At 43.5% G+C, this 72089-nt stretch overlaps 1 protein-coding gene across 1 annotated transcript; it reads right to left on the bottom strand.

The window, feature by feature from the left end:
* Positions 1-42977: 42977 nt before the first annotated feature.
* LOC139471895 (uncharacterized) lies at positions 42978-55621 on the bottom strand. The gene is made up of 4 exons (XM_071254406.1): positions 55525-55621; positions 51415-51543; positions 45443-45513; positions 42978-44972 (listed from the first exon to the last, which is right to left on the bottom strand). The coding sequence occupies exons 1-4, from the start codon at positions 55619-55621 to the stop codon at positions 42978-42980; spliced, it is 2292 nt and encodes a 763-aa protein (XP_071110507.1).
* Positions 55622-72089: the final 16468 nt, after the last annotated feature.

Raw genomic sequence — 72089 nt, 5'->3', positions numbered from 1 at the left:
TAACGTGCGGATACTTCAGGCTTACCACACATGTAAAGTAACGTGGGGATACTGCAGGCTTACCACACAGGTAACGTAACGCGGGGATACTGCAGGCTTACCATACATGTAACATGTACAAGCAGCCACACATACACACGCACGAACGCGATATTCAGACATCTCAGTGACAGCAATGTCATGGGACGACATACATAACTTTAGTGTAGTAATAGCAACCAACTCGAAATGATTATATTTTTAGCTGCACTTAGTCAAATTGGTCGCTTATGATTTTGACAAACGACAAAGAGCACGTGATTAACGTGTTGTATTTCACCTGATTGACTGACACATGAACACGTACATTCAACACGCAGACAGAGGTCGACCTCGCTTTGCTGATACCTTCTAACATGTTTGCAATCAACTCATTTATTTCAAATGGATATCAATTAACAGCTTTGATGTCTAAATAACTTGACAAGTGCCTACAATAATAGCTATTTTCACGAGAAACTACAAGTAGCTCAATTGAAAAGGTCCTTTACGACTGATCATGACGTGCATATAGGTCTTCATATGCATCAATGACTCTATGTGCAAATTAAACAATCATATGGAAAGTTATTTGTGTCCATGATTTGTCACATACACGCAGTCGACAAACTGATCAATTTTTAAACATTAGAGCACGGCTAATATATTATCACATAAATATCACAGCTTTATCATGGCTACATCACAGCAATCACAGCTATATCACAGCAGCATCGCAGCAATGTTACAAGTATATCACAACAATATCCCGGTTATATCACAACAATATCTCAGTTATATCACAACAATATCCCAGTTATATCACAGCAATATCCCAGTTATATCACAGCAATATCCCTGTTATATCACAACAATATCCCTGTTATATCACAACAATATCCCTGTTATATCACAACAATATCCCAGTTATATAACAGCATTATCACACGGAAATCACAGCAATACCACGATTATATCACAGCAATGTCACAGCAATATCACACTTATATCACAGCAATATATCAGATATATCACGGCACTACCGCATGTTAATCACAGCAATATCACAAAAACAGCACACCAATATGACAACAATATCTTAACCATATCACAGCAATATTTCAACAATATCACAGCAATGCCACCACAATATCACAGCAATGCCACCACAATATCACAGCAATGACATAGCAATATCACAGCATTATCACAGCTTCATCGCGGCAGAATCTCGACTGCCTCGAGGTTACCAAGTGTTGACAAGACAATGGAGCGGTCGGGGGGCCCAGTGGTTAAAGCGTTCGCTCGTCACGCCGAGGACACGATTCCCCTCATGGGTACAATGTGTGAAGCCCATTTCTTGTGTCCCCCGTCGTGATATTGCTGGAATACAGCTAAAAGCGGCGTAAAACCAAATTCAATCACTCAGTGGACAAGACAAACCCAAGAGTGACAGAAGCTCCGGACACACGCTCAGCTGTGTCTCACACTGAGAATACTCGATTATCGGTAGCCAGGTTGATACCCAGGCATGTGGTATTCCTAGTGGAGACAAATTCGGTCCCAGAACCCCTCACATCCACCCTGGCTGACGAACAAGTTGATTATTCCTCAGAATGTTCCCATTTTGTCAAGCTGTAATATTTCTGAAACCGAATGCCTTTGAAAACAATTGAATTCGATAATAGATTTTAAGTGTCATATAGAAATGGCGGAGATAAGCTGATACAATCTCACCTGACAGCTGTTGGCACCATTAATAACATCAACAAAAAAACATATTGAAACAGTAATACACATATGAAGAGTGTTTGTGCATAAACAGTAAATATGATCATTTCGAATACCTGTGGATGCTTATTGCATATCCGCATGTCGTGTGAAAAAAACACGCTTGATGGATGAATATGAAAGTTGTAGCAGAATTATTCCAATGCAAGACGAGATTCTAGTGGTGTGGTGATATTGGACATAATCAGTGTAGAAAGGTGATGTCTACGTGGAAGAATATATTTACATGGATACGTGAGAGGAATTCTGACTTTGAATAACGCGCTATGATATCATGTTAAGTGTGCACGCGTTTTGTTTTCACAACACATCCTTGCAACGATTTCCACGTGTCGATGAATATGTACATGAATATTCAAGTTGAAACTCATGTCATATTTATTGTATATGTTTTACATATATTACCAGTTAACAAAACAAGCGAAAGGTGCATTATCGTTTTACGTTTAGCTTGAATAAACTCACTGTGTGTGTGTGTGCAGATATCTGTATGTGTGTGTATGTCTGTGGGAGTGTGTAGATATCTGTATGTGTGTGTCTGTCTGTGGGAGTGTGCAGATATCTGTATGTGTGTGTCTGTCTGTGGGAGTGTGTAGATATCTGTATGTGTGTGTCTGTCTGTGGGAGTGTGCAGATATCTGTATGTGTGTGTCTGTCTGTGGGAGTGTGCAGATATCTGTATGTGTGTGTCTGTCTGTGTGTGTGTGTACATATCTGTATGTGCGTGTCTGTCTGTGGGAGTGTGCGTGCGTCTGGGTGCTTGTTGTTTGATGGTCGTATGTGTGTGCGCGGGTGTGCGTGTGTATATGAGTGTATGTGCGTACGTGTGTGAGTGGTGTGTAGGTGTGTGTGGATAGATGCACATGATGTCAATCACTGGATTGTCCAGTCCAGACTCGATTATTTACAGACCGACGTGAAAACAGCTGGAACATTGCTGAGTGTGGCGTTAAACAACAAACAAACAAAAAACATCTTGAAACAGTAATACACATATGAAGTGTGTTTGTGCATAAACAACAAACAAACAAAACAAAATATTTTTTATCTTCGTCTTAATGCTGATTTCAAACATATAGGTAGCTAGCCATCTTCCCAAGGCAAGGGAGTTAACTGACTAAAAAAGTCAAGTTTCCACCCTTGTCGAACTAAGCTGGTATTATGGAGTTACATTTTGGCTGGACTAACGAGGCTATGCATAGTCCCATTAAAATCACGCAACGAAATCGAAATCCGGTTCGTAAACTGTCCTGCAGATTTCGGTCGATTGCAGGATTTGCAAAGCATATGCACCGCCAACTCGTTGTCAACAAATATTTTCCAAATCATTTCATGTTTTTAATCAAGGTGCTCACGCACTGCGCGATGTAAGACCCGTTTTATCACAACATAGACCTTGATTATCGATCAGATCGTCTTGACTGGGCGCCACTGTTTTGTTTGAAGCAAATGCAAGTGATACGAGAGGTGGAATCTGATTGGTCTAAAGGAGAGGCTCAGAAGGGACATAACTCGTAATAGCCACTGGTGGCGCTACGATAGAGCCCAGGAATTCCAGCCTAGTTCGGCAAAGGTGGAAACTGGACTTATAAAGTCAGTTAACTCTCTTGCCTCGGGAAGATGGTAGCTAGCTGGATCAGCCTATTCTATCACCAAGACTTGTTTGGATTTAAATTAATTGCAGATATACCACAGTGATGATGCACAAGCAAGCAAAAACACCCAAACAAACAAGCTTCTGCCTGTGCTTGGCCGCGTGACGGGGAGAGGCGTGTTATCGACAACAAACCTGTCACGTGAAAACTGTGCAACCATCAGCTGATCATGAGGTGCATATATTTCAGTGGTGGGCTCAAACGTCAAAACGTGCATAGTATTACTGATGTCATGGATTATTTATTTCTGATTAATTATAATTTTAATATCGCGTTCAAGAATATTTCACTCATATAGCGACATACATGCACGTGTGTGTGGACTTATGGCGGTTCGTTATGCCACAATTGATCATGGATATATCAGTCTGGCTAAAAAGATCAAATAAAGATCTTTATTTCTCTATGCTGGGCCCACATACATACAAATAGTAGACGGACAAAGTAGGTTACATTCACATAGTCAGTATATAGTACAACAATCCTAAATAATAGATTTATGACTATTTTTCACTTTGGGATTCACATCTCTTTTCGTAAGCATGGTAAATATAAAGCACAACATTTCAAAATTATAGGTATTTATTGTCAGAAGAGATTCGCTAAAATGAAAATAATTAACATGTAAATTTTGTGGTAGATATTTCATTCTAATTTCATCACAAGCTGCACATATAAATGAAATTCATCTTCTAAACTGATTTTACATTATGGACATATTCCCCAAAATCTAACAATTTTTTGGCACTACCTTCCTATAGGACGACGTCGCCCTGCTCTGAATTTAACTAATATTTTTCGAAGTTTGAAGTCAATAATAGCATTAAAGTATTTCTCGGGTACCTCAAGGTTTTGAATTCCCTACATAAACTATTCCTTGAAGGGTCGAATCCAAATTTTGATAGTAAAAAATATCTATTACACGTTTCTTACATATATTAATGAAATATACGGGATTGCCAACAGTGACTGACTCAGAACCGACGTGTCCTTGTTTTGTACCGTGTGTGGCGAGAGCCAGGCAGGTGACAAGTACCCTGACGCAAGGGTGGCTGAAAAGTTCTGAACCAAACTATGAATGAGAGCGTTGATGGAGTTGGTTGCTAAACATTTCAGACAAACGATGCTGGAGTGTCTGGATCCAATTGTATAAGGCCTCCTCCTGGGGGTGTCAAACTTCATCCACAGCGGAAATAACGACATCATTATGTGTATAATGGTTGCCCGACAGTTCTGTCTTCATGTTTGGGAAGAGGAGGACATTGGACGGTGCCAGAAGTAAAGTGAATACTTAGTCCAATGATTCAAAGCCACAGTGACCCCGTGAAGATCCGGTCTTCAGCAAACCAGGTTCGCTGACCCAATCGCGTAGATCGATGCTCAAGATGTCGATCACTGGATTGTCTGGTCCAAATTCGATTGTTTACAGACCGCCGTCATATAGCTGGAATGGTGTTAAACAACAAACAAACAAACAAACAAACAATGCTACATTGCGGCATTGCAGCCGTAGTGACAACATATTTGTGCGTGGGCGTATTGTCCTGCTAGACCAACACAACTTCAGTGAGTTTCCCGACGACGTTAAGTCTTGAAAGTCAGATTAGTATAATATTGGCCTGACCTTTTAGGAAATAGTTCTTCAGAAACCCGAAAACCGAATCCACCACATCCATCTGATAGAAGAAACTTTGCCTTCTTCGGAGGCGGAGGCGGAGGCGGAGACGTTAGAAGTTTAGACTCTGGCTGAGCCGAACACGCATCAAAGGTTACAATTTGCTCAACGCATGCATGCTGGAACCTTTGTCATGCCCAGTACATTCTCTCTCTCTCTCTCTCTCTCTCTCTCTCTCTCTCTCTCTCTCTCTCTCTCTCTCTCTCTCTCTCTCTCTCTCTCTCCACTGCCCACCTCTTAAACGGTGGGAAAGAAGCAACATCACCCCTAAAGTTGACACTATACTTTATAACAGCGCGGTTTGTCAAGTCGATGGCCACAGAACAATGCTGCCTGGTTGTGTGTGAAATGCAAATGCGGCCTGAAAGCCTGGAAAGTATTGTACTGAATACATACCATACATCCTCCCTTGTTAGCCTCCCCTCGTGTTAGTGTTTCGTCTTATGGTATCACGCGGCTGGGGATCGAACCAGCCAGCGTCCGCCCTCTAGACCACGGCGGTCCCCTTAATCATGATCGGTAAATATAGAGCGTGAACGCGAGAGATATTCAGTTTCGGTTATCCGCCGAATGAATGGATAACTGAAAATCAGTGATGACACCAGGTGATATGGCCGTTATAAGTTCTGGATTATGTTCATGCATGCGATGAAACGTAGGTCAGTGAGAGCGGTGTCAAGCACGGTGGGTACTATAAAACAAGACGGTCTGATATTTCATACTTTTAAGGGCACCGTTATATTATCTTCTCCATACCAATTTCAAAAGTACAGGGGGCACGGGTGGCCCAGTCGTCTGAGGCGCCGTAATTCGCTGTGCAGAGTTACGTCCCTTGGGCACGCCAGAAACCTATGATTGTGAGTTCGAATGCCGGTTTGCCCCGATTATGTTTCTAGGTTAGTCAGCACCATACTTGTGCTCGTGGGTTTCACCGAAGAGGTAAACGTCAGAGACCTGCATCACTTCGGGCTTTCCTCCCACATTAAGCTGACACGCCGTGATTTTACTGGAATACAGTTAAAAGCGGCGTTAAACCCAACTCACTTACTCACTGATCCCAGATTCTGACGCTGCTAGTTTAAAGGGTGTCGGCGAATCGCGGCGACTTTGACGACTTGGCCACCCGTGCAACACCCCCTCCCCCCACCCGCCCCACCCCCATACCCAATTTGGGAATAAAAGTCACAATTCATCAAATCCTGACAAGTAGTAGATATGACGTACTCCTTAACGATGAGTGTGATAGAAGTTGTACTGAGGGAGTCATGTGATTGTGTCTGACGACGGGACACTGTTGTGTCTATCGCACGTGAAATATACATAACGTGCCACGATGACGTCACGTGTTTATCCTGTCACTGACACCAACAGCTGTTTGGTACAACCCCCTTAAATATATGCCTTATTACTATCTAGTGTAGAGCCCTTTAAACTACATTCATATCAGCCAGAAAACCATACACCACAAGGATTTAGGGCCAAAGCGAACTTAAGCAATGACCTGGAAAAGATTAACCCAACGCATCCCAAAGCGGTTCACCGTTATGTATTTGATTGTTTATTTACATTCGCTTTCAACCTGTCTACAACATAACCTTGTATAAATGCCTCTGAAATACTTCACACTGGTAGTCAGTTTATGTGTGTATATTGATTTCATTGGATATGTTTTGCTAAAATATATTAGATTCACTGTTTATTTTCCGCTTGCAAAACAACGCTGATGACTCATATTTCTTATATCAATATCCAAGCGGAGTGGTAAACAATGTTGATTTCATATTACGCAAAAATATGAAGGATTTCGAAAATATTTCATATTTATTAATGTATACTGCTCAAAATATGTTGAGGACCACCGATTCTGTCATATTCCTGAAGTTAATCTGTCATGCCATGATAAACGAAACTGGTAATCCTTTAAGTATATTTTGCTACATGTACAGTGGTGATGGAGAGAAAAGATGTCATTCAGCAGTGTAGATGTGGGAAAATAGTGGAACATATAGTCCTTCAGAATTGGAACCGTTTGATATTTTGCTTTTGTGAAATGACAGAACACTTGATTGGTTTAATTATTTTAGATGTGTTTGTCAGAATGACATGTTGTGTTCAAGCATATTTATGATAAACAAGACAAATTCGACAAAATATACCACGAATATACATAGGCAAAAGGACATTGATTATTGTGTTAGCGTTTTGTTCTTATCGCTGCATCACTGCACATGCACAGTTACGATCTGAAATAGTTTACTCGCATGTAACATGTTGATATTTTAAAGCGATACTGCTGCAGAATGTTTTAAAGTGTCAACATGTGACATTCGAGTAAACGCTTTCCTATAATATCCATAGCTACATTTTATATGAAATGAATACGCTCAAAAGTAATTATCGGTATGATATCTCCATTTTATCATTATGTTATTATAATTCTCTACCATGCTGTTGTCGTGAGTCATGTACGACAGACACAACGCTAAAACTAGGAGTCTAAACAAAATGCACTGACTGTGCAGAGTTGCGTCCCTTGGGCACGCCAGCAACCTATGATTGTCGGTTCGTATCCTGGTCGCCCTGATTGTGTTTCTAGGTTTGCAATTACCATACCCGTTCTCGTGGGTTTTACCAACAAACGTCTGAGATCTGCTTCGGCTTCGGGCTTTCCTCCCACTTTAAGCTGACACGCCGTGATACAACTCAAATACTGTTCAAAACGGCGTTAAACCCAACTCAATCACTCAGACCTCGTTAGTAGGCAAGAGTGGCAGTGGGTAGCTTAGTGGTTGATGTGTTCGCTCGTCACGCCGAGTTCTGGTTCTGGTTTGTCCCGCAACATTGTTGCTAAAGGGACGTAAAACAATACTCACAATACTTAGAAATCAACACAAGGTGAACTTGGGTGTACTGTATCCTTGAAGTGCTAGTTGTTGTGTGTACCCGCTGACTTCCAAGTTGGTGTTGTTTGTTTTGACTTGGGTAGGGCTCCTTTTCCCACAACGAGCTTGTACGTACTGTTTTGCAACCCCGATGAGAGACAAGTACATTTGCTTGATGAAGGAACTGATAGCGAAGTATTATATCGGTACAATGCATAGGCGGGAGTTCTAAAACAAACGCCAAACACGACACACGCGTAAATAGACCAGTGAAGAAATAGAAACCCAAAACATAGACTTGCACAAGTATATAATGCAAAGATTATTATTATTAATAATTCCGAGATAATATAAAATTGTAATGATTAGAACAAGTTGTCCCCATAAGAGACAATACGTACTGTCCGCTTATCTAGACTTGCCTATTATGAGAGTAGATTCACCACACATCCATGACTTATCTTTCAGTACAGCCTCAGAGCAAGGCTATGAAAAACACGACAGCGGCAGCGAGCACGCAGCCACGCAACTGTTAACGTATATTGTGTCTACAGTGATGGCACGGACGCCTGTGAAATCACTCGTCTTTAACGAAACAGATGCTGACTGTTGTTCATTTCAGTATCAGTGTCGGTGATTTAGAGTTGCTTAGCAACGTGTTATATTATGTGCAAAAATCGCGTACACACACGTCTATCAGACATCGTTAGTAAACAAAACACGAAAAACACGATATGCGTGTTGTGGCCATACAAGTAAATTTGGAAAGAAAGATTGTTTTCATAATGTCAGTTAAATGTGCAAATTGATACTGAATATGTTGAATCGATATGCTGACTTTAGAATTTGTCGGCTTCTGATTGGCGTAGAGACAGTGTACAGGTAGTTGAGCGATCCAAGGCGCCGCATTTCGCTGAGCAGAGTAGCGTCCCTTGGCCATGTCAGGATCCCTTGATCGAGGGTTTGTATTCCCGATTCGTCCCTCTATGACCCTTTGTCTGTTATCACTCAGCTGACGATAACTTTCACGTTTGAAGTTGGTGTGGTTTCATAGAAAGATGCTTAGACCTCCATCACTTCGGGCTTTCCTCTCATAAACCGACATGCCGTGATACAAGGGAAGGGCCGTCCGTCTCCAACTGACGTTCTCATCTGATCGGCGTTTAACCCAATTTCCCCATTGTCTGTTAGTTTGTTTGCTTGTCTGTTTGTTGTTTAACGTCGCACTCAGCAATATTCCAGCTATATGAGAGTGGTCTGTAAATAATCGCGTTTGGACAACAACTCAGTGATTGACATCATGAGCATCGATCTATACGCAATTGGGATACGATGACATGCATCAACCAAGTCAGCGAGCATAACCACCCTATCCCTTTGGTCGCATCTTACAACAAGCATAGTCGCTTTTTAAGGCAAGCATGGGTTGCTGAAGACCTATTCTATCCCGGATCTCCACGAGCAGTCTATTACTTTGAACAATATTGAACGGTCGGACAGAAGAGACTATATACGAGAACTCCATCAATTGATTAATTCAGCTCTTTCGGAATTTAACGTGGACAACCCAGGCCAAGCTTTACAGAGTGATTTCAGTAATGCTACCACAACTGCGTGTCGGGAAGGTGGGGTAGCCTTCTGGTTAAGCGTTCGCTCGTCATGACGAAAACCGGGTTCGAATCCCTCCATGTGTAATATATGTGAACCCCATTTCTGGTGTCCCCCACTATGCTAGAATATTGCCAATAGTGGCGTAAAACCTTACTCACTCACTCAGTCCTGCAAGTCAGCGTTAGTGAGTGAGTGACTTTGGTTTAACGCCGCTTTGAAAGGCATTTCAGTAATATGTGGGTTGACGTGCGAGGAAAGCCCGAGTTGATGCAGATATTAGACGTTTAGCCCTTACCTCGAACCGGGATTGCAACCCAGTGTCTGTTAACGAATAGGAGACTCGACAGTAGTAACGCTAAGAGTTTATGAAACTGGCCCCTGTTATAAGTATTTATGCATAACAGAAGTACTTCACAACCTTCACGTCATGCTGTTCCTATTGAAAGAGCCATAGAAGAGGAACCCCCCCCCCCCCCCCCCCCCCCCCCCCCCCCCCCCCCCCCCCCCATCCCCACCAATGACATCATTACATGTGAATACTCATACCGAACATGTTCTACTTCTTATTTGGTCATAAAACATTACCTAGACTTGAAATATTGCAAAATCAATATCATATTGGCTATCAGGGTATCTAGAACACTGAAATGGCATTTGATGCAATGTCCATTTAATGAGATTATGGATTTCATGACTTTCTAAAGTCTTTGAGTTTCGGTTAATGAGGCTATAGATTTTATAATTTTCCAGAACCACTTCATTTCATCAGACCTAAATGGTTTTAAATTCATAAATATGCCGCATCAACAGCTAACGGCCTTCAATTGCATCGTTCTTTTTTTCCATTTTACATTTCAAGAGATTGATGAGTGCCTTGTATAGAAGCCCACCATGCTAAGGCCGCCGGATTTAACACTGCCCCATGAGTGGGTGTTGTGTGGGACGACGATGTTTGTGTATACTGGATCTAGACCATTAGCGCACTGGTTTGTACCTCGTGACTGTAGTATTTGTATTGAATGTCGTCTATAGTTTTCTGGTACTTGTTGTTACACTGCCTGGTACTCAACAGAAACATGGACTAGTGTGCTCAGTATGCTGTGTCTGAGTGGGGTATTCATGTTAAACAGCGGCATGGTATCACAGTGGGCAAGTCTGGCATCAGTCCGGACTAGTACAAGCAGCCACACAAACAACACACGTGCATGCACGTCGCTATATATATGAAATAATCTTGGACGCGACGTTAAACCCTGCTCCACCTCACCTTGTATGTCTACCAGCCTTTCCATGCTCAGCGTGAGTAAAGTCCACCCGAACTGTGGAATAGTCAGTAGCCACTGACGTATGTCCGCCTCACCTCGGGCTGACAACCACACACCACACACACACACCACACACACACACCACCACCACCGCACACACCACCATCACCACACATACACCACCATCACCACACACACCACCACCACCGCACACACCACCATCACCACACACACACACCACATACACCACCATCACCACACACCACACACACACCACACACACCACCATCACCACACACACCACACCCACACCACCATCACCACACACACACCACCATTACCACACACACCACCACCACCACACCACACACACCCACACACACACCACACACACCACCATCACCACACACACACCACCACCACACACACACATCACCACCACCACACACACCACCATCACCACACACACACACCACCACCACCACCACCACACACCACACACACACACCACCATCACCACACACACACACCACCATCACCACACACACACCACCACACACACACACACCACCATCACCACACACACACCACCACACACACACACACCACCACCACCACACACACACCACCACCACCACACACACCACACACACACACCACCACCACCACCACACACACCACCATCACCACACACACCACACACACACACCACCATCACCACACACACACACCACACACACACACCACCATCACCACACACACACACCACACACACACCACCACCACACACACACATCACCACCACCACACACACCACCATCACCACACACACACACCACCACCACCACCACCACACACCACACACACACACCACCATCACCACACACACACACCACCATCACCACACACACACCACCACACACACACACACCACCATCACCACACACACACCACCACACACACACCACCACACACACACACCACCACCACCACACACACACCACCATCATCACCACACACACACACCACCATCACCACACATACACACCACACACACACACCACCACACATACACACCACACACACACCACCATCACCACACATACACACCACACACACACACACCACACAGTATATACAGTAAAACGGAGCCCAGAGACTCTCTTCATTTTCAGATACTGCAGTAATATAGACTTGCCAAACATTATAGACTTGCATGGGTTGTATTGGATATCTTTGCGTCAATCCGAAAACAGCGAAGTATAAGGAACTGGTCATTTATTATAGGGAAGGAGGGGGCGGGGGGGGGGCGGGGGGCTTCATTACCGTATCTGGAGTTTATAGGTACATGGTGGATTCACGTCGTTTTCAACAGTATTTCAAAAATAGTTTGAATGCTGGGGGGAGGGGGGGGGGGGGGGGGTCACTCGTTTAAACAAAAAGGCAGTTGTCAGCAATATATGCAGGATGTCGTGAAAAGATTGTGTAAAAAATCCCCATTCTAATCGACTGTATGTCGGTAGAGCACGCTGTTCGTGGACAACTCACGACGTATGCGTCACGAAAGACCATCAGTATGCACGACTCTGGAAAAGTAACATTTTGGAGTTAATGACGTCAGTGAAGTTATTTTGAGGTTTATTATCGCCTCCTTTCGACCCACTGACCAATTAAACTTCCGGTAATGGAGGTCTAAGACAACGGCGGCCAGAAGTGGTCGTCGTCACGTGACAGACGTAACACAGAGTTACGAAACAGGAAGGCGCACTAAGTGCCTCTTTGACCCAAATTTGAAGATTTTTGATTAATTCGACCAACGGAGACAGCTATCTGTGGGTTATCAAGCTCGCGGAAAAGTAGAACATATGTGTTTTGTATTTCCAATTAAAATCAACTTGAAGAAGTGGGATTCAGACGATTTACGATATGGAACAGTCTACGATTGGGATGCTGGTCAGACTGGAGGAAGTTTGATGCGCTGACACGACTGAAGTGAAAGTGTGCCTGAGTTGCTGGATATAATAATGATGCTGACGACAATGCTTTATGAACGATAGTAATGATAACGGAGCGAAGAGGAAATTGATTGTGACGCTGTTGGGATTATGTATTTTGGTGTGATGTGTGGCTTCTCCTGACCAACCAAGAGTGATCAAAAACTTTTCTGTGGCTATATGCCATTTGGTACACAAACATTTTATCCCAAACCGGGATAATTTGTGGTTAAAGCGTTCTCTCGCCCCGCCGAAGGGGTAGCCCCTACCGTGAGATTGCTTGAATAATGCTTAAAGCGGCGTAAAACAATCTCCACTCACTAATTGTAAAAAAAAAACCTTCGCGAAATAAAATCGTTAAAATGCGGAAAAACATCATTTGTGAAAAAGGGTGTTGTTCTCTCCCGGACACACACACACACACACACACACACGCGCACGCACACACTGCTACTACTACTACTACTACTACTACTACTACAGACGTCGGCAGCATTTGACCAGTGGAGCCTAGTAAGAGTTTTCTCTTTCATAGCTCAAATACATATTTCTGATGACCTCCCGTGATTTGAAACCTCACGTAGTTTATATCCGGTTTAAGTCCTCGCGGACTCATTTTACCCTTATGTGTTTCCATGATTACCTCCCCTGACAGATCCTGAAGTTTATTTCCGGGATCCACCGTCACTCCTCTGGTTCTTCTTCTGTTGCCATGGCGGTTGCTGAGACGGGCGCATAATGGTTCCATCAGTGGCTATACAAACATCTTGCCATCATCTTGCATTTACTCACGGACTTGTCAGAACTGACCGGAAGTGGACGGATATTACTATCTCGGTGGAGGACGTGCACCAGGCAAGTGCTAGATTTTCTTTTGGGTACACCGTACACCAAGTTCTCCCCAATGATGACACAGGCTGAAGTTTAGCATGACTGTGGTAAAAACAAACATCATGATATTGGGATGATACTTTCCACCGATGATAAAATAAACAACAATAATACATAGAATAATATTGGATAATAAATGATGGTAAAACTACTCATATTTCTGTCATGTATTAAGGGGGCACGGGTGGCCTAGTTGACTGTGCAGAGTTGCTTCCCATGGGCACTCCAGAAACCTATGATTGTGAGTTCGAATCCCAGTTTGTCCCGCTTATAGTTAGTGAGTTTAACACCGTTTTCTAACAGTAGCCTAGTTATATCACGGCGTGTCAGCTTACTGTGGGAGAAATTCCTGAACTGAATCGGGACTCAGACATTTACAAATTTGGTTTGTTTGTTGTTTAACGCGGCACTTCAACAATATTCCAGCTGTATGACGGCAGTCTGTTAATAATCGAGTCTGAAATAGACAACCCAGTGATTGACTTCCTTTAGCATTCCAGGCATTTGGGATACGATGACATTCATCAACAAAGTCAGCTGGCCTGACCACCCGATCCCGTTAGTCTCCTCTTACGCCAAGCATAGTCGGCTTTTACGGCAAACATTTACCGCTGTTGAAACCCACGGCCCGGGTATGGTGCACTAGAAACCGAGGAACTATCGGGGCGAACCGGGATTCGAACCCACTCGGGCAGACCGACATGGTATAAATACATGCATTAGTTTTATAAACGTAGCAATTCAAATAGAGTTCATGCTGAGAGACTTCATATTATTCATCACGTAGGTTTGTGTTCGCGAATCTGTACAATCAGATCATTTTATCAGTAAAGCGTCATCTCATCGAAATATCAGGCAATAATCTTTGGCGAAAAAAAAGCTGCAATTCCGGCTAAGTGTTGACGAGTACGAGTAGTATTAATAGGCGTAATAAAGAAGACAACCCATAAAAAACAATACATTACTTACGAAAACCAACAACAAATGTTAGCTAAAGCATCGAAAATAGCAGCCGAGTGTTCAAGACCAAGCATTCTTCAAGTGCACGTTTTGCACGTGCAATATGAGCTTTCATAAATGACCACCGTTCGCCCGTCGCCAGAGTGACCCTTGTTATCCGACATCAAATGCTCTACTCTTATCGAGTAAACGAAACGAGAAAGTCGCTCCATGTAGCATGTTCCAGTTCTGACTTTAAACGTTGCCTTTTGGCACCAAGTGGCCCCTGTGAACTTGAGTTCTTATGTGGCCTAGTTCCTGGCGCGCAGGCGCAGCTCGATTCAGTGATGTTGTTGTGGTGCCATCCATGTGTTTGTGCCGTGCCAAGGGTACATTTGCGCATGAAGTCGGGTTTTTGCCGGCGTGCACTGTTACTCGTTGGCACAGCGCCAACTTCTGCTGCAGATAGGAAACATTAAAGCGGTTCATCTTTGTGGTGTATATTAGATCTTGGAGCTAAAGCAGAACGCTGTAAACAAACTCGACTTCCAGGAATAGACGGTCCGGGATGAAAGTTGTGAATGAATGATAGAAGCATCGGTTCTATCAGATTAGTGCTCGGTCGTTTTAATCTGCCGGCCGCAGCCAGGTGATGTTTCTGTGTGATTATATTTTTATGTTTCCTGACCAGAAAATACTGTGGACCCAAAATCAATGGGGCGACTTGCGTAACGACAGTGTCTGGTTTGGGGAATATGGCGTTAACAATATTGCATTGAACTTCTTGTCTCATCCATTGATACTGGTAAGATGATGACTAAAGCCCACAACAGATATGAATAGGTCCCTGTCATTATATTGTTTATCACCCCGTAGGGACTTGGGTATAAATAGGTCTCCAGCACACTATTGCTTGTCACCGTGGGGACCTGGGTATGAATAGGTCCCTGTCATTATATTGATTATCACCCCGTAGGGATCGGGGTAAGAATGGGTCCCCAGCACACTTTTGCTTGTCACCGTGGGGACCTGGGTATGAATAGGTCTCAATCACTACACTGCTTGTCACTGTGGGGACTTGGGTATGAATAGGTCCCCATCAATCTATTGCTTGTCACCGTGGGGACCTGGGTATGAATAGGTCTCCAGCGCTCTGTTGCTTGTCACCGTTGGGACCTGGATATGAATAGGCCCCCATCACTCTATTGCTTGTCACCGTGGGGACCTGGGTATGAATAGGTCTCCTGCACTCTGTTACTTGTCACCGTGGGGACTTGGGTATGAATAGGTCTCCAGCACTCTGTTACTTGTCAACGTGGGGACTTGGGTATGAATAGGTCTCCAGTACTCTGTTGCTTGTCACCGTTGGGACCTGGGTATGAATAGGTCTCAATCATTATATTGCTTGTCACTGTGGGGATCCGGTATGAATAGGTCCTCTCTATTGCTTTTCTCCGTTGAGACCCGGGTATGAATAGGTCTCCAGCACTCTGTTGCTTGTCACTGTGGGGATCCGGTATGAATAGACCCCCAGCACTCTATTTATTGTCACTGTGGGGATACGGTATGAATAGGTCCTCTCTATTGCTTGTAAAACGTTGGGACCTGGGTATGAATAGGTCTCCAGCACTCTATTGCTTTTCTCCATGGGGACCCAGATTAAAATAGGTCCCAAGCTCTTTATTGCTTGTGCTATAGCTGGAATATTGGTGCCTTTCTATTTGGTGTATTATATCTCCACATTGTAATAAATACCGTGGAACCAGTCGCACCAAAGTTTAGTTCCGGAAGGGCCTTTAACCACTTCATTCTCTGCTATCACCAACTTTGGTCCTAATTCCTCTCGCTTATCAACGTCAGTTGCTTGTTGGGGTCGGGCAATGTGAATAGGGCTCACAAAAAAGTTCTGTGTATGGAGTCGGTAAGTGTTCATATATGAATAGAATAGAGACATACTACCCTGGATAATAGGGTGTGAGCTAGCTAGCGGAAAGTAGCTGATACAAAAACATGAAAGAAATTATGTGCATGGAAACAACTATCCCTCAAATATTGGGTCATCGCCACTCACTCAATCGACCTGTTGTTTGTCTGGTCGGGGTGACGTGATGTCGTGATGTAGCTGTAACACTGGTGAGGGCTGTGTTAACAACGTTCTCTCACTCATGGTTTACTAAGTACATCAGTTTTCTTAAACTCACTTACGGGTACCCATCATACGGGTGGCTACTCAATCCACAGTTCAGCATCCTTGAGTCTGGATTAGGATCAGATCCCTTACATGGTTCCTCAGCTGCACAGTCTAGAGTAAAGTACCTTGGAAAAATATCTATCTTTACATCCTTACGATTACAAATTCTACAGAACAAAAACAACACAGCTCAGATTTAAGTAAAGTGAACTAGGAACATTCTTTTTTATAACCTTTCTGTTCGATGTTGAAAATACACCCTTTCCTTGCCGTAAGGTACATTTCCTGGTACCCATGCTAGTGTGACAAGGGAAGAGTAGAGTATCAGAGACTGCATCCCTTACATCCTCCCGGGTACCCATGCTAGTGTGACAAGGGAAGAGTAGAGTATCAGAGACTGCATCCCTTAATCCCATGCTAGTGTGACAAGGGAAGAGTAGAGTATCAGAGACTGCATCCCTTAATCCTCCCGGGTACCCATGCTAGTGTGACAAGGGAAGAGTAGAGTATCAGAGACTGCATCCCTTACATCCTCCCGGGTACCCATGCTAGTGTGACAAGGGAAGAGTAGAGTATCAGAGACTGCATCCCTTACATCCTCCCGGGTACCCATGCTAGTGTGACAAGGGAAGAGTAGAGTATCAGAGACTGCATCCCTTACATCCTCCCGGGTACCCATGCTAGTGTGACAAGGGAAGAGTAGAGTATCAGAGACTGCATCCCTTACATCCTCCCGGGTACCCATGCTAGTGTGACAAGGGAAGAGTAGAGTATCAGAGACTGCATCCCTTACATCCTCCCGGGTACCCATTCTACTTCTAACTGATCTATTTTGAGTGATGTACCACCCTTTCCCAACTTGAGTACCTCTGCTAACATACACTTTGTATTGACCGAAAACACATGAAAAACAAATAGATTATGTGACCCTGGCTCTGAACGGCCCATTGTGATGTGAAGTTGCTCTCTCGGGGCTGGAATAAGTTCCTGTTTCGTTTGTTTGTTGTTTAATCTCGCACTCGGCAATGTTAATTTTACACAACTGCGATCTCCAGATAATCGAGTGTGAAACAGACAATCTCCACGCAACTGAACACTCCGGCGCAAAGATGCCACTTTACATATCACGTGACCGGACTTTTCTCTTGTTTGTCAACAAACGCGCTTATTCTAAAATCTGAGCAGTCTGGCCATGTTGAAACCTTTCAGTTCCATTTGCAGATCAGAGGTTTGCGCTAGTATAGAGATGTGCTGCTACAAATGCGAAAATAAGGAGTATGACAATTGATCTATAAACATCAAAATCACCACAGGGCTTCATTGTCTCTGAAAAAAAAGTTGATAAATTATCTTAATAAAATTTAATAAAATATAATAAAAAAGAGCCCAGAGACGCTCTTCATTTTCGGATACTTCAGTAATTTATACTTGCCCACTTTTATAAACTTGCATTGGCTGTATTGATGAATATATTTGTTTCAGAGTCTGTATGACTGACAAGTGGAATCATTGTAAACAATGGATAAATACTCACATGGAAATAGTTTTTCACGTTATATTATAATTTCTCAATGAAAGTTAACCACTTCATGGCGTATGTTTTCTCAAACTTTAAAAAATGAAATATATGAAAAGAAAAATGCAGGTTGTGGTTTGTTTTTTTGTTTGTTGTTTAACGCCGCACTCAGCAATGTTCCAGCTATATGTCGGGGGTCTGTAAATAATGGAGTCTGGACCAGACCATCCAGCGACTGACATCATGAGCATCGTTGGGATACGAGCAGTCGCCTCTTACGACAAGCACAGTCGTCTTTTACGGGTTGCTGAAGACCTTTTCTACCCCGGATCTTCACAGGCATGCAAGTTGTTGAATGAACTTGATGTTGAGTAAGATGTGACTACTCGCCACATCACTCTGCCATATCACAGAGTGAGTAAGTATGAATTTACCCCGCCTTTACCAATATTCCAGCAACATCACGCCGGGGGATACCAGAATTGTGCTTCACACATTGTACCCATGTGGGGAATCGAACCCGGGCCTTCAGCGTGAAGAGCTAACGTTTCACCCACTAGGCTACCCCCACGCCCGTCGTGTGGCAATGGAGCTAGGTCGGGCGCAAGGAACTCTGGGTAGGAGAATGGGTAAACAGAAAACATTGCTTCCATTCTCATTAGACAGACTCGATTAATGTTGCTGTACAATCGTTCTGACCTTTAACGCCGTTAGGTTATTATAACTGAAATGTCAAAGTTCTTCAAAGGTGACACCCAACGAAGCTATTACATCTGTATTATATCTGGATGAGTCCTCGAGGACTTGAATTCCACTATCAGCAAAATTCGACATTCCGTAGTTTTAAATCAAAGACTAACCCGGCCTCTAGTTGATAAAGTTTCAATATGTTTGGGTCTTTTGGCTTTTTGCGAAACATCTCGGAATGGTGGTCTTGACAAATGGATCGCCTGTCACAACGAAGGCTCAGTATTACTAAAAGAGGCGAACGTAACCACTCACTAACTCGACACAGACCATATTCCCAACTGTCCTTATCATATCAAAGGGGCGGTGAGGTAGCCTAGTGGTTAACGCGTTCGCTCGTCCCGGATTCGATTCCCCTTTTGGGTACAATGTGTCAAGCCCATTTCTGGTGCCGTGACATTGCTGGAATATAGATAAAATCGTCTGAAAACAATACTCACTCACTATCAATCTAAACGTCCCACAATATTCGAACCTGTTTCAAAATAGCAGTAGTCCATTCAGTTCGACAAATCCGGAATTACACTGTTGTTAGAAGAAAGATTTGATCACGACCATCATAGTGTTTCGTTTTTGTTGCCTCTTGTTTACCGCGTCATTTCATACTTTGAAATTCAAACAATTGCACGACATGACTGGACACCCGAGACATCGTTACTTGAAACTTTGATGTTCTATCTTGGATAGTTTGGTTATACATCCGTGAATCTTACACTTTTTACAGTTTGACATTTCGCAATATATTCTTATGCCATCTATTGCTGGAGTGTTGAAAACATTCGTCAAAGATCACATTCACAAGCGTAATTCGAAATCATTCTCGGAATACTGAGTTTGGAAAGGAATGATTTCTTTATAACATGTTTTTGCATATCAACCTAAATGTTTTTGGAGAGATAGAGTTACCTTTCTTTTTTTAACCATTGCTAACATTTTTATTTTTTCGGTTCGGGGGCACGGGTGGCCCAGTCGTCCAAGGCGCCGCGATTCGCTGTGCAGAGTTGCGTCCCTTGGGCACGCCAGAAACCTAGGTGTGTCAGCACCATACCCGTGCTCGTGGGTTTCACCAAAGTGGTAAACGTCTGAGACCTGCATCACTTCGGGCTTTCCTCCCACATTAAGCTGACACCCCGTGATATAACTGGAATATTGTTAAAAGCGGCGTTAAACCCAACTCACTCACTCACTCTTTCGGTTAATGTTTTCAAAACGATGATTATTCTGTTATTGCAGTAAAATATATCAATCGATGCTTTAATCATAAAATGTTTGATGTCAGTGTTGAATAATTGATTCGCCAACAATATTGCAGATTGTCTGAATTTTTAAGTTATCAAAATGTTGATCGATTGTGTAACAATGTAGGGGTCTAAAATCGTTAAAGTTATGTTGACTTAAAGTGGTTTTCAAACTTCTTTGCAACCTTAGATTCACTCTGAAACGCCGTGATATAACCGACATACTGTCGATGGCAGCGTTAACCACCCCTCTGTAGATTGGATCCGATTATGACACGGTTTGTGAGTGAGTGAGTGAGTCAGTTGGGGTTAACGCCGCTATAGACGTTTACCGGTTTGTGAAGCCGAAGAGCACGGGAGCACATAATCGGGGCGAACCGAGATTCGAACCCATTCGAGGTGTCTGGCGTGCCGAAGGAACACAACTCTGCACATGACACCGTGACACAGCTGAAATATTACTTAGTGCGACATAAAACAATATTCAGTCCCAAACTACATCAAGCTGACGCGCCAAGATTCAATATATCCTTTTATTGACAATCGCGTATTTGTATCAGCTACACTACCGGGCAAAAGAAAGTATACAACCATGTTTGATGAAGGCTGAGAATGAAACAAACAAGAAATGGCTATTTCATGGTGATGTATTGGATACGGGTATCATAGATGTGTTTTGGACACTAGGTTTGCAGTGTTCCGGTGACTGGTTCTATCCAAATGGTGTTTTGATAACGTTCGTAATTTTTTGGCCAAATCCATCTTTAAGAGTATACTTCACAATACTGTACATATACCATATTAGAAATTATACCAAAATTAACAATGGATCTTTATGTGTGTATCACATTGTAAGCTCCATTGTGATATTACAATAGAGGCTGCACATTCAAACCCGTGTTATAGTACTATACGTGGTATTACCATCAGATAGAAATGTATCAGCTGCTACAGCGGTCTGTATAGTTTTTAATGTACATACTGCAATGTGTGTCTCGTGGGCCGGCTGATGTGACATTTTATTGTTTATTGTAATGTTTTTTCACCCGTGTTCACAATATGTGACACATTCAAAGACTATTTTTCTTTCTCGTCGTGCCATCAGTTACATGTATACGTCGGTATCATGCTGGTTGGTATATATATATATATAAATACGTTTCCTAACGCGGCGTACAATGAGGACACGATTTATGGATTAAAACTTCTTTATTTCACTGCCTGACAACGGTGTAAGGGTCTATACCGAACGTCGTCATTACAGTAAAATAAAGACGATGTTATCAATAACTTGTGTCTACTTTGTCATCCGTCGACTTCTAAGAGATGTTTCAAACAATTAATGGGAACATCGGTGGGCCAGTTGTCTTCACGTGCACAATACATATATGTGTATATTTACACCAGGTGTAAATGTGCATTAGGTCCGGAGCAGGTACAAATGCAAATGTAAATTTGCACTGTATTTATATGTTGTCACGTGACCGTTTATGCCAACGTCAGAGCATCATAATATCTGTTGATTTGCCAAGCGCAAGCTCCTTGTCAATAGTTCTGTATTCTGAAAATGACACTATTCAGTAATCAGCAATACTAACTTTTTTGCCAACACCCGGAACTGGGCGTCCGGCGTACTGGGCGTAATACTACAGATTAAATCAAATACATGTTCCTTCATGGGGAGATTTCTGTAAACTCTCTACGCATTCGACTTGGATTGGAAAACACCTATGTATAGTTACACATGTGCAAAAATTACTATTATGTGCTGTAAATGTTTTAAATGTAAATGTTGTGTTTGTGAGTCAACCACTCACTCAGAATAAAAAAAGTTGACAAAGGAGAATATTACATAATGTTTAGAATGTTTAATTCAGTGTGGCAAAATCAACACAAGGTATAACGTGTACGACCCTTAGGGAAACTAACTGTATATTGATTACAGTTAAATGTGTATGTAAATAATAGGTGTCGGTTCATAATACTTATTTAACCAGTTTGGTTGTTTAGACGCTTGGTATCTTTGCGCCTACAAAATCGATTCTCAATTCCTCGTTTATGATTTTCCGTGTTGGGATACTCCATTGATCAAAGGCGCCGCCCAGCATTAATTAGTCAACTGACAATGTCTGAAATATGTCTGTCACTGGCCACACAAATCTTTAAAATATCGTAATATTGATTCTCATGATTATGTATTATGCAGATAAAGGTGATACATATACACTGATATATGGATTCCTTCAAACAGATACAGTAGATAAATATCTCCACTTACAGAGCTACGCGGCCATTTGAACAGCCAGGTGAACGGCACGGGCCTTGTAGAATGGTGCATAGACGAACACTTAGTCTCTGAAAATACATAATTTTGATAGTAACAGACAACTCCATTTAAATTGAAAAGGAACCTCAGTGTGATGGGAGATTCAGAACCTGTGGACAATCTAGACTTGCTTCATTTATGGCTACAGCATTACAGTAAGGGTTGGACGGAAGGGAAAATAATAAGGTTCAACGACTGTGAGACAGACTTGTAATTGTCATTCCTAAATATCACGAGCACGTATTCGACGTCAAATCTAAATCTGCAAAATGACCGACAAAATATTTCTTTGAACAATGCAAATAAAATAAATAGCTAATAATACTGACAATATTATTTGTCAACGTATAATCTATATCTGATTCATTATTCGTTCTTGTTCAATCTGTATGTAATCCTTTAAGTATCAGTAAGACTCAATGAAGAATGGGTGTTTTTATGAATAACATTAAAATATGAAAAGCGAACAAAATTTGACCGTTTATCATCGACCATGCTTAAACGAAAATGGATAACCTGTCATCCGACACGACACTTGTACCGAGGCCCGGGGCGGCATAAAAATAATTTGACCCACAAAAGGGGCAATTGGTATTGCAAACATTCATGGACATTTGCAGAAGCGTAGTGTTTGAGTAGCTATGCAGACACATTACAAACCGTCCACGTAGTCCCCGCGTAGCTCTTTAGAGATTTACTCAAAGGTAATGCAAACAGTCCGTAAATTTGAGGTTTCGATCAGTTGGAAGGACGTTTGGTAACGGGTGATGAGACCTGGGTGCATTCGGATGAAAGGATGGTTGGTGACGGGCAATGATACGTGGATGAAAGGATGGTTGGTGACGGGCAATGAGACGTGGATGAAAGGATGGTTGGTAACGGGTGATGAGATCTGGGTGTATTCGGATGAAAGGATGGTTGGTGACGGGCAATGATACGTGGATGAAAGGATGGTTGGTGACGGGCAATGAGACGTGGATGAAAGGATGGTTGGTAACGGGTGATGAGATCTGGGTGTATTCGGATGAAAGGATGGTTGGTGACGGGTAATGAGACGTGGATGAAAGGATGGTTGGTAACGGGTGATGAGACCTGGGTGTATTCGGATGAAAGGATGGTTGGTGACGGGCAATGAGACGTGGATGAAAGGATGGTTGGTAACGGGTGATGAGACCTGGGTGTATTCGGATGAAAGGATGGTTGGTGACGGGTAATGAGACGTGGATGAAAGGATGGTTGGTAACGGGTGATGAGACCTGGGTGTATTCGGATGAAAGGATGGTTGGTGACGGGCAATGAGACGTGGATGAAAGGATGGTTGGTAACGGGTGATGAGACCTGGGTGTATTCGGATGAAAGGATGGTTGGTGACGGGCAATGAGACGTGGATGAAAGGATGGTTGGTGACGGGTAATGAGACGTGGATGAAAGGATGGTTGGTGACGGGCAATGAGACGTGGATGAAAGGATGGTTGGTAACGGGTGATGAGACCTGGGTGTATTTGGATGAAAGGATGGTTGGTAACGGGTGATGAGACTTGGGTGTATTCGGATGAAAGAATGGTTGGTAACGGGTAATAATATAAGACCTGTGTGTATTCGGCTAAAAGGATGGTTGGTAACGGGTAATGAGACCTGGGTGTATTCGGATAAAAGGATGGTTGGTGACGGGTAATGAGACGTGGATGAAAGGATGGTTGGTAACGGGTGATGAGACCTGGGTGTATTTGGATGAAAGGATGGTTGGTGACGGGTAATGCGACGTGGATGAAAGGATGAAAGGAAGTTTGATAACGGGTAATGAGACGTGGATGAAAGGAAGTTTGGTAACGGGTGATGAGACCTGGGTGTATTCGGATGAAAGGATGGTTGGTGACGGGTAATGAGACGTGGATGAAAGGATGAAAGGAAGTTTGGTAACGGGTAATGAGACGTGGATGAAAGGATGAAAGGAAGTTTGGTAACGGGTAATGAGACGTGGATGAAAGGATGAAATGAAGTTTGGTAACGGGTAATGAGACGTGAATGAAAGGATACCCAAACCGAATCAATGCAAAGGAAACATCCAACATCTGTACTTAAGAAACTTCCGACCTAGCCCTCATCTTGGAAGACTATGGACACAGTCTTCGAAGGAGTGTTATCAGTTGGGTATCTGATCCGCACAAACACAATAAAAGATCAGTATTATCATATCGTCTGAGCTGAGGAAGGCAATACGCACAGGGGGATGTTGACACGTGGGGTTCTCAGGATGCACGACACAGGACCAGAGTTACATCGGCCTCTGGGAGAGAATGTTCTCCAACAGTCTCGAGCTTGACCCAAGTGACCATTACGCCTTTCGGCATGTATGCACCACGGGACACGGTTTGACAGACGATGATGTCTTGAAGTCTGCAGGAGAGTACTGGTTTGGGGGACACTCAGAACAGTTCTATAATAGAAGGATATCGTACAAGCCTAAACATGGAAAGGACAAACGAACCACATCTAAAGAAAGGTCTATGTATTAAAAAAGTAAAAATAATTCAAATTTGTGTTCCACGCTTTTGTACAAGATTTACAGAACTTTCCGTATAAGAAAGAAACTCAGACGTTACAACAAGCGCATACACTGGAATGGGTACTCGGTTTCAATGACATCTACAAGATGTGTTTCTAAATCTATGTCAAACTAATATCTAAATACCGCTAATCATCGTTTCCATCGAAATGTTGACTGGAAATTTGATACTGATTGATGCCAACTGCAACACGGTGACATGAGGACGTTACCAGCACAAACATCATGCAAGATGACACTTTGAAAGCATTCTGAGTTGGTGATAATGATAGCAGATTGACGTGTGGTCGCACGGAAAAACTGGCGACAAAACAGGCAGATACTTGGTGCTACAGACTGTCGTAGTGCTGTCGTTACTGCAATGAATTCACCTACGAGTGAGTGAGTTGGATTTAGCATCTATTTCACAGTAGTGCAGAGTGAGTTTTACATAGCAGGAAGTCCAAAGTTGGCTAACATAGAGACTATGAAATCTTATATATTACACAAAACACGTCTTTTTCTCGAAAATTAAAACAAATAATGGTCACATGAAAATTCCCAAGGTGTAAAAAACACGCGTTGTGGTTGGTACTTCATTATGTAGCAAACCGATTCCAACTTCTCGGCCGCTATCTGTCCTGCGTTTGTAATGGTCAACCTGAACTGACCTTGTCCGAACTAATTGGGCAGAGGTGAGCGAGTGCGAGTCACAAGTGGCCTTGGTGTCCACGTTGTCACTGGACCATGTCCTCAGATTGACCGATGACAGGTCAGTGGCGTTGGGATGCTCTCAGCTTGCGGCGATCTGACCCGCCAATGGGTCAATACTCGTCACTGACGGTTTGTAGGGCAGCTCTGAGTGTTGTTCACATTGTTAGACCTTATAAAGGTCTAGTGGGGATACCGGAACGACAAAAAGACAGCATCCATTTCCTTAATCAAATAAAGCAGCTCTGATCAACACATAATTTCAGCAGGAATTGTATTATTTTTCCCAAATATACCAAATCCTTAAATTCACAATTGCATCAAAAACATACTCTTCGTTGAATATTTGATGTTATGTTAAAAGGACTTTTTATGATTCAATTAGTAAGCAATTCAATCTGTCCCAGGAGAAAAAAAAACAGTTTTCAATTAACCCGAGACAAACAAACCGACGGTATTCAAGTTGGGAGGATGGTACAGCCGGGCAGGACCACGCCAGGGTGACTATGCTGGCTAGTGTTTATTCTCACAACGAATAAAGGAGTTTGTCAATGCTCTCTTTCGAGTCCTAAGTTGTTAATACAAACATCACAGAATCTCAGCGACGTTGTCTGCGTCCCTGTCGGGCGATGGTCATTCATCATACAAGTTGAGGCAACATGACACGCGCCTGAATAGACTGACAGGCTTTACACGTTGGGTGTTGATGGTATCAGATTATTAGCATCTTGGGGGAAAATGACCACGTTGTTTTGTACATTTTGTAACTTGACACAAGGCTAGCGGAAGGTGTGTACTGTGTAGGGGTGTTATGGTATCGGTTATCACTAAGCTGAAGACGACGTTCAGATTTGTATCTGGTCTTCTTTCATGCAATAACGTCTAAGACCTGCATCACTTCAAGCCTTCCTTCAACGAAACTAAATATAGTCCCTGGTGTGAGGTTGCGTATTTCTATTACGGAACCCTCGAATATGGAGGAACATAGACAAACTTCTTGTCTCTGACATGAAAATATTTTATAGAAAAACAGTTGTTTAAACTTGATAAAATATTAAACAGAAGCCAAGAGCAATCTCATTAAAATCAGATATTAGTTGTTTCTCCCGCTAAACAAAGATCTGAGGACATCGCATTACGAGTTACGTCAGAACGACCTTTCGCGAACTTTGACCGACCAATGAAGTGACTAACATGAAGCTCAACATCATCCAATCAGAAAGCAGCTTTCTAGAAGTTGATGACACTAGTTTAAAAGAAGTGACTTCCATTCCAGACTACGCTTGACAAATATTTTGACAAAGCTCTCGATTTGACATTTGAAAACTGAACTAAAGAAAATTCTGGAATGGCTAAAATAATTATGGCAGAGATTGTATGACAGTACTTCCCGCGGACTATGGAAAGTCTATCGGTTCAATTGTTTATCCAATTGAAGCGAAAGACAGACGATGTGTATCGTTTGGAATCACTCGTCACTGTCGTTCGGAATACCCCGTATTAACCTTTTCGAGGTTGTATGATTAGAAAACACATTCCGACTGTCACTTTCCTGTTCTAGTAAGCGACGCTTTGATTGGTCGGATGAAAGGTCGTTGTGACGTGACCTGTAATGGGATGTCCTCAAATCTTCGTTCAGCGGAAGCGAGAACTGAGATCTGATTTTAATGAGATTAGAGCCCAGAGACTCTCCACTGCACAGACCCTGAAACTGACTTAATTGGAAGGGAGGCTTTTTTGTAAATATTTGTTTTAGTGTCTGTACTACGGAGTATAAGAAACCGTCAAGTCTTTTACATTTCAGGCCTAGATCTGGGAATGGGAAGAGTATAGGCTGCTAAGGGCTGAGATTGGAATGGGGAGTTTTGTTATTAACTATATCCTCCGTGGTCAGTTATAGAGACTATATGCTCCACACGAAGCCGACACGCTGTGTTATAACCGACGCGCAGTTGAAAGGGATTAAAACCCATTCACTCATCCGACAAAACAGGCCATGACCGTGGTTTGTTATCATACACATATTATACACATACAAGACTGTGGAGAATTGATACTTAGAACACAACTTCACAAAAGAAACCCAAGAACACTTCAATAATCCACTTTCACGAATATTTATTCAATTTCATTCAATCAGAGTCGCTAGTTGCCATGCCGTCTAGACTTGGCTCGGCCTACAACTTAATACGATATGTGATTACACATCAGCGCAAGGCTCATCCTCACACGCAACCAGTCAACATAGTGCCGTACGAAGACTACGAGTAATTATCTTAAAGCTCAAGTCGGATATTGATCACAGTCGAAATGAAATCCGTTACTCAAGCCACCAAAAGTAAACCATTCTGTTTTCATCAGCCCTGGTCGAGCTTTACAGCTTACTTGATTAATGTTAAGAAAAAGGTTAGTCTTTGTGCAATAGGTTCTCTGTCTCCATTTCAGGCTGTAAAGCCGTCATACCAAGGTAAATGAATACAGCTGAAATTGACAACTGATATGTACACGAAAAGGATGACTGAGGGGCTAGTCAGTCTTTATTAAAAGGTCTCGCCAGGGTGATATTGACAACGTTTTGAAACGTACAATTGTGGTGATAATGATGGAAGGAAATGACATGAATACCGACAGACGGCGGCGAGGAACTCTGTGGTTTGCAGACTGGGTGTAGCGCAGTGGCTGTTCAAACCCCTCTAATAATACGTTTGTGGCATAATTTAACTTGTAAATGTGACGCATTCTTTTCGGGGGCGAGTTCTTCCTTTCAAGCGTTCATTTTTGTGACGAGTATGTCTGCCGACAAAAAAGTAGTTAATTCCATTATTCGATTCCACAACTTAAAAAAATACGAACAGGCAGTAAATGAGATATCCTTGGAGAACTGGGGTGTTTTTTGTATAAGACAGCTTGTTTATATGTGTGCTATGTTTCAACGCCTATACAATGTACTATTAACGTACATATATGTGAAGAACTGGTTAGCACTGGTCTCCAGTAACGCATGCTTGTCAGTTGTTAGACTAACGCTTAGTCTCTGAAAATATATAATTTTGATAGAAATAAATAATTCCATCTAAATTGAAAAGGAGCCCCAGTAAGACGGGAGATTCAGAACCTGAACCTGAGAAAATCTAGACTTGCTTCCTTTAGGGCTTTTGCATTGCAGAAAAGGGCTGGGGGGAGGGGAAATGGTATGGTTCAGGGACTGAGTCAGACAAGTCAAATGTGGTAAAAGGTATCTAATGGGATCGGGTGGTCAGGCTCGCTGATTTAGTTGATGCATGGCATCGTATCCCAATTGCGAAGAACGATTCTCATGATGTCAGTTATTGGATTGTCTGGTCCAGACTCCTTTATTTGTGTTCGACCATATGGGTAACGGTATATGGAAATTAGATGTGCTAAAACATAGTGGGTTGAGAGAAGCGTGGGGGTGAGGGGAGTTCATGTGTGAAGAGCAGTAAATGAATCAAGAAGAATGTTATTGTACAGAACACCCTCGTAGGGCAGGGTACAAACTATCTACATATTGGAATAAATATAACTGTAGACATGAAAGGTAGATGTACATGCTGTACGTTATATATAGAGGTATTACATATTATTTTCATTTATGTATATCATGAAGTGGCTGGCAGCGTACTCTTAGTGTTGATACTGTATTGATAGAATAGAATTTCTTTTTCTTTTCCTTCTCGTTCGAAAACGCCCATTTGGGACCTGGTTCAAAAATAGAGCATTTATATTGTACAGAGTTGAGAACGTGGTATATATATACACAGCATAAATGCATGAATTTATCTTATCTGGTTTGGGCCCTTGTGTTGGTCTCAGCTTAAACATGCGGAATACAGTCCTGACAAGAAGACTTGACCATTCTTTTGGAGGGTTCATAAATTTTTTAGAGGGTTGGTTTTATCAGGAATATGAATACTAGTATAAATATGAATTCTTGGATAATGTTGTTATTAAACAAGTTCATGTTCCACTTGGAGCAGTGAAGGTGCCAAGTGGTTAAAACGTTCTCTCATCCTCCCCACCTGGGTGAAACAATGGGTGAAGCCCATCTCTTGTACCTAACCCTCCCCACCTGGGTGAAACAATGGATGAAGCTCATCTCTAGTACCTAAACCTCCCCACCTGGGTGAAACAATGGGTGAAGCCCATCTCTTGTACCTAACCCTCCCCACCTGGGTGAAACAATAGGTGAAGCCCATCTCTTGTACCTAACCCTCCCCACCTGGGTGAAACAATGGGTGAAGCCCATCTCTTGTACCTAACCCTCCCCACCTGGGTGAATCAATGGGTGAATCCCATCTCTTGTACCTAAACCTACTCACCTGGGTGAATCAATGGGTGAAGCCCATCTCTTGTACCTAACCCTCCCTACCTGGGTGAAACAATGGGTGAAGCCCATCTCTTGTACCTAACCCTTCCCACCTGGGTGAAACAATGGGTGAAGCCCATCTCTAGTACCTAACCCTCCCCACCTGGGTGAAACAATGGGTGAAGCCCATCTCTTGTACCTAAACCTCCCCACCTGGGTGAAACAATGGGTGAAGCCCATCTCTTGTACCTAACCCTCCCCACCTGGGTGAAACAATGGGTGAAGCCCATCTCTTGTACCTAACCCTTCCCACCTGGGTGAAACAATGGGTGAAGCCCATCTCTTGTACCTAACCCTCCCTACCTGGGTGAAACAATGGGTGAAGCCCATCTCTTGTACCTAACCCTCCCCACCTGCGTGAAACAATGGGTGAAGCCCATCTCTTGTACCTAACCCTCCCCACCTGGGTGAAACAATGGGTGAAGCCCATCTCTTGTACCTAAACCTCCCCGGGATAAAACTAATCCTGATGCAGTTTGTTTCATCATTCGGAATACAGGCGCTATAATATTCTTGTTTTTCAATCGACTTTTTAAAATATATTGCGTGTACTTTACTGTCAGTTTGTTTGGTCATTGGCTCAGTTTATTTGTAATGGAAAAGCGACTGACCCGGTCCAGTCTGCCCAATTAGACACAAAATGGATTCAAATAAATAGATAAGCCACATGAAAAGGACTAGATTTCTAAGTCAAAGAACCTGTGTGTTTTGTAACGCGCCATTAATGAAAAGAGATAGACTAACTTTAAACGTCAGTTTTATTTAGTTGGTTTTTTTTCATTTTGTTATAGTCATAAGTGATTCCGTGCACACGCCGAGTCTCCATGCGACTCAGTGTAAAAGGCGCCTCTTACATTTTAATGACTTCTATTACAGGAAAACGTCTCTGGAACGACGCTTTGTGAGCTTCGAAAACTTTTTACCGAAATTGAAAACCCTTTCCTATAATTCTTGACCAAGAAGCTTTTAAAAGCTGGAATCAATGATCATTGAACACACTCCTGAACGGAGTCCCCGGCATCTGATTGTTTTTATCAATGAGTTTGTTCCTTTGAGTATGTTTCAACATAAAACATTTTAATCCAAATCTATGTCTAAGTGCAGAAATATTCCGCTGACCAGTTTTCTGGTGCATCCAAGCGAACAGAGAACCGCAGGCGTGGCCACGGTTTCCAAACCGCGTACCCTATCAACACACAATGGCGGGACATATATTTGATTGGGTCAACAGACTTCGGACTAGACGCCAAAATGTATTTACATTTAGTCTTGTAGCTCTGAGATACCATCGGGGCAAGCTTTGTTTATTTTTGTTAGATTTATTTGGGCTAGGGAGTGTTTAATCGTCAATACCAATGAAATGTTTAGAATGAAAATGAAAATAATTATTATCCTCTTGTCTGGTTGATGGGCTGCTATGAAAACATCGAAACTGATCGGGTTTCGTTAGTCTCTTAGTTTCCCAAAGTAGGGCTTTACTCATGTTCGCAATGATGCCGAACATCCGCTGAATCTAAAGGGCGAAGATGCCGAAACAGCGAAGGTCCCCTCAGACAGTCGACGGAAAAAGCGTTGACGTCAAGTTCTGACTGGGCATGCGTCTATTTTTTGTATGACAAGGTGCGCGCCTTTGCGGCTACCTATTAGTATGTCATTACTAGTTTTACGTCGAGAACTCAATTTGATTACTGTATATTGGTCTACTTATAAGATTACACGACTGGTATGTCACATCACATCACTGTATTATAAATACATGTCGTCCACAAGAAATACCAGCTGATTTCGGTAATCAGATCCGTTGTCTACGTTATAAGAGGGTCAGACTGTTTTCTGGGTGTGGGTGAACTGGTTAGTGAGTGAGTTGGGTTTTAACGCCGCAGACTCATTTGTGGTGCTGTGGAACCAAGAAACATTATCAGGAAGAACCGGGATTCGGACCAAGGTGCCGAAGTTCCTGCCACGGCTAAAAGACCCAACGGCGAATTCCGGGTATACATGCAGCTACACATAACGAAGTTGGAGATTGCGAAGTTTCTGTTGAAGCGATCTTAACTACAATATACTACGGTTATGACGACTAATTTTAGTCCGCTATAACCGCAGTTCGCTATAAGCATATATACAACCTATGTACAGCAACTGACCGGGGCCAAACACACAGTACGTTTTAGCCGTCAGTTCGTTATAAGCGTAGTCGTTATAAACGTAGTTTACTGTATTTGGCAAAAGAAAGTATGCGCTTGAAAACTGGATTTGACCAAAATTTACAAATGTTATCAAAACGTTACTAGGCCGAAAACTGTTGCCGAAACGCTGCAAACTTAAGGTTCAAAACAACTATAATATTCGTATCAAACGCGTACGTAACTCTCTGGTAACTATTGTTATTTAGCATAGACGTACCACAGCCGTGGCCGTTGGGATTCTAGGTCAGAATATGTCTTTCTGTGAGGGGGCGGTGGGGTGGCCTAGAGGTTCGCTCGTCACGCCGAATACCCGGGTTCGATACCCAACAATGTGTGGGTACATTGCGTAAGGCCTATATCTGGTGGCCCCCGCTGTGATATTACTAAAATGTTGCTAAAAGCGGCGTAAAACCATTCTCACTCACAAGGCGCTGGGACTTGTTTGATTACGTGTCAGTGTATCCCCGACGCGGGACGTTGGCCATGTCTGGATTGTCTGCTCTGGACGCGATTATTTACAGACCGCCGTCATATAGTTGGAATAGTGGCGTTAAATATAAACAACAAACAAATCAAAACAATACTCGTCTGGCTTTGTGCTAACATGAGTCGGTACAAGAGGAACCAGATCACAGAGGCCCTCCTACATCAGAACCCAGGTATAACCCACATACAGCGGCCATTTTAGACACCCGATTCACATACTGTCGCATTTTATAATAACCTAATTAAGCCTCGTTTGGAGGTGGTCGGGTGTTCATAATATCAACCACTGGTTTGTCCAGTCCATGTGGACGTCACTCAAGACACGCCTTGCTCTTTAATAATGAAGGTCTGTTTCTCTTGTAAGACCAGAGACTTACAAAAGGAAACCAGTTCTTGAATGACATCCCAAGATGAGTTGTGTTCGGGACAAAAAAACAGCTTCCAAGCTGCTTCATGGACATGTAGACAAACATCTAGTCTCTGAAAAGTACATATCGTACAGAAAAAAACAGTTGTTCAATTATCTTAACAAAAATATAAGAAACAGGAGCCCAGAGACTCTCTTCATTTTCAGTGAAATTGCAGAAATCTAGACTTGCCAAACATTATAGACTTGTATTTGGTATATTTGTATCAGGGTCTGTAAGATAGACACGTGGATATGGTTTTTAGCATATTAACTGCTTATATAAGCGCCAGGTATGTATATGGGCGTTCATTCAGAATGTGGGCGTGTCCAAGTAAATACGGTTATTGGTTGTTAATATCATCCATTCCCAACATCTGCATCTATATGACAAGTATTTATGCTCTTTTTCTTGTTAACTTCAAATGGTTTGTTACGTTTTATAAATACCCCAAATTATACCTAAAATTGATTAATCATATACGTTTATTTATTGAATCCAGAAGACGGGCTTTGAAAAACAACCCCAAGCCACACACACACACACACACACACACACACACACACCTCCCCACCACCCCCTCCCCACACACACACACACCCGTCCACTCTGACGTGTGCCTCCACCTCGCTGTGCGAACGGACTCGCTTAATGACAAAAACATCCAAGAATAATCCATGACGTGGTTCAGAGGCCAGTCATATGTACTGTTTGTTTAATTTCAATCATCTGATTGATCGCAGCTATATCACATGAACATCAAACCACCGTAGATTGCTTTCTCTGTTTTGTGTCATCGTGTGTTACACTGCCATAAATAAACCATGGGTCCCTGCTGCAGACTCCTGTCAGACAAAACAAGGATGTCACACTAATGATTGATCATGCGGATTATTTCTAATCCAACAGCTCGTTCAGTGGCGCAGGGAAGATGGAGTTGGCCGATGACGCGCCACGGGGCGTAAGTTAGGCCGTGACATGATGTGTCCGAAGTGGAGTTTGTGATGTAGAGCAGTGTACCGTGCATGGTTGCTAGGGACGACGATGTGACATTTGTCGGTCGGAAAATCACAAGAAAATATAAAAAAATATTATTTTATTTTATTGTTCAACGCCACACTCAGCAATATTCCAGCCATATGACGGCGGTCTGTGTAAATAATCGAGTCTGACCAGACAGTCCAGTGATTGACAACATGAGCATCGATCCATGCAATTGGGATCGATGATATGCATCAAACAAGACAGCGAGTCTGACCACCCGATCCCGTTAGTCGCCTCTTACGACAAGCTTAGTCGCCTTTTACGGCAAGCATGGTTTGCTGAAGACCTATTCTATCCCGGATGTTCACGGCATTATAAACATTGATATACACAGTGGAAAACACATAATGCTAATATTATGGTCTACAAAGGAGTCGCAGATTTTCTTTGCATGAACATTTTGTAAATGAAATAGGAGAAGGCGCTGGTGGATTTTGTAGTATATTGGGGGCAAAGCTAAGGCAGGTGATCATTTTAGTTCCAGTCTCAGATCTTTGTAGAGAGGGCATTTCAACAGAGAGTGTTCCTCATCTTCTATTTCGTTACTTGCACACAAGGTACATATTCTTCCTGCTAATGGTGTGTTCGAATATCTTCCTCTCTCAATGTGAAGGTCGTGGGGCACCGAGTTTTACCATTATAACTCTTTGCGGTGTGTGAAATAGTCGGCCCCGTACGTTGCTTCAACACCACGTGACGTATATAGCTACATTGTACGTGTTGCCATGTTTGGCCATGTGATCCACGGAAGCTATAACCCTATATATGTTCTCTGAAGGAGACATATTGGAAATGTCGTTCTCGTGTTACCGACTTCAAAGGTATTGAATTTAATATCACAAACAAATGATGTTTCAAAAGTAAATGAACTGCCGTAAGCTATGAATTTCCCATAGGAACTTTCATTAAAGACGTAAATCAAATGTTTCAAAGAAGTCCAAGATAATCCATGTTCATGGCCAGGAGAGTCATGTCTGTAGACCCGGATGTGTGTTGCGCATTCCGACGCAGAGATTCCGGTCATGAGAGCGCTTGGTGACTCAAGTTTTGCTTACAGTTTTAAATTACAGTGTGGATGTTTATCTCACGAGCGTCATCACAACGTGATTGCACAGCACATGAGAACGACAGAAGCCACGTTCCTGTGAAATACTATTAGTCATAAAGTTAATAATACTGATGGTATTAGGGGCGGTCGGGTAGCCTAGTGGTTCGCTCGTCAAGCCGAAGACCGGGGTTCGATTCCGGACATGGGTACAATGTGTGAAGCCCATTTCTGGTGACCCCCGCCGTGATATTGCTGGAATATTGCTAAAAGCGGCGTAAAACCAAGCTCACTCACTCACTCACTGATGGTATTATGATCTGCCTACCTGTTCCACACCACGGACGGCGCTAGCAGGTATTGAAGGAGAGATATTGTCTTAGCAGCTTGGCATTGTCCGCATAGAAAGAGTGATGATCCGATGTACATTCCGATGTGCACACAAACACACAAACACACACACACACACACACACACAGATAGACACACATACACACAAACACCAAACTTCACCCGCACGCACACACACACACCACACACACACCACACATGCAAGCACGCTCACGTACACACACACACATCCTTACTTCATTTAAGAAGAAATTGTCTGACGTAATTTCTTTTATAATGCCGTACGACGAGAAAATATTCCGCCTTCAGAGAACACTTTGAAATATCATCGTTCAGGAGACAGAGCATTATCTGTTTACTTTAAAACCCAATTACTAAGAATTGTTTGCAAAACATGCACAATTCCATCCACGGCTTAGATTAATGTTCATACATTTCAGAAAGAGACTGATATATTATAAACTTTAACCAAAAGTGTCCGACGAAAATGTTAGGGATGTGTTGTCAAATAACACTGAGCGAATGTTTAAAACAAATGAGGTAGATTTGTTCAAAATACAAGGTATATGAAGAATTTAACCACTTTCAACTAAATCGGGGCAGGGATACTCATAATGTGCTTCACACACAGCACTGATGCAGAGAATGACACCCATGCGCGGTGAACATCCACGCTAACCACCCAGATGAGCGGCCGCGACCAACCTTTCCTGTTTATATCCACCTTGTCCTAGCGAGTCATCCTTGCAGACAATTCCAGTACACATTCCTCCGTAATGAACCCAGTATACACGCTGTTATGTGGAATGGTGACCACGCTTTAAAGAGGAACTGTGCTCGGGTTAACTGACAGCCCAAGCAAAACGAGGTCAGTTCATTCAAACACCACTTAACTCTATGTGCTCGCTAAATTTTATTATCAAGATTAAACGAGCAATAAATGATTATCCTAATTAAATGCAGTCTGAATGTCACACCAGGAACTTATGATAACGACTATACACCCAATGAACATGGTCAACCGACCGTCCAGCCGAGTCTCCCTGTCATACCCTTCATTTATGGTTATAGTATGTTTTAACGACCTTGGACATATATCTGTTTCGTTTAGCAAAAGAGAGTAGACCACTGGACATCACCCCTTTGTCCTTCACAAGTGGGAGAGTTGGCCCCTGGAAACATCCCCTGTCACTGACCTGTTGGCCAGCGGAGTTCACGTTCAATGTTGGTGGCCATCGTTAACCTCTTTTGGTTCGCCACGTCTGAGATAATAACCGTTACAGTGACTTCGTCAAATGTCAGTCGTGTGATGCTCCTTAAGGGCAAATATATGTTTAGGGAAAGCCCCGAACACGCATGTATGTGTGACTAGGAATTACACCTTACTGACATCGGCTTAATAGCTGATGCTCCACATCATCACAGAGGGAGGTATCAGAATGGTCCCCCTGTTCCTTGTCACATGACCAACATGGGGCTATCTGGCTCCACTCTGACTAGTACGTATGGGTATATACCTGTAATAGTGACACTAGGGATGCTAGTACGTATGGGTATATACCTGTAATAGTGGCACGAGGGATGCTAGTACGTATGGGTAAGATAAGATAAGATAAGATAAGATAATATTTATTGCAGAATCGTTCCATTACGGGACAGATGCAATTTTAAGAGACAAAACATTATGATCAATATAAACATATATACAGACATACATAATTTACATTCCTGTAGACACAAACAAAATAATCAATATTATATATGTGATGATATTCTTTTTTATACATAAAATTGTCAACGGTTGATTATGGAGGGGTATTTATTGTTTGAAATTATAGATGTGGAAACAAATGCAGTTGATATTGACTGCTTCATTATTTGGGTATATACCTGTAATAGTGACACTAGGGATGAAGACGCTGTATCTGTTACCCACTTTGGTTGTGCATGCATATGGAGTCAGTGGTGCCCATTCTATCAACCACTGGTGTGCCCAATCCATGTTGACGTCACTCAAGACACGCCTTGCTCTTCAATATTGAAGGTCTGTTTCTCTTGTAAGACCAGAGACTTACAAAAGCAAATCAGTTTTCGAATGACACAGCAAGTAGTTTAGGGTGTGTTGTGCGCCGTGCAGACTTGCAACGTTGTGTACTGGGCAAAAACAGCTTGCAAGCTACTTCATGGTTAAGGTATATGGCATATTTACTGCTGATATAAGCATGTATATGGGGGTTCATCCAGCATGATGGCGTGTCCTAGTAAACACGCTAATTGGTTGGCCTCAGGTTGTAAATATCACCATATTGGGTTTAACGTCGCGTCCAAGATTATTGCACTTTTTGAGCGACGGTGTGTGTGTGTGTGTGTGTGTGTGTGTGTGTGTGTGTGTGTGTGTGTGTGTGTGTGTGTGTGTGTGTGTGTGTGTGTGTGTGTTTTAGCCCCTTAATGCCGAGCGCCAGACAGGGTAACAACAAGTACAATCTTTTAATGTCTTTTGGTATGACGCGGCCGGGGATAGAACCCAGGACCTGACGTTCTCGGGGAAAGTTTAATGAGACGGTTGTATCTCCAAACAAATTGAAGCATGGAAAGTTAATGTAGTCTCAAAATGACCTCAGTTAACATAACAGTTTATGAATCAGAATTGAATAATTATGCTTCAAACTTTTATCAGTAAAACAGTTGTTGACATAACTATGTAGACTCTGTTGTGTTTGGCGGGTTGCGTGCACGCAGTTATCTTCGAAGAAGACACGCGGCTCCCAGCAGTCTGGGGCTCAGCTATTTCAACGTGCATAGTTACGACCAAGCGTGTCAGACATTTATGACTGTGGGTTCAAATCCCAGGTTCGGCCCGATTATGTTTCTAGGTTTGGTAGCATCTTACCCGTGCTCGTGAATTTCACAAAAGTGACCTGCAAAGACCTTCATCACTTTGTCCTTTCCTCCACATCAAGGTGACACGCCACGACAAACTATAATATTTCAAAGGTCACTTGAATGGCGTCCACGTAGACTGCATCAACCACTGGATTACAGTTTTCCTAAGTGAAACAGGGGCGGTCGTGTAGCCTAGTGGTTAAAGCGTTCGCTCGTCACGACGAAGATCCGGGTTCGATTGCCGACAAAGGAACAATGTGTGAAGCCCATTTCTGGTATCCCCCGCCGTGATATTACTGGAATATTGCTAAAAGCGGCGTAAAACCATATTTACTCACTCACTAAGTGAAACAATCTCATATTTTGCAAAATAATGGTCAGGGCCATTATTAATTATTGTATGCCCCAACCATGAATCGACAAGATCACCAGATTTGGATAAGGGTTCAAAAACCTTCCGCGTATCTTGAAAACCTTTCCCTGTTCTGCTTGACCAAGCCCATCACAACACGAGCTATATGCATTCCGACTATCATGGATGAACTGAAAGAGATGACCATTGAAAAGCGTTTTATTGAAATTGACGTGATCATCAATGTCCATTTGAAATGAATTATAGATGGCATCGGAGTGAAAAGGCACTGACATGTGGCACAATGCATGGACTTCGCGGCGTAATTTATTTAGTTGGTCCGTGCTGAAAACAGCACATGACCTTTTTTCCCTAATTAGGTGTAATTTTGAGATACGTGGCTTAGCCGTTTGACATTCAGGGATAGATATCTCCCGTCAATTTGACAGGTGAGGGTGAATATGAATACTGCTGGTAGAAAATTACGATCGTAGAAAATCGCCAGCTTCAGGCATTAAGAAGCCCGACTCGTAAACAAGTGCTGTTTGGACACTATGGTGCTTAGTTCGGATATTACGAGAGACAGTTCCCAAAATAATCATGTTTCCCGGAGAGCTGCCAAGAGCTGTACACATTAAACATGGCTTTCGTATTTAACAGGCCTCGAGTAAATAACACTTTTCATTTCCCAATTGAAATCGTCAAATATTACCTTCTTGGTGATTCAATATATTATGTGTACAAAATTGATTCCCTAACGGTTGAATGTCAACATTTTTATTTTTTATGTGCGATGGTTTTGGTTAGTTTTAGTATACGTGATTCGGTTTTATACATTTAGCCTCGTGAATTGCATCTGCATATTGCGAGTGTGGCGTCTCGTGGATTGCACGTCTGTCGTGTCTGGTTGCAGGACGTCATGACGAAGTTCCTTGGAAACAATGAACGCTATCCTTGTCCACAACGAGCAGGATAATTACATACTGGCAGCTGTCACAAACATAACTTACTGTAAAGTCTCATATACATATTGACAGAATCACACCAGGAGATGGCGGCTGTCACACACATAACTTACTGTAAAGTCTCATATACATATTGACAGATTCACACCAGGAGATGGCGGCTGTCACACACATAACTTACTGTAAAGTCTCATATACATATTGACAGATTCACACCAGGAGATGGCGGCTGTCACACACATAACTTACTGTAAAGTCTCATATACATATTGACAGATTCACACCAGGAGATGGCGGCTGTCACACACATAACTTACTGTTAAGTCTCATATACACATTGACAGAATCACACCAGGAGATGGCGGCTGTCACACACATAACTTACTGTTAAGTCTCATATACACATTGACAGATTCACACTAGGAGATGGCGACTGTCCTTAATATTTCTTTTGTTTTAATTATCTTGTCACACAGCCAATGGCATGACATGGTTTGGCCAGAGTTAATAACGTAAATAACAACTATTCTAGTCTAACAGTAGTATCACGTCAGGGGAGAACATCGACTCCAATACATGTGCCTGTGCGAGAATAGAACACTTCAACCACTCGGAAAAACACATTCTTTACATCTCACCGGCGTTCTTGCCTTTTACAGAAGGACGACCACATCACGATATACATAATAATGATCTCAAGTATCTTTATACTCAGGTAAAAAACATTTCAACTGGTAACAGGGCAAAAATAAAGTTGATACTGTCCACAGTGATTCAATAACACATACCGCTGATCATTGGAAGAAAAGGGTCTATTTTCTACAACATTGTGTATCAGACGAGCTTTAATTTAATAACGTTATTGCCAGAAATGTATTCAACCTTTCTCCTCACCCACGTACCACCGATGAGTCACCGAACTGCTAAATTCTCACAAGAAGCGTCATTTTTTCCGAAAACACAAGTAAAGTAGTCAGACGCGGCGGACGCTCAGACTCCCCTGGCCATCATCGATTGAAGGCTGATCTGTAGTGCCGTCTCCCTCCCTCCGCTTAACCTCACGTGCCTTGTGCAAATCAAACAGTTAGATTTTTGTAGTCTTGTTACTTACTAGGAAATCAAATTTCCTGTGAGATATCGGGAATTCGCGAACATTGGATAGATCGAGGCAGGAACGAGAGGGCGACACCTTGATGAGAAAATCACTCGCGATTCACAGACTTCAAGTCTCCTTAAAAAAACACGTTCCCGCAACAACAGCAAAAAAGATTTTCTATATGTCCCGAAGTAAGTCATTACAGTGGTAACAAAATAGGATGATCTGATTGTTCATACCTCCAGAGTAATCAGAGACTTTTGGTTCAAGTCTCTAGGCACTTGCAAGATCTGTAGTAGGAGACAGTTATATATGGGATACGGTATCTTGTGTCAAGAGTCGTCGAATGTATTGCAGTAAATCTCGAGCAAGGTTGAAGAAATTACACCCAACGGATAAAAGAGTAAACTACATGTATATTTGTATGTGATAGATAATTCATTATTTGTATATTGTATTTTGTGTATGAAGTGTTTTGTAGGGTGGAAGATTTGTTGTGTGGCCTAGCTGGTGGAGAGGATGTGGGGCTGTCGAGGGGTTCGAGACGATTTGGTTTTTATACGGGGTGTGAGGAGGAGTGTAGGGTGATTGGGGTGTGACTAGGGGTGCGGGTAGATTGGGATGTGACTAGAGGTGCGGGTAGATTGGGATGTGACTAGGGGTGCGGGTAGATTGGGATGTGACTAGAGGTGCGGGTAGATTGGGATGTGACTAGGGGTGCGGGTAGATTGGGATGTGACTAGAGGTGCGGGTAGATTGGGATGTGACTAGGGGTGCGGGTAGATTGGGATGTGACTAGAGGTGCGGGTAGATTGGGGTGTGACTAGAGGTGCGGGTAGATTGGGATGTGACTAGGGGTGCGGGTAGATTGGGATGTGACTAGGGGTGCGGGTAGATTGGGGTGTGACTAGGGGTGCGGGTAGATTGGGATGTGACTAGGGGTGCGGGTAGATTGGGATGTGACTAGAGGTGCGGGTAGATTGGGATGTGACTAGAGGTGCGGGTAGATTGGGATGTGACTAGAGGTGCGGGTAGATTGGGATGTGACTAGAGGTGCGGGTAGATTGGGGTGTGACTAGAGGTGCGGGTAGATTGGGATGTGACTAGAGGTGCGGGTAGATTGGGATGTGACTAGGGGTGCGGGTAGATTGGGATGTGACTAGGGGTGCGGGTAGATTGGGATGTGACTAGGGGTGCGGGTAGATTTGGATGTGACTAGGGGTGCGGGTAGATTGGGGTGTGACTAGAGGTGCGGGTAGATTGGGATGTGACTAGGGGTGCGGGTAGATTGAGATGTGACTAGAGGTGCGGGTAGATTGAGGTGTGACTAGGGGTGCGGGTAGATTGGGTTGTTGCTAGGGGTGCGGGTAGATTGAGGTGTGACTAGGGGTGCGGAGTGATTGGGATGTGACTAGGGGTGCGGGGTGATTGGTGGTGTGACTAAGGGTGCGGGGTGATTGGGATGTGACTAGGGGTGCGGGTAGATTGGTGTGTGAGGATGGGGTGCGGGGTGATTGGGATGTGACTAGGGGTGCGGGTAGATTGGGATGTGACTAGGGATGCGGGTAGATTTGGGTGTGACTAGGGGTGCGGGGTGTTTGAGGTGTGACTAGGGGTGCGGAGTGATTGGGATGTGACTAGGGGTGCGGGGTGATTGGGGTGTGACTAGGGGTGCGGGGTGTTTGAGGTGTGACTAGGGGTGCGGAGTGATTGGGATGTGACTAGGGGTGCGGGGTGATTGGGGTGTGACTAGGGGTGCGGGGTGATTGGGGTGTGACTAGGGGTGCGGGGTGATTGGGGTGGGGACAGATGGAGTGTGAGGATGGGTTTGGGATAATAAGGGGCGGGAAGAGATGGGTGCGAGGTGGGGAGGGTCGGGATGATTGGGGGTGGGGACAGATGGGGTGTGTGTGAGGATGGGGGCTGGATGATTGGTGGTTGGGAACGATGGGTATGTGAGGAGGGGGGCGGGATGTTTGGTGGTGGGGAACGATGGGTGTGTGAGGAGGGGGGCGGGATGTTTGGTGGTGGGGAACGATGGGTATGTGAGGAGGGGGGCGGGATGTTTGGTGGTGGGAAACGATAGGTATGTGAGGATGGGGGCGGGATGTTTGGTGGTGGGGAACGATGGGTATGTGAGGAGGGGGGCGGGATGTTTGGTGGTGGGGAACGATGGGTGTGTGAGGAGGGGGGCGGGATGTTTGGTGGTGGGGAACGATGGGTATGTGAGGATTGGGGCGGGGTGTTTGGTGGTGGGGAACGATGGGTGTGTGAGGAGGGGGGCGGGATGTTTGGTGGTGGGGAACGATGGGTGTGTGAGGAGGGGGGCGGGATGTTTGGTGGTGGGGAACGATGGGTATGTGAGGAGGGGGGCGGGATGTTTGGTGGTGGGGAACGATGGGTATGTGAGGAGGGGGGCGGGATGTTTGGTGGTGGGAAACGATAGGTATGTGAGGATGGGGGCGGGATGTTTGGTGGTGGGGAACGATGGGTATGTGAGGATGGGGGCGGGATGTTTGGTGGTGGGGAACGATGGGTGTGTGAGGATGGGGGCGGGATGTTTGAGGTGGGGAACGATGGGAATGTGAGGATTGGGGCGGGATGTTTGGTGGTGGGAAACGATAGGTATGTGAGGATGGGGGCGGGATGTTTGGTGGTGGGGAACGATGGGTGTGTGAGGAGGGGGGCGGGATGGTTGGGGTGGGGAACGATGGGAATGTGAGGATGGGGGCGGGATGTTTGAGGTGGGGAACGATGGGTGTGTGAGGATGGGGGCGGGATGTTTGAGGTGGGGAACGATGGGTGTGTGAGGATGGGGGCGGGATGTTTGAGGTGGGGAACGATAGGAATGTGAGGATGGGGGCGGGATGTTTGAGGTGGGGAACGATGGGTATGTGAGGAGGGGGGCGGGATGGTTGGGGTGGGGAACGATGGGTATGTGAGGAGGGGGGCGGGATGTTTGGTGGTGGGGAACGATGGGTATGTGAGGAGGGGGGCGGGATGTTTGGTGGTGGGAAACGATAGGTATGTGAGGATGGGGGCGGGATGTTTGGTGGTGGGGAACGATGGGTATGTGAGGAGGGGGGCGGGATGTTTGGTGGTGGGGAACGATGGGTGTGTGAGGATGGGGGCGGGATGTTTGAGGTGGGGAACGATGGGAATGTGAGGATTGGGGCGGGATGTTTGGTGGTGGGAAACGATAGGTATGTGAGGATGGGGGCGGGATGTTTGGTGGTGGGGAACGATGGGTGTGTGAGGATGGGGGCGGGATGGTTGGGGTGGGGAACGAAGGGAATGTGAGGATGGGGGCGGGATGTTTGAGGTGGGGAACGATGGGTGTGTGAGGATGGGGGCGGGATGTTTGAGGTGGGGAACGATGGGTGTGTGAGGATGGGGGCGGGATGTTTGAGGTGGGGAACGATAGGAATGTGAGGATGGGGGCGGGATGTTTGAGGTGGGGAACGATGGGTATGTGAGGAGGGGGGCGGGATGGTTGGGGTGGGGAACGATGGGTATGTGAGGAGGGGGGCGGGATGGTTGGTGGTGGGGAACGATGGGTATGTGAGGATGGGGGCGGGATGTTTGGTGGTGGGGAACGATAGGTGTGTGAGGTGGGGCGGGATGGTTGAGTTGGGTAACGATGGGTATGTGAGCATGGGTGCGGGATGATTGGGGACGGGGACAGATTGGCATGTGAGGAGGGGGGCGGGTGGATTGGTGGTGGGAACAGATGGGGATGTGAGGAGGGGGCGGGATGATTGGCGTAGGGGAGCTATGAAGGTGGGGGGAGAGGGTGAAATTAATAGGGTGTGGTTGGGAAGATGTTTTGACGGGGATCTAGGCGTAGAACTAAGTGCGTATTATCAGTTGCGTCAATGTTTTAAATTATATCATTTTTACCAATGATAAATAGTCAGATAACATCCACCCAGCCACGCCATGTTTGTATCAAGCATGCAGAGTATATCACACCTCAACCTTGTATTATATACCCAACATCAAAGGATTTACCACTGAGATCCAAGGACAATTCGATTAAGGGCCCGTCTCCGATCGAATCCAAGTTGTGTTTAACCTTTGACTAAAGACGTGTTTTGAGTGAGAAAGGGAAAGAATTGAGAAATGTGGTGCCGGTTAACGGGTCAACTTTAATGCTGATTAAGTAGGGGTAACCAAGGTTTGGTAGTTCCGCAAATCGTTATGTCAGAATGAACGTGTCTATACCGGGTACAAGGTACCGACGTGAAATCCCCATCTCATTGTTAGACCGTTTGTTGATCTTGTTGGTGCCAACGTAACGCCAGAGTCGGACACTAGGAAGAATTAAACAGCTGAACCTTCAGAGGAGCATTTGGGGAAGAATGGATCGGACAGACTGAGAGCTTTAAATCCTACTCAGTACTTTGTCAAAACAAGCCGATTCCCTGTCTATTCCAAGGACCGCCTCCGTGGTCTAGTGGTAGAGCGTCCGCCCGGAGAGCGGAAGGTCCGGGGTTCGATGCCCGACCGCGTCATACCAAAAGACGTTAAAAGATGGTACTTGTTGTTACCCTGTCTGGCGCTCGGCATTAAGGGGCTAAAACAAGGACTGGTCGGCTCGGAGTCAGTATACTGTGTCTGAGTGGGGTATTCATGTTAAACTGCGGCATGATATCTCAGTGAGCTAGCACTATAAATCGGCATCAGCCCGGACTAGTAGAACGACCCGACGTTAAACCCCATTTCACCCACCTCTATTCCAAGGGTTGTATGCCCCACACAATTGCAGCTAGATTTATAGGAACGAGTGAGTAGAGATAGCTTTTAGCAATATTCCACGACCGGGGACACCAGAAGTGGGCTTCACACATTGTACCAATGTCGGGAATCGAACCCGGGTCTTCGGCGTGAACGAAATATAAATTTAAGAAATAACATATGGCTTGCATGTTATAACACTGTGTCCCACACCCGGGTTGTTTCTATGAAACCTCGTTAATCCGGACTGTTGAAATACTTGTAGTGTGGAAGAACCCATTTCAAGAGGAGCGAATTGTTGTTACTGAACAATGTCTCAGTCATTGGCCGTGAGATGTGGCTTTCGGAGGTATTGCTGAATGTCCCATAACTCTCGTGTTCTTAAGAATAACATTACATTTTTATCGAGTCGTGATGAAAACATATTGAGAGAAACTCGTACCGAGAATTTAGAAGCCTCAACGCTGATTGGCTGGTTAGAATAGTCACCTGACGCGACCTTTGAGGGGGGTTGTCACATCTTCACACAAAGGTGTATGGCATGGGTGTAAAGGGTCTGCTTTTCATGAGATTGTGAGTTGTGAGAAGTCACTTCAGTTTTTTCCCAGAACTCATGGAATGAGTCTCAAATATCAAGGTGAATCTTAGAAACCGATATATACTGTTCATTGTGATGTATTTAATACTGCAAAGTGGTGCTGTTGTTGTTGCTGTTGTTGTTGTTGTTGTTGTTGTTGTTACATGGTGTCACAATAAAATAGAGGCTATTCACTGGAGGAGCATGGTATGAATACATCCAATATGATTCTGTACTTCAGTTTTAGAAACCTAAATTTGGCACGAGAAGACTAAAGTCTCATCAGAGACAAACGTTGGTGTATGTTCCTCCAAACACTATTACCTCGCCCGTGCTTTTATTTTCATACAATTTAGTCAACCAACCGCTAACTTCAGTGCAGTGCGTCAAAGGTTCTATGAATAGCAAAGGTCCGCTGACAAAGCACGAGACAATTAAACATCAGCTGTTAAACGGCCATTCTTTTAATTCCAATAATCGATGACGACGCTACCAGAATAACAACATGGACTGGTTCCAATGCCTAATCACGAAGAACACTCATATTCGACCGGCCCCGGAGGACCACGAAAAAAGGACTGATGCATGAATAATTCCCATTTCTGCATTCTATAAATAAAACTTCGTCATGACTCTTTAAGGAGTAAGCTCATTTGGAACCCTTCTCTGATTCCATGGCCCTTAACGGCTGCCAAGGCTCCTGGCACCAGACCTCCTTCCTGCAGAACACGTGAGACGCCGGTGATGCTAGCCAATCCTTGTCGGTGTCACAGACTGAGCATGGGGCAGTGCTTATTCGCGTATTCTCTCCCTTGGTGTAAAGTAATGGTATATGTTTCTTTTTGATTTTATAAAGTCCTTTGATGTTTGTTTGCTCTAGAAAGCCCATATGTAAGCAGAACGTTGTGACAATATGGGTAGCAAGCTGTAGCAGACAGTATTGATCGGTGACAGTGATGATGCAACAGATGCCGGCGTATGATGGCAGGGTCGTTAGCGGTCGATGTCGTCATTTAGGTAGTCCCCTCTGGCAATGTCTTCAGTGGCCCCGTGGATCGTTTCGGTGCGCGAAATATGTTTCTCATATAATTATATAAAGGCCACGCCATTCCATACATAATTAAGCATTAAGCCACATTAAATGCATTACCGTATTCGACGTAATAGGCGCCCCGCTCTAATGAGCGCCAGCGGCTTTATTTGCTAATATATTGGTTAGTGAACAATCCCAGTTAGCACCCTTTTCGATTCATCAATGTACACAATACTTATTTATTCGTGTATGATACGCACTCGTTTGTTATATGTACCCTTAAATATGGGCAATTAAATTCTCGAAAATATATCTATCGTGTACAATACACACAGATTCTTCTTTTATATCATTTCAGGCTGTCAGCATGATAACAAAATTTACAATCTTTCAACCTCGTTCTTTATCTCACCTAAATTATATTCTAATAAGAGCCCCCTATTTCTAATTTTGAGAGCGCCCTGGGCGCTTATTACGTCGAATACGGTACATGTTCCAAGAGTTCATGAAAATTTCCTTCAAATATTTGAAAATTACACGTGGCTGCTGTTAAAAGCTTATTCAGTGATGAAATGTAAATGATACGATACCTGTTATTCATTTATTGCAGACCAGTGGTTCATATCGCGAGCAGCGATTCACGCCATAGATTACGCCATATTACGGTCACACACTGAAACCACCCCATCTCAATTGACATTATTATTATTATTATTATTATTATTATTATTATTATTATTATTATTATTATTTGATTCGAAAATGTAGGAATCAACATGGTCAAGCTGTTGTGAACTAACCAGAAATTAGACTAACTCTTAGTCTGTGAAAACAAAAAATTGCCTGCCACAAAAATTACATAGTTGCAATGTGGTTTTCTTAAAAATATATTCAGGCTCAGAGTTTTAATGAATGGAATATCTTGTTTTTGCAGCTGCAGCTGAGAATATATCTCATCTCCAGATGAAATCCCCCCCCCCCCCCCCCCCTTCCCCCCCAAAGGTTCCTTAAAGTCTAGAGGAAGTAATACGAATTCGGTACGACATTGGTTTTGCATCTGCGACCACTGCAGATGCATGTAAAGGTGCAGTCTTGACGGCAGAGCTGAATATTAATTTCCCACATGCTCAAATGGTGCAGTAAACATATACACTTGGTGTACATGTGTTTAGAGGTAAAAAGGTGTTGCCGGCAGTTTGGATCCCGGCTTCATCTGCACTGTCAAGGGGCGGGTCAGGGCGGGTTGTTTCCCAATAGGCGTTGGTGTGTTGTGAGGATGGCGGACCGAGCGACATGGAAACGGTTCCAACAGTCTTTGGCTGACCGTGCTGGTCCTATGATGCAAGCTACACGTGTCTGGTCGGGGGTCGGGGGAGAGATTACATGTCGAGGTGGAGGTGTGGGTGGGTGGACTTGGCAACCCCGCACACATGGGCTGACTGACGGCGGTTGCAGCACCAGCTGGGCTGTTCAATGTGCAGGCGTTATATCCATGCAGACTTCCACCAAGGTGGCCTCGACACAGAAGAGGTATTCAGGAAACGCGATAGAGGTGTTCGGGTAACACTGTAGATGTGTTCAGGTAACACGGTAGATGTGTTCAGGTAACACGGTAGAGGTGTTCGGGTAACACGGTTGAGGTGTTCGGGTAACGCGATAGAGGTGTTCGGGTAACACGGTAGATGTGTTCAGGTAACACGGTAGATGTGTTCAGGTAACACGGTAGATGTGTTCAGGTAACACGGTAGAGGTGTTCGGGTAACACGGTTGAGGTGTTCAAGTAACGCGATAGAGGTGTTCGGGTAACACGGTAGATGTGTTCAGGTAAAACGGTAGAGGTGTTCGGGTAACACTGTAGATGTGTTCAGGTAACACGGTAGATGTTTTCAGGTAACACTGTAGATGTGTTCAGATAACACGGTTGAGGTGTTCAGGAAACGCGATAGAGGTGTTCGGGTAACACGGTAGATGTGTTCAGGTAACACGGTAGAGGTGTTCAGGTAACACGGTAGATGTGTTCAGGTAACACGGTAGATGTGTTCGGGTAACACGGTAGAGGTGTTCGGGTAACACGGTAGAGGTGTTCAGGTAACACGGTAGAGGTGTTCAGGTAACACTGTAGATGTGTTCAGGTAACACGGTAGATGTTTTCAGGTAACACTGTAGATGTGTTCAGATAACACGGTTGAGGTGTTCGGGTAACACGGTAGAGGTGTTCAGGTAACACGGTAGAGGTGTTCGGGTAACACGGTAGATGTGTTCAGGTATCACGGTAGAGGTGTTCGGGTAACACTGTAGATGTGTTCAGGTAACACGGTAGATGTTTTCAGGTAACACTGTAGATGTGTTCAGATAACACGGTTGAGGTGTTCGGGTAACACGGTAGAGGTGTTCGGGTAACACGGTAGATGTGTTCAGGTAACACGGTAGAGATGTTCGGGTAACACTGTAGATGTGTTCAGGTAACACAAGGTAGTGGTGAAGGGTGTGACAAGGTAGTGGTGAAGGGTGTGACAAGGTAGTGGTGAAGGTAGTGGTGAAGGGTGTGACAAGGTAGAGGTGAAGGGTGTGACAAGGTAGAGGTGAAGGGTGTGACAAGGTAGTGGTGAAGGGTGTGACAAGGTAGAGGTGAATGGTGTGACAAGGTAGAGGTGAAGGGTGTGACAAGGTAGTGGTGAAGGTAGTGGTGAAGGGTGTGACAAGGTAGAGGTGAATGGTGTGACAAGGTAGAGGTGAAGGGTGTGACAAGGTAGTGGTGAATGGTGTGACAAGGTAGTGGTGAAGGTAGTGGTGAAGGGTGTGACAAGGTAGAGGTGAATGGTGTGACAAGGTAGTGGTGAAGGGTGTGACAAGGTAGAGGTGAAGGGTGTGACAAGGTAGTGGTGAAGGTAGAGGTGAAGGGTGTGACAAGGTAGAGGTGAAGGGTGTGACAAGGTAGTGGTGAAGGGTGTGACAAGGTAGTGGTGAAGGGTGTGACAAGGTAGAGGTGAAGGGTGTGACAAGGTAGTGGTGAAGGTAGAGGTGAAGGGTGTGACAAGGTAGAGGTGAAGGGTGTGACAAGGTAGTGGTGAAGGGTGTGACAAGGTAGTGGTGAAGGGTGTGACAAGGTAGAGGTGAAGGGTGTGACAAGGTAGTGGTGAAGGGTGTGACAAGGTAGAGGTGAACGGTGTGACAAGGTAGTGGTGAAGGGTGTGACAAGGTAGTGGTGAAGGGTGTGACAAGGTAGAGGTGAATGGTGTGACAAGGTAGAGGTGAAGGGTGTGACATGGTTGGGGTGTTCATAACGACAGTAGAACGGTGTTCAACATAATATTGATAGCACATGACCACGAACACCTTGACAACAACAGAGACGTTTCCATAAAGACATCCATCAACGAAATTTGGTCGCTCGTTAACACGTGACTGTCCATCTGCCCTGCCTTGAGTGTGAATATTCACTTGATAGCTCGCTGGTAGTCCGGCACTTGTGTATAATTATTATTATTATTATTATTATTATTATTATTATTATTATTATTACATTAATATTATTCATGAACCATGTGTGCCGAAACATGTATCACTTTGTACGATGAGTTTGTGTACCAGTCTGAATGACTTTCATGTTGATTGTCAATACTCAGGGGAGACATGCAGGCTGGACGAATATGAGTGTGCATTCGTTACGGGAAGATTGACGAATTTCAAATCGATAAGCATACTGGTGGAAAGACAACCGCGTATGTTTTACCAAAAGAGATTTAAAGCAATAAATCTCCTTTACGAGCCAAAAAACTGTCGTTGTGCCTTAATTACTCTTCAGTATTCAGGCCCATCGCCATCTTATCCAGGAGTTAATCAGTCAGTCACCACTTCACGCTTTACATCCGGTTAGCCTCATCCTATGGCGCCCACTCATAGCCTCGTTCTGGATCTGGCTACCATCATCCGTCCAGTCATCGAGAAGAATCGGAATCAATGGACTCTTCAAATTATTGACCACTTCCATGGGCACTGGGGACATTGGAGGAGAATAATTCATAAAGGAGTAGACAGTCCTTTAAAGGGGTCTATCGACGTTGGGGGTAAACAATGGTCATCTGGAGATGGTCGATGAGCTAGACACGTTTATGAGTGGACATTATCGTACAGTTGCACGTACAACAAGTACTTGGCTTTTTACTACTCAGGCCGGTCGATAATATCCGGCGATTGTAGACCCACGCCTAGATACGTTGAACTTTTATATGTTCGAGACTATCTTTGATGCTCCAATTAATGTCAAAATTCGGCTATTGTGATCCTGTGGTATCCATTAAGTTTCTTATTACTGCTCACAGTGCACCAAGTTGGCGTTATCGTGACATTTTAGGTCCTGTTCGTGGAATACGGCGTATGCCTAAACGTTGAACTGGGTGTGGCGATGGACGGTCATTAGTGGGGAGAGCATTAATTGAAATATATTGTATTGGCTATTCGAGATTGGCCACTGATCCCGGCTAATGCTTCAAAGTAGTTGGTTGATGATGTGACGGATTAATTACTTTGCTGTTCCTCTGTGCTTCAGTGAAGTAACATCGCCTTTAAGTTTGTGGGGGTAGTCGAGGTAGTATACGATTGGTAGTAGTACTAGTAGTAGTAGTAGTAGTGGTAGTAGTAGTAGCAGCAGTAGTAGTAGTAAGAGTAGTAGTGGCAGTAGTAGTAGTAGCAGCAGTAGTAGTAGAAGTAGTAGTAGTAGTAGTAGTAGTGGTAGTAGTAGCAACAGTAGTAGTAATAGTAGTAGTAGTTTGACAGAGGTGGATGGCCATTAAAGAGTGGCAATACTATTTGAGTTAACGCCTATTTATATACTTTGAACAACATTCAAGTTATATCACGGAGTGTCAGTTTAATTAGTGGAACGAACACGAACACTCCTTTACGAGTGAGTGAGTGTGATTTTCACCCCTTTTAGCAATATTCCATCGATATCACGGTGGGCTTCACACATGGTACGTATGTGGGGAATCGAACCCGGGCTTACGGCGTTACAAGCGAACGCATTTACTTTAAAGAACGGACTATCAATTCAAGCAACTTGACTTTACGTTACAATTTTGACTTTACACACGTTTATTTCCCAAACTATAACCATTGTTCAGATTCCGAGAGGATAGGTGGTGAGGTGAAATGGGGTTTAACGTCGCACTTATTCATAACCAGCCTTAGCTATGCACCAATATCACGAAAAATACTATTAAATCCACCAGAGCCTTTTGCAAAAATCATCTCCAATTTTATTCACAAAATGTCCAGGCAAGGAAAATCTGAATCTCCTCTCTAGCAATATAATCATAGCAGTATTTGTATTCTATTGTGTATGTCAATGTTTTAATTAGTCATGTTGATGTTTTGTACCCTGTCGTTTATGTACAATAAATATTCTTCTTCTTCTTCTACTCGTCACGGTATGGCTTAAATATTGCCGATGTGACGTAAAGCTAAACTCACTCACTTCTTCTGCTATCGCCCATCTTACATTGTGAACATCCACATGTATGTAAACTTGGGACGACCTGGTAAAAAAACCTATTGAGGAAACAATTCAATAACGATCTGAATGCTTGAAACACATACGGACCCGCTAACAAGGTATATATCAATATGTTATATTAGGCAGATCAATGACAAGCAGTCAGTCTTCATAAATTGTTCTGAAGGCAAACTAGACGTACACACTTGTACAATACATTCCACACCAATCGTTGTGGCACGTAAATTATCAATGTCGTAGTGAGAGCATGGCAGGTGGGCACACATACACACAGAATAGAGTTACCGCAATCACGGGAACTCGTTATTGGTCAGTAAATAATATATGTACCCCCTATAAGTAAGTAGAGACATATTGGGTGTATATATTTATTTACTGACCAATAACGAGTTGTTGTGACCGCAATATGGTGTTTTATGACAGAAGTGTTTCTCGTAAGACATTCACAGCTGTTTGTTGTTCTGACGACGTGACGTTTTGTCTGGAAGCTTCTCATTCGTTCTTAAAAGAAAGATCTTCTGAAGAACTTTACAAAACAAACACTGGACTTAAGTAAAGCTAAACACTGTGGTCGGCTAACACTCGATCCGCCCCGTACGACCAAATAGCTTGGCAAGCAGTTGGCCAGCATGGTTCGTCAGCTCTTCCCAGCCAAGCTATCGACCACTCCCGTCTTCCTCTGTCTTTGGCTGGCCGCTGCTGAGTTCCCGCCATGTTCAATATCCCATTGAGAAATAGGATGAGGGTCTAGAGTAGGGTGTGCGCATGCCCATTTCAACTGATGAAAGACTTACGATTGCACAAGCTTCAAATCGGGTACTTCCGGCTTAGCTCCACTTCAAATCTGAGTTGCAGGAAGTGATTGGAAAAGAGTGTTCAGGCACATTTCCTTGTAACCTAAGGGTGTTAAAATTAGTTGAACCGAAGCTTGAAAGAAAAGTTTAATCTGATTTTTTTAAAGTTGATTTTGTTAAAAGGCTTTCACGATTTTTATTTTAAAGGGCTTCGTATCTTTATTTTAACTAATATTTTGCTGATAAATATATTTAGCAAAATTAAGCTCGGCTAAGCTAATGTTGATCTTATTCAAACAATCTATATTTATTCAACCTGATCAAAAACGTCGTCGGTGTTAACATGAACTGAAAATATTAACCAAAAAAACAAATCAGTAAGCTGGTTCGTGTGTGTGAATAGATCAGTTTATTCACGTTAATGGCTAAGGAGAATTGATAATATGGTTCTCAAACAGATATGGATATATTACCTTATTACGCTAATGTCATAATAAGGTGAGTTTGGGTGAGGTGAACTGTGGGTTTTTTAATCGCGTCCTAGAATATCGAACTCATGCAGCGACGTGAATGCACATGAACGCATATATGTGCATTGTCCGCAACCTCATTAAGCTGAGGGAAAGAGAGTAACACATCGTCGGTGCTCCATAGGTTATTGACTGACATTTAGTCCCAGAAATAAAGTTGTCTTATTTAAACATTATTTGTGCTAGATAAAAAAATAAAAATCCTTAATTTCAGGAGTTGAGGCAACCTAGACTTGAGTTGGACTCCTTTTTTAATTTTTTTAAGAGACTAGGAGACAACAACACGGATTAGTATACACAACGTTCTACAAATTTAAACGAACCCTACTACGAGCGTGAATTTTGTGCTAACCCGGCCGTCGGTATGGTGTGGGGTGGGGGTGTGGGGTGTGGGGTGGGGGTGGAGTAACCTGAACTCCTTATGGTAATGTACGTTTCCTGGTAGTGATTGACCCCCACGAGACATGTGCGTCGATGGTTTGCAGTCAACCCTCTTTTCATCTTTTATTTAAGCACGGATAACCTCTCCAGTTTCGAAACGCCCTCAACTTTATTCCACAGGGGTGTGGGGCAGCTGAAGCGTTCGAGCGTTTCGCAGAAGACCCAGGTTCCCCATATGTGATTGAACGTTGCTAAAAAACCCATCGTAAAACCCATCGATAAACTGGCACAGACAACAATGTAACAGTACCTCTATCAAAGTCGCGAAGGGTCTCCTCAGCATTCCAAAAAGAAGCAGCAACATTGGTTCCCTTAGTGAGTTAGGTATCTACCCATTATCTCTCCAAATCTATATCAACATGTTCAAGTACTATATACGTCTTGGCAACATGGATCGTGGTAGACTGCTCTATGCAGCTTTTCAGGAGGACAAGAAACTAACTAATTCCTGGTTTTCACACATCGAGTGTCTACTCCAAAGTGTGATATCTGAAGGTCCCCATCGAAACAATACCACCACTCAGCAATTCTCCAAAAGCCTGATATCAAAGTTTGAAGATTTTTATCTCATTGAAACTGACCAGATTCTAACCGGTGTAAACCATAAGCTGCGACATCTGGGGCAGATAAATGACAAATATGGATTAAAAGATTACCTCACAACTGTAAAGAATACAAGTCACAGAAGGGCCCTTACCAAGCTCCGACTGAGTCTTCACAGCCTGGAAATTGAGAGGGGGAGATACTCCAACACCCCAGTTGAAAATAGGTTCTGTCCGCACTGTGACAGCCATTCCGTGGAGGATGAAGAACACTTCCTGCTTTCATGCCCACTATATACAGACCTTAGGAGAAATCTGATGGCACTGGTAGAAATAGGCAACCCTTCCCAGACCGATAAAACCAACCTCTTAAAACACTTTATGAATCCACCAAAAGAAAGGTCAAGTCTTGTTGCCCGGACTATATACCACATGTTCAAGCTGAGGCCATAAGAAAATTCTATTATATTCAATCCAATTAAGTGTACGCTGCCAGCAATAACCTAATATACATAAATGTTTAGATGATGTAAATGAAATAATGCCTCTATACAAAATGTACATCATATACATATACCTGTCATATCTATAATTATATACATGTTCATATGTAGATAGTCTGTACCCTGCCCTATGAGGGTGTTCAGTACAATAAAATTCTATTCTATTCTATTCTATTCTAAAACCCACACTTACTCCCATTGAACGGTGGGTAGGGCCAGGTTTACATGTGTTCGCTCTGACAATGCAGTACCTACCACACTGATTTATTCGGCACTGAACGGTAGGACAGCCCAGAGGTTAAGGTTTTCGCTTCGAAGATGCGGGTTCGATTCCCAAATGTTTTACAGTCTTTTACGCTGTCTCATCTCCTCCAAGGTGATATTGCGCCAATGGTGCTACATCACTCAATCATTGACAAATAGACGTCACTCGACGTATAAAAAAAAACGAAAGCAAAAAGCCGAGGAATGACGTGGGTTGTAAGGTTTAACTCCATTCAACGTATTCTGAATACAATAAAACGGTTTACGCATGTACCACCCCTCTGGCGCCCCATCCGGTTAACTTGTCCGGCAGGCGCGAGACGATGTCTGGCGAGAGTGGTCAGTCGGGCCGCGAGATCTAGGCCCCCCGCCGCTGGACGAAAAACAAATATTTGACCTCGCCGATAGAATCCGGCAGCAATTTCACAAGCAGACGACAGTGACGTCACGTGGATCTCGTCTGCACGACGAGAGAGCCTGGCGAAGCGGGAACGGCGACAGACTATGGATTTTCCAATAATTTTCCTGTAATGGCGTTTTGCAATCCCAGGGGTCTCCGGCACTCGGTGGCCGTGATGTTATGAAAGGAAGAAATATATAGGCAATAGAAGGATCGTTGGATCGTATCCAAAATCAGTCTGTGGAGTGACAAAGATTAGTAGAATAGAGATCGACTTGGGATTTTTCTAGGTTGTTGTTGAGTTAATGGACAGACACCAGACTGTTCTATTACAATGGATGTAACCAGTTGGATTGATGATTTATAAGTGCGAAGAGTTTCTAGATCACGTGGTACATTTCGCGGGAAACCATACCTCACCCCAAATCTGGAGATGAGCATTAAATATGTATTGAGTTTACGCTCTTAAAGCATTCGACCGCAAAAAAACGGAAAATGCATTTAGATTTAAAACCCCTCTCCTATCGTCAAAGAATAATTAATGTTGAAATAGAGGCTTAAAAATGTAAATATAACGATAGTGTTCGACTGTAGAAGCGACGAATTGATGAAGATTGTGTCATGAAATTTCAATTTAGAATACATTTCGTGTGAAATTAACGTTTTCATATGCAATGAAGTCTCACTGAATGGATAGAAAATATGAGTGAAGTAAACATGTTGTCTGCCGGGTATTGGAATGCATCTAAACCTCTTCAGAAATAGGTTTGCAAGTATTATCTTAAATGCTATAACATTTTAATATTCCATTGTGCATCGTTAGCGAACGATTTGAACTTTAATGTTCATTGATTCTGATAAATTTCGATCAGATTTTACGATTCGAAAAACAATATCCAATAAACTGACTGAGGACATAAACCTTTGACCTTAAAACGTTGATACTACTACTACTACTACTACTACTACTACTACTACTACTGTAGCAAGAGGCAACTAACGGGATCGGTCGGTCAGACTCGCTGACTTGGTCATCGTATCCCAATTGCGTAGATCGATGCTCATGATGTCAGTCACTGGGTTGTTTGGTCCAGCCTTGATTAATTACTGACCGCCGTCGTTTTGCTGGAATAGTGCTGCATACGGCTTTGGACAACAATCAACCTACTACTACTGCTATTACTACTGCCGCTACTGCTACTACAACAATAAATACTAATACCACATACTGCTACTACCATTACTACTACTGCTGCTGCTACTACTACTACTACTACTGCTGCTACTACTATTACTGCTGCTGCTACTACTGCTGCTGCTGCTACTACTACTACTACTACTACTCCTACTGCTGCTACTACTACTACAACTACTACTGCTACTACCATTATTACTTCTGCTACTACTACTACTACTACTGCTGCTGCTGCTGCTGCTGCTACTACTACTGCTTCTTCTACTACTACAACTACTACTCCTGCTGCTGCTACCACTACTACTACTTCTACTGAATTAATTAGGTTAACAGTAGCATGTGTAAATGAACAGTAGCAGAAGTAGTGGTCGTAGAAGCGGCAGCAGTAGTAGCAGATGTTATCGTAGTAGTAGACGGTCGTAGTTGTAGTTTTGTTTGTTCAGTTTTTATTTAAATATAGTATTGCACAAATGAACGGGATTGGTGACAACTAAATAGTAGTCGTATAAGTCATAGTAGTAGTAGAATGAGTAGTGGTAGTTGTAGAAGTAGTAGTAGTAGTAGTAGCAGAAGGAGCAGTGGTAGTAGAAGAAGGAGTAGTAGTAGAAGTAGTAGTCGTTATAGTAGAAGTAGTAGTAGTAGTTGTAGCAGATGTGCTAGCTGTTGTCGGTGAGGTAGCAGCTGTTACCGTGGCGGATATATTTCCCGTGGAAGTAGAAACCACAGTCCACGTGACACAAACGACAACAATAATCACGTGTGTTAGTGGGAGCAGTCGGCTTACTGTCAGAGCAGCTACACCCGCGGCTATCGGGTGCGTTTCGCGAAACCCTTCTCTGGAGCCCAGTTTCCTAAAACTGCTGACCACAAATAAAAAACTTTCCTGACATGTGCAAAGTAGTTGTACTAGAAAAAATCGTACCATGCATCTGTATATTTACAAATACGACCAAAAACTCTTTCTGACAAAGTAACACTTGCATATGATTCGCGTGGGTGGTAAAACGCTAAAAGCCATGCAATTTTCGGATTAGAACAATTCTGCTCTGGTTGCAGCCTTAGCGTCTTTTTCACCCAAACACAAATGGGGTCGAATAGTTTTGAAACGGAAACCATGAAGAAGAGATGTATAAAGCTTGCAAGCTTACGTTGGATAATTTCTGCTTCGTCGGGTCATATTCGTTTCACAGTGTGAACACGTTCAATCATGCATTGTTCTGTGGGTAGACTATAAGATCACTGAAAATACGCACCTAGGAAAATCTAGGTTCCGATGGGGTCGTGGAGAACGGACTAAATATACTCAGCGAACAATAGCCCGGGCCCCTCGGCGACAGAAATGAGACAGGTTGATTGCTTCGCAATTGCAGCAGCGCAGGCGCTTGATAGAGAAACGAACCAGTCTGGCAGTTTGTTCCCGTTGTTGTGTTGAGTATTCGAACATATGTGCACGATTACGATCTTGTTTGTACCGAATGACCTTGCCGCGGCTGAAGAGATCAAAACATCCCAAATTCCCGACAGTCGGTAATTTTCGTCTGTTTCCGACTTTGCGAAAACTGGCGCCTGCTTCGGAGCCAAATAGAAGCTTCATCCGGCGACGATTTCCAAAAGTTGAACTCCCCGCAGTGTGAAACAAATGCTTTTAGACAGACATGATTGCCAAAGCGACTCCTTATTTCACTGTGCGGAGGTTGTTGATACACAGGAGACGCGTAAATTGATTTTTTGGTGAACGTTTCCCTGAACTTGACAGAAAGTTTAGTTTTTTAACGTCATCCTCCAAACCCGAGGCTCGCTTTTAATCATCACTGTACCGAACAGAACGCGAGGACTAAATTTGCTTTCATGAATGTTTAATTCCTGAAAGGTCAACGCTTAAATATGGTAATAACTTTCTTGAAACCGCTTTCGTTGCGGTTGACGCTACGCACGCAAAAAATCTCGTGAACGCTGTTGGAATCGGTCACTCGGTGTAAGAAATGGTGAGCCTTTCCCCGCCATTGTTAACCAGATGTATTTATTCAACAAGTAGAGACGTGTGATTGATGGTCACAGATACAGTCAATGTAGAGACACTGACGTCTACATCCCTGAAACATCGGAGACGTTAGTTAGACTTGAGGTGAACAAACTGAAGTCTTCTTTGACATATGTTTTTGTCTTACCGGGTCTTGGTTTGCATTTTAATGCTGGAAACTATATAGGGGAATAATGTCGACGTAACCGAATGACTTTGTCAACAGTAAATGGCCAAGGAGAACATGCCTGGTGCTGAGACGGGGTTTGTGGGTGGGAGAAAGACATTGCTTGACACGGAACAGTGGACGGGGAAGGGGGGGGGGGGGGGGGGGGGGGGGGGGTCGGGGGGAGTCTGGTGTGGTTGGGTAGATGGAGGGTGGGGTTGAGTAGATGGAGGGTGTGGTTGAGTAGATGGTAGGTTTGGTAGAGTAGATGGAGGGTGTGGTTGAGTAGATAGAGGGTGGGGTTGAGTAGATGGAAGATGTGGTTGAGTAGATGGTAGGTTTGGTAGAGTAGATGGAGGGTGGGGTTGAGTAGATGGAGGGTGGGGTTTAGTAGATAGAGGGTGGGGTTGAGTAGATGGAGGGTGGGGTTGAGTAGATGGAGGAGAGGGTGGGGTTGAGTAGATGGAGGGTGGGGTTTAGTAGATAGAGGGTGGGGTTGAGTAGATGGAGGGTGGGGTTGAGTAGATGGAGGGGAGGGTGGGGTTGAGTAGATGGAGGGTGGGGTTTAGTAGATAGAGGGTGGGGTTGAGTAGATGGAGGGTGGGGTTGAGTAGATGGAGGGGAGGGTGGGGTTGAGTAGATGGAGGGTGGGGTTTAGTAGATAGAGGGTTGGGATGAGTAGATGAAGGGTGGGAATAAGTAAATGGAGGGTGGGGTGAAGTAGATGGAGGATGGGGTTGAGTAGATAGAGGGTGGGGTTGAGTAAACGGAGGGTGGGGACGAGTAGATGGAGGATGGTGTTGAGTATAGGTCAGGTGTGGTTGGTAGATGGAGGGTGGGGTTGAGTAGACGGAGGGTGGGATTGAGTAGAGTGAGGGTGGGGTTGAGTAGATAGAGGACGGGGTTGAGTAGAGTGAGGGTGGGGTTGAGTAGATGGAGGGTGGGGTTGAGTAGAGTGAGGGTGGGGTAGTACCATCTACTCAACCACACCTACCATCTGCTCTACCATCTACTCAACCACACCTGCCATCTACTCAACCACACCTACAATCTACTCTACCATTCCTACCATATACTCAACCACACCTACCATCTACTCAACCACACTTACCATCTACTCAACCACACGTACCATCTACTCAACCACACGTACCATCTGCTCTTCCATCAGAATCGGGAATACTTTTTACGATCACGTGGCTGAGTAGATGGCAGGTGTGGTTGAGTAGATGATAGAGCAGATGGTATGAGTGGTAGAGTAGATGGTAGGTGTGGTCGAGTAGATGGTAGAGCAGATGGTAGGTGTGGTTGAGTAGATGGTAGGTGTGGTTGAGTAGATGACAGGTGTGGTAGAGTAGATGGTAGATGTGGTTGGGTAGATCCCCGGTGTGGTTGAGTAGATGGTAGGTGTGGTTGGGTAGATCCCCGGTGTGGTTGAGTAGATGGTAGGTGTGGTTGGGTAGAACTCCGGTGTGGTTGAGTAGATGGTAGGTGTGGTTAGGCTTCGGTCTGTTGTGGCTGGTCGGTGGTTTGGATGATGTCCTGTACTTGAGGTGAGGTTCTGGTTTCGTTAGAATGACAGACACTTATCCTAAAATAAGAAACCTATATTTCTAAATGTAAAGGTTTTCGCAGACACAGCTGCCGACCGAGTGACACCAGGCAGTCGCTCCCTCGCCGTCACACTCACACTCACGAGAAACTGAACCACGTGATCGTAAAAAGTATTCCCGATTCTTCTGACAGAATTTCGAATAAACGCCACTGTAGCCGGCCAAAAGGAAGCAACCAGTCGAGGGCCCATCCTCTGCGATTCCGAGCCCAGATCTAGATGTTGTATAACTAGTACCTCGTGTGAATATCAGACACTGTATTTATATAATTATGGTAATGGGTAATCTGTAAAAAAAAGGTGACAGACAAGTGGATTGAGAGATTTGCTTGGACGTCATTCGCGGGAGCTGGTGTTTCCCGAGGCAACCGACACCTTTCATGCTCTGCCGCTCCACACAAGTGTGGAATACACGACCAGAGTGAAAGTCGTATATACGCCTACCCGTAGGCGGGTGATCTTTGAAATTTAAAACTGCTATAACCATTAGCTATCTAAATTAGAGACAACCTACAAACAAAGTATGACTGTTAGAAAGCTGAGACGCCGCGGACATATTGGAAATATTAAATAGACAAACTACACCGTCTTGGGATTAATGCTTGTTGGGCCATATGTCTTGTGAATCAATAATTATTTAACCAACCAGACACCCTGGGGTTAATTCTAGTTCGGATTTAAATATATCCACAGTATATGTGCACAATTGTCAGTTTAGCTGTACTATCATCTAGTCTTTGAGCTTTGAGTCTTAATGTCCGATGGCTATCCTTGGTTCACTACAGCGTGGATGACGCCATCTAGTTTGATTCTGAATCTTGCGGATGGATATCACGTTATCACTTGACATTGTAATCAATTCTTCCGCCATGGAACTACAATTATTCGATTGCGTCTCTGATGTGTAGGGAGCAGACCCCAGAAGGAAAAACTATACATTGAAGATAAAATTTACAATTTGGGGATTTGTGGATTAACTGACGAACGACAACCGTTTGTAAAATACACAAGGGAAGGATCTGTTTGAAATGTTTTTAATGCGAGTTTTTAATGTTCGTAGCTTGTTAACAGAGCCAGCATACGGAGTAATCTGGTGCTTTACGTGATTCTCAAACGCATCATGCGGATGAGGGCGTTACTCTGTCGACAGTTATTTTGATAGATGCGTTTAGATTTAAGATAGGAAGCTTTCTGTGCGTGGTAACAGATATGCAAATAACACCTGAAATGCGAATGCATGAACGTGTCAGCATGGACGGGTGAGGGCTATTCGCAATTATTTCAGCATTCGCTTCCGAGGTCTGGATCGTCTCATGAGGTGCATCACGATACGGTGTACGTGAAGGCTAGAGCTACTGTATGAATTGTGGCACTCGGTGATATAAACATTGCAGAATTTGAACTGAATTGGCCAGTACGGAGGCAGATCCATGATTTGGAAGAATGGGGTGCATGCTATACGACCCATGAAGAGCCGGGTTAGAATTGGTCTTCAGCAGTTCATGCTTGGCGTAAGAGGCGACTAACGGGATCGGGTGGTCAGGCTCGCTGACTGGGTTGATGCATTTCATAGTATCCCATTTGCGTAGATCGATGCTCATGATGTCAATCACTAGATTGTCTTACAGACCGCCGCTTTATAGATGGAATAGTACTGAGTGCGGCGTTAAACAACAGACAAAAGAGCGCGCTATACCCCCCTTTCGTGTGTGTTCGCGCGTGCGTGCGTGTGTGCGTTGGCAAATATATGATTTTGAAAAATAGGATACAAATTATACCCTCTGTGTTTGTGTGTGCGTGCGCGTGCGCGTGTGTGGATGAGAATGGGTTGCGAGAGCTGTGCAAGGGCCGGAAATGGCATGCGGCTGTTTTTCATAAACTATGCTATTTAATATACCGTTTATCAAACATTATACCACATTGGTTTCCTTACTCTGGCTTCAAACACTACTTAAGGACACACAGATGGCCCCAGTGGCCGATAGCGTCGCAACTTGGCGAGAAGAGTTGCTTCCCATAGTCGGATCCGGATCCGATGACCAATCACGGTTTTAGTGGTAAGCTTCTACGAACTGTTACCTTATGCTCCCTCCCCACATTTTAATATCACTGAAATAACGACCAAAGCGGCGTTAAACTAAATTCACACACTGTGCAAAGCGACAACAGATAATCACTCTGATATAACATCACATCAAACACTGTGCTTTTGCAGCACCGATAACCCAATTCCGATGTGACCTCACATCAAACACTGCCCAATGCAGCGTCGATTCAAATACTATTTAATGCAGCATCGATAACCCAATTCCGATGTGACGTCACAACAAACGCTGCAAAATTCAGCATGGATAACATTATCTAAGCTTGGCTCTGTCTCTATATATCACAACGTTTTGATTCGGAGAGAGAGCCGATGCCAGGTTTATAACCTCATTGTAATGTCTGTCAGTAATGTCTTTCACATCAAACACCACTGAATGCAGCATATGGTTGAAAAGTGTTGATTCAGTGCTATTATACATACATATGACCTACATTTCTAACTGAAACCTTACAAACAAATGTTCTTCAATTGTCCAGGAATCTCCCTCTTCTCCATCTCTCTCTCTATCTCCCCATCCCCCCATCCCCCGTCAACAAATCAAATTATGAGTCCTCCAAAACATATTTAACTTTAACTAGAAAGGTAAGCGTTAAAGAGTCCTGTTCATACAAAAGTTACTATTTAGTCCAAATAATTTAAAACCCTTGTAGTCATCAGATGCCTAATTTTCCTTGTAAACTATCATGGCATGGGTGTCAGAATGATTGGCCTGTGCACTGGGAAGGATGGCCACCTTCATTGTATACGGTAGTTCGACGCCATAAATTCCCCATGTAAGACACATACAGCCATGAAGTGCTGCGGCATCTGGAGAAGTCAAATCGACAACAAGCGGGCCGCTTATATTACTGGCTTATATTACTGGCGTGGTAAATTGCAGTCAATCAGGTACATTCGTTATAGGCCGTGTCGATCCGTGCAGCAAGTGTAGCGCGAGGCATTTCAGAGCCTTTGAGGCAGCCATGATTGGAGATTCAATTGCGCATGCGTAGACATTAAGGCATATTATGGCCGCAGCAAATTCCTAATTAAATTTCAAGTCTGTGTTAATGGTTTAATCTCGCATATGTCTCTTGACTTCCTGTCATGTCTCTCGAGTTTTCTAAGACTAATAAATCAATTTCTTTTTGAAGTTTTTCCTTAAACACCGTACATCGTTTTCGTAGGCCTTTTTTAGGTCCTAATCCGAAAAAAATGTCTGATTTGATATCCGTGCTAATCATTGGTGAAAAAGCCTTGATATGCGACTCACGTCCTAATGATGTATGTTTAAAGTATGTCTGTGGCTTTGACATTTGTCATTATTCTCTTCAGTATCTATAAGCGAGATCTCCCTGGTATGTTTGTCGTGGCAAGGCAGTCAGTCATCACGTCAATACCTACGGTTGTCTGTCATGTGCGCAATTATCTTCCAAGACTTAATGACAGATAGGTGATTTCTCGTGTGTGTAAGAGATGGGAAGTCGTCGAGAATTAGATGAGGTATTGTACAGACATGACGTCAATCAGTTACCATTTCACATCTTTGAAGGTTTTGTCCAAAGGAAAGTGAAACGTTGCACGAGTCGCCAAGAGTGAGTGAGTGAGTGAGGTTTAGTGCCGCCTTGAACCGCATTCCAGTCACATCCCGGCTAAATGTGGGAGGAAAGCCCGACGTGGTGCAGGTATGAGACATGAAACTGCGAATACGATATGAAGCTGACAAACCAAGAAAAATAAGGGTTCAATTTGTATGTGAATCCTCAATAATCGGACTTGCATTCCCAGGGAACAAAACCCTGCACAGCAAATTGCGGCACCTAGACGAATTGGCTTCCAAGTCACCAATGGTGTATTTCAAGGATGCTCAAAAATTGTTCGGAACAGAATTCCAATATGGCCGTCACTGCAGCCATATTGAAAACCTTCTTTTGGCCATTACTGGGCTATGCAGTGGTCTGTAAATACTCGAGTCTGGAACAGTCAATCCAGTGATCGACATTATGAGCATCGATCTACGCAATCGGGATGCGATGACATGCATCAACCAAGCCAGCGAGCCTGACCACCCAATCCCGTTTGTCGCCTCTTATAACAAGCATGACAGACCAATTCTAGCCCGGATCTTCACGGGTTGATGGCTCAGTGACCATGTATCCATGTGCGGGAGGGTACTTAACATGTCATCTCTTTCCAAACGTATTCTTAATATTGATCTTGTCAGGAGTTTGAACTTATACGCACGACGTCATTCCCGCTGACATTTGAATTCTCTTGTGATCATTGCGTTTGTGAACATGCAATTATTAGATCTGTAGAAGATAATAACTATGCCATAGATTCGATACCAGCAACATTGGCATGGAGGCGCAGAGTCTGAAAAGTAAGTACCCGAGTCATTTCTGGGCTTTGACGTCGCAGCATGATGAACAGAATAGATAAAACAGGACTGATAAACACAATACAGACTGTGTAATTGCGTGTATTGTGATGACATGAACATATTCACACACATATCGAGAAGCTGTATGTTCCATATTGAATTTCTCTTCAGTTTCATCACGTCAATGTCCGCTGCTTCTGGTAATGTCAGTTTCACGATTTGAGTGACGTCAATCAACTTCCACCACTGAGTTATGATATATTATTGATCTGCACCGAGTGACTTTGCCATTTATCACAGCTGGTGAAAACATATATACTGAATAAAAAAAGTTAGGGATCATAAAAAAATGGGGATTTGTTTTGGAAATTGCGAGCTCAGGCTTCACCAAACAAACATACCACCAACATATTCTTGATCCCCTTTTTGTCTTCAGTATATATTCATCTTGAAAGAAAGAGAGAACAGAGTTGGTTGGTTGGTTTGTTGTTTAACGCCGCACTCAGCAATATTCCAGCTGTATGACGGCGGTCTGTAAATACTCAAGTCTGGACCAGACAATCCAGTGATTAATATCATGAGCATCGATCCACGCAATTGGGATACGATGACATGCATCAACCAAGTCAGCGAGCCTGACCATCCAATCCCCGTTAGTTGCCTCTTACGAGAAGCATTGTCGGAGAGAACAGAGAGTATTCTGGTATTATTTTTATATCCAACATAATGTAATGTTGACATATTGTGGTTTCTTTGATTAAACTTGTTTTACGCGAAACTGCAGTTCAACTTTTCCTTATAGTGTACTGACCTTTAGCAGATTTGATAAAGTAGTGGCGATTTTAAAAAAATAATTTAAAATAAAGTAAAAGTTTTCCAACTGTGTTTCATACTCAAACACTGAACACGCCAAGCACATTTAACATTAAAGGGAAATCTTCTTTAACAGCACGGTTATACAAAACTTAATTCCTGTGTCAAGTGAAGCGATACTCTGATATTGGAATTACGTCAGACACCAAAGCATATAACTTGAATAAAGCCTCAAAAATGTTATTTTATGAGAAAAATGATTAAAGCATAACATCACGTGCTAGTGATCACAGTGAAGTTCATAATAGGAGGTATCCTGTCAATTATAATCGTAATCATATCTGATTATGGAACCTAGCCAAAGTTTGAAAGTCCAACAAGGAGACTTAACACAGAATCTAACAACGTCAAAGAACTGCCGTTATGGGGAGAAATTTGTGTAAAACGTCTTGAGAGGTCAAAAAGCATGCATCTGCTATTTTGACGTTGCTTGATCAAATTGTTCTTTTATGTCGTTTGTGACCTAAATGCGATTTTATAGAATTTTAAGCAGAAACGGGTTGGTTTAAAAACTACATAAAACATCAAAGCGCGACTTTTGCGCTGAGCCTTGTGTGAGTATTATGCCGCTTTTATCATTGCCTCTGTGCCGATGGGAGTTGCTTTCTGAAACATTATTCCATGCCAATAATACTAACGTGAATGCGTTTTAAAATATGGTAAAACTGTTAGAAAAAGGGGGACTTCTGGTTAATAGGAATGAATGCTGATTATAAAACCACGCGTGAACTTGTTTATCAAGGATAACTGAGCAAGCGCAGCGCGAGGTGGACTCCATCGGGAATTAGTGTCGGATTGTAGTTAGTTTGCGTGAGTTTAAAGGCGCTATCTGCCTCCAAATGAATGTCTTTATACAGTGTCTTCATTTGGGATGAAACGGGTACCGAAATCACTACTCGAGTACATGGTTACTCTTCGAGTACTCAAGTACTCGTCCGCAAATCACAATACGATTTGCCTGGAAGCAATATTCCAGTTATGTGTCGTTTGTTTGAAACTATTATGGACCAGATAATGCAATGATTGACATCGTGAGCATCGGTGGTTAACGATGACATGAAGCGAGCCTGACCATCCGTTCCCGTGTGTCGCCTTTTACGACAAGCATGGGTTGCTGAAGGTCATACTAAGCCGGATAGGGGTCACAGAGTGACGTCGTTCCGGATGATTCAGTCTCAGATGGTTCTACATTGTAGCGGTAGTACCACCCTTTAAAGAGTGTCGATTGAAGCAAATTGTGCATTCAATTTGTGTTTTATCTGCTGAGAGATGATTAACCTGAACAAGGGAGGTAACTCTCCGAGTACACGATGATGAAGATCGATCTACGCAATTGGGATACGATGACATGCATCAATTAAGTCAGCGAGCCCGACCACCCGATCCCGTTAGTCGCCTCTTACGACAAGCATAGTCTCCTTTTACTGCAAGCATGGGTTGCTTAAGACCTATTCTAGCCCGGATCTTCACGGGTAGTACATGCATTTGGTGGGTATGGAACCAGGTCGACCTCTGTTTGCCATTGTCACATCCTATCTGTGGTAGCCATCACCATCACCAGGGTGGGCAGGCTCTGTCAGGCTCTGTCACTTGGCTGGATGTCATAGTGCAACCATGGCGTTGAATCGTTTTGCTCACGCCTTTAGTCACTGGTTTGTATGTGAGTGAGTGAGTGAGTGAGTAAGTAAGTTTGGTTTAACGCCGCTTTGTACAGTGTTCCAGTTATATCACGGCGTGTCTGCTTAAAGTGGGAGGAAAGCCTGAAGTGATGCAGGTCTCAGACGTTTACCACTTTGGTGAAAGGTTTATCACTGGTTATGAGTTGACAATTATAATAATGCAGACTACGGCGTTAAACAGGAATATTGCATATTGCGTCGTTAAACAGCATTCACAAAGGCTGCTCCAGAGGAGTCCAGGGGTCCGGACCCTCTCCCCCTTTTGAAAACCAAATGTATATGTATAGAGGATTTTGATATGTTTGACGCCTCCCTTTCCAAGTGCTGGATCCGCCCTTGGTTCAGTCACTCCATGAAGCGAGTGGCAACCGATCGATTCGGACCTGATAATTTTGTCTCGTGTTTTTCTTAAATGAACCTCCCGACAGAAACCCGTGCTAGTTTCACAAGAATAGCATATCCATTGTGAAATAAATGATATATTCAATATGACCTCTATGCTGACCTCATCCCTCATTCTATCACGTCGTTTGAATTGGTCTTTGCTTCCAAAGAATACCGCGGGAAATGACCATCACCTGATTTCCTGACTGCCATGTTTTCAACCAGCAATTAAACTCCGAGTCACAAAGGCTTGACCACGTAATGACCACCCATCCATGAACAAGCTTTTGAACTATGATTTATATTCTAAATTTATCGTAAGATACACGCCAGCTCCAGTCTTGCGTGTAATAATGTGATCACTCGAATCGTACTTTGAGGTCCGTGTAATTACCGGAAAGAGCCGAGAAGTGACGAATGTATCTTACGAACCAGGAGACGTTGTAATTCGTCACAATTCGCTGCCTTTTAATTTGCATGATGGTTGCACAGGCAATGCACGAACAGATTCGCCACTTATTTATTCACTTGAAAAATTGTCTTCGTAATTATTTTGATTTATTTCCACTATAAATGTAGTCGCGTATAATTCAAATGAATCGTAAATAAGAAAATGATAATCACAATCGCAATTGCAGACGTTTCACTCCATAGCGGAAATCAGTTTTGAGTGGCCGATTCCCTAAACACTCCATGCACTTTTAAACTTAGTAGCATTCGCTCTAAAATCAGTTTTCATCGTTCTTTCCCAAATTTTAGGTCCACTTGTTGTTTTTTCACTCAAAAACTGTAAAGACTACACGAAGAAGTGTATAATGTGAGAAGGATGGGTTTTAGACAGATTTGTCTAAGACACGTATTCCCAAATCATCATGAAATATACACCTGCGATTATGAACAGAAAAAAAAGAAACATCAAAAAGAATTTTTGAAAAACGTGGCTTCACTGGTAAAAAAACCAATCTCTTTAATCCCGGTACATATTTTCTGCCATGATTTAAAGCCTAAGGGTTATCAGGAAGTGGAATCTTGTGAACGTTTTTCACCAATGTCAAATTTGAGGTAAAAAAGTATCCTTTCAACCAAAATTCATGTCTACGCGTAAAATCGATCTGAAAACCGCGGCAGTTGAAACACTGGTTACTTTCCAGCTCGCTGACACTGCCGACAACTGCTCAATGTCCGTCCGAATGCCTTACCAGACGCCGGCTCATTCAACACGCTTCCCAGACGGTCTAGACTGACCAAAAGCGGCTGACCGCCCGCCGGCCAGACTGACCAACGCTAATGCGGTCATTAACAGGTGGTCGACTGCCTCCACGTGGGTCATCGTACTGTGTTACTTCCAAGTCCGTTTGATGGCATTGTACGCGACATTCACAGCCGTTATTGAATATATTTAAAACTGTAAGTCTATACGAATCAGAAGCAGGTGTATTTGTTTATATGAAAGGTCAATAAACATTATTGACCATGGTTATACAAACCTTATGCACTTTTCTGGGCGGTAATCAATACATGGAACAGCTTGCAACAACTGAATGTCAAATTACCTCGTCTAGAACCGTATTATTCAAATTTTGACCTTGACTGGCTTCCGTCCAACTGACCAGACGCGCAAAGGCAGGCGCGCGCTCGAAATGCATGGCTTCGCAGACAATGGCGGATCGCGTCAGACAAGTGCCCGAGGCGTGAAGCTTGGTCGTGTGCGAACACTCTCTAGAGGAAAGGTCATTTGAGGTGGCACCTGGCCTGTGAACCACGTGGGGGTTAACAATGAATACAAACAAACGAGGGTGGGCGGAGGGGGTGTGATCGACAGACTGTGCATGGTGCGACCAGTAGCCCTTTTTGTTGCTTCTCTGCGTACGTGTCTTGGGAAATTGACAGAATATTAGCAAAGCTGAGGAATATCTTGCGGCTAGTTAAAAGCCCCCATTTATTCTAGTATTATTTTTCTGGTTCATATTGTGGAATACAGTTAGCTATACTTGCGTTTTTTTATTATACTGCTGATGTGACTCGATTGTAACTCCCACACACACCCAAAACAAACATCAAGTACAGCTACGATACAGGGTCGGCATCTAATGTAACTTCCACGTATTATTAGGCCGTGAAGATCCGGGGTAGAATAGGTCTTCAGCAACCCATGCTTGCCGTAAAATGTGCTCGTAGTTAGAGGTGACCAACGGGATCGGGTGGTCAGGCACGCTGACTTGGTTGATTCATGTCATCGTATCCAATTTGCGTAGATCGATGTTCATGATATCAATCACTGGATTGTCTGGTCCAGACACAATTATTTACAGACCGCCATCATATAGCTGGAATATTGCTGAGTGCTGCGTTTAACAACAAACAAAGGTTTTATGAAGATGTTTCAAACAGCAGCTTCAAATCTGTAGTGTGATAATGTGTCCATGTGTACCTCCGCGCCATTTATTTACTGTATTTCGTAACATCATCGCCCGACCTTTACCGCAATTCAAGTATAGATATTGATGGTAACTACAACATATGTCCAGTATAACTCTTCAAAGGATGACGTGTATTGCGGATGTATCAGCAATATTGAACATGTATTGATTCGAGCCTTTTAATAGAATTGACACAGATGTTTCAATGCGAGGGCTGGTCAAAAATTTCTAAGCCTGGCTAACTTTCAACTATGGCCCATAACAAAGTGAACTAGTCAATGTAGTACATTGTTTGAGTAGTTCATTGCAAGTGTATTTGGGCTGTTGAGGCCGATTGTGCATTAGTGACAACCAGTTGAACGTGATGGGGGTCCAAACGAACACAACAATGGAAAAGAACGAGCCCCGAGCAGTCATCAAGATTCTGACTTTAGAGAAATGTACTCCCCAAGAAATTCATGACCGCATGCCACAGGTGTATACGGATAAGTACCCTAGCCGCACTGTTACACATTGGGCAGATATGTTTAAAGCTGGGAGAACAAGCTTTGGTGATGACCTTTGGTCTGGACATCACTCTGCTTCCTTCAATGAAGATTCAATCAAGAAGATAGAAGAAACGTATGCTATCAGATAGACGTATCGCCATTGATGAACTTGAGGAAGACACAGGTTTAAGCCATGGATCCATTGAATCTATTTATTAACATTAAACATTTTCTTAATTCTTATCGC

The sequence above is a fragment of the Haliotis cracherodii genome, unplaced genomic scaffold (genome assembly GCF_022045235.1).
Source record: "Haliotis cracherodii isolate W230 unplaced genomic scaffold, xgHalCrac1.p SCAF_23, whole genome shotgun sequence".
Classification (NCBI taxonomy): Eukaryota; Metazoa; Mollusca; class Gastropoda; order Lepetellida; family Haliotidae; genus Haliotis; species Haliotis cracherodii.
The sequence above is the reverse complement of the archived record's forward strand: the minus strand, read 5'-3'. Positions and strand labels throughout refer to the sequence as shown.

What these genes read in the sequence shown, in the direction of transcription:
- LOC139471895 (XM_071254406.1), bottom strand. Translation starts at nt 55,621, where the DNA reads ATGGCTGTCACAGTGCGGACAGAACCTATTTTCAACTGGGGTGTTGGA. An exon ending in GAAGACTCAGTCGGAGCTTG is followed by an intron (nt 51,544 to 55,524) that starts GTAAGGGCCCTT and finishes CAATGTCCCCAG; the next exon opens with TGCCCATGGAAGTGGTCAAT. An exon ending in TAGGATGAGGCTAACCGGAT is followed by an intron (nt 45,514 to 51,414) that starts GTAAAGCGTGAA and finishes AATTCTTCCTAG; the next exon opens with TGTCCGACTCTGGCGTTACG.